Below are 72,089 nucleotides of genomic sequence, written 5' to 3'. Positions count from 1 at the left end.
GACAAGTTACTAGGGTTTCGGAAAACCAATTTAGCTTTATGACAGGCAGGTCTACCACGAAGGCGATTCATCTACTTCGACGACTTATGGAGAAATATAGGGAAAAGTCAAGAGATCTTCACATGGCGTTCATTGACCTTAAGAAGGCTTATGATAGTGTTCCCCGCGATACGATCTAGAAGACTTTGGAAACGAGATGGATCCCAACTGCTTATATCTGGGCGATTCGTGATATGTATTGTAGATCTACTACATACGTCAGGACTATAGTTGGCGACACTGAGGCATTCCCGGTGGAAATCGGACTCCACCAGGGGTCGACTCTTAGCCCTTACATCTTTGCCTTGATTATGGACGACATCTTTTGTGCGACACCAGACGGTGTACCATGGTGTATGCTTTTCGCTGACGACATTGTCATAGTTTCTGAAACAAAATCTGAGTTGAATAGTAGACTGGCTACGTGGAAGACTGCTTTGGAAGAAAAAGGTCTAAGGATCAATATTGAAAAGACAGAGTATTTATGTTCAAACTTCAGTGGGGACCAAAACGATGAAGATGTAGAAGTATGCATAGAAGGACACGTTCTCCCCTCAAAGGATTGTTTCAAGTACCTAGGGTCTATGATACATAAAGATGGGGGTGTTGATGATGACGTTACACACCGTATAAAGGCGGGATGACTAAAGTGGAGGGCCGCTACTGGAGTTTTGTGTGAAAAGAATGTGCCTCTAAAACTTAAGGGAAAATTTTATAGAATGGCAATAAGACCAGCGCTGTTGTATGGATCAGAATGTTGGGCAACCGAGAAGGATCATGTAAGGAGGATAGAGGCCGCAGAAATGAGAATGTTTCGATGGACATGCGGTAGGACTCTGTGGGATATGACAACAAACTCTGCTATTAGGATGTCCTTGGGGGTGGTGCATGTTTCCAAAAAATTGAGGGAGGTAAGACTACGGTGGTTTGGGCATGTTCTTAGGCGACTACCGTCAGATGCGGTCAGGAGGGTAGAGTCGATTACAGTCGACGGTTCCAGAAGGAGAGGACGACCAAGGCAGAAGTGGGAAGACTGCTTGAGATCTGATTTGATGGATTTAGCCCTTACAGAGGACATGACCTCTGATAGGAAATTATGGAGACTTAAGACTAGGGTAGTCGAGTAGTATGGGTCACATCTCTAGGGTGTATCATCTCTGTCTTCTTTTAATGCCTTTGTAGTAATTTCCATGACTTCTACTTTTTATACGTTTCTGTTATTGGTATTTATGATGGCTTAGAACTGGGCTTGCTATCGTAGACTTCTGTGTATCATTCTCTTCACTTTTAAATTTAGTCGGGTCTTACGTTTCTGTCTATATGCAGAGATTTTTTCGCAGGGGTTTATTTGCAGGGATTATTACCTATTACAGACGCGCATATGATATTAATGACTGCATATGAATACTGTTCAACTATATATTTATGTATTTATTTATATATGCATTGCATTTTATCTATATTTTTAATTTTCTGACTGCCGGAGGTCTTCCACGGAAGCTACTCTCAACCTGGCGTTGGGGGCAGCCTACTATCCTACCTCCCCCTTACCCCATTGCATATGGGAATTGGGTTTTGTTGTTGTTATTGTTGTATTTGATTTGGTTAACCTCTTTAAACATTAAAGAAAAATATTAGTTAGATATGTATAATGTAATTCTATTGATTACCATGACGAGGGAAATAAATATGCACGAGTATATTAAAATAATGTATTGATACTTTTATGTGCATTTTATAATTATGTGTCATACATATGTAATAATAGGCCCAAGATTTTATATTAGAGGTATGTCTTTTGAAATTTTAGGAATTAATAAACTTATAAAATTTGAAGTGTCGAAAATATATTATTAATTGAAAATATAATAAAATATCTAAAATATATACTAATTTAAAATTTTCAAGAGGACCCACCCTCCATTCAATCCATCCCTCCACATATGCAAATATAAATATTTTAAGAATATACTAATTCAAGAATCAAACTATTCACTTAAGTTTGAGATCTCGTTTGAAATTTAAAAGACTGAATAAAAATACTAAATATGAAAAAAAATGAGTTTTAACACAAAAACTTGATTCTAGTGTTAAATATAGGGTAGGTTTATACTTAACTTATTTAAAAGGTGTTAATAAAAAAACTTATTTAAAAAGTAGAAACTTGTAGCATACTATTTTTTTATCTAAATAATTAAAATATTTTTAATCAAAGTAAATACTTAAAATATTCCTCTTTTTCACATAGATATGTAAAGTAACTTTTACGTGTCTAAAGGAATAATGTGATATATTTTAAGTATTTATTTTTATCATAAAAATATTCTAGGTACTTAGATGAAAAAAATGAATATTTTAAATTCTATTTTGTCTAAAATAATATATTAAATATTGAGATAAAACGTAATATACGTTTGGTGATTGCAAGCAACAATAAATTTAGTGAAGAGATGTTGGTGTTCTTATTTTTGTGACGACCATGTATTGTTAAACTTGTTTTTCCCTTTTAAGAATGTTTTTGATATGTTAGTTTGATGTGTTTGTAGATTGTTACTTTGTAATTTAGACCTTGAAATTACTTCATATACTATTTTGATAAATTTTTTAGTTAAATTTATTAATTTAAATAGCAACGAGAGTCGAGTTGAAAAACAACGTAAAAGTTATAGTGAGTTTAACTAACAACGAGAAACTATCTTAACGAGCAACAAGAGTCGAATTGAACGAATTTTTTTAACGAGAATGAATCAAGCAAAATTTTAACGAGCTTAAAGAGAAACAGTTAAATAAAATTTTAACGAGCTTAACAAGTAACAATTTTTTAAACGAGCACGAGTCGAGCACTGCCCAACTTGTCCAATTTGCATGTATTAAAATGTAATATGATTTAAGAATAATGCTACAAAATATTTGATGAAAGATCAAATATTTGTATAATCAGTTGCATATCTAAAAATTTAAAAATAAGATTTAAAATTTTAATATTTTTATAAGATATAAGTACATAATTTTTATTTTACTTTTTCTTATTTTTCGTTTTTAAAAAACACTTTTCTATCACCACCAATTAATTGATTTAGTAGAATGGGACATTAAATTCTTAAGCAAAACTGTAAAATTATAAATTCGAATATTGATAATTATAAATAAAGTAAATTGAGTTGAAAAGTTCGTCCTCAAAAATCATAATGAACATCTACAATAATTTAAATTAATGAATTAATAAATTAAATATAATAGTTATTGTGAGGGAAAAAACACTTTCTACCAAACTGATACATCCAATCCTGTGTATGGTTAAGTTTTAATCAAGGATGAGATCCAAAATATTAGGTGTGACCTAAGAATAATGCTGCACATAAATTTTCTTTATGATCCGTGCTTACGATCCAGGTGTCGTATGTTCATTGGCCAATTGGTTTCAAATAAATTCAAGATTGGTAAACTACAACATTCCTCAACCAACTTTACTTTATTTCCTATTTTACTCATTATATTTTTAATTTTTTTAATTTACTTATTGAACTTTTGAATTTATAATGTTTTGATCACTCTGAATTATTTCATTATTATTTTTATATGACTATTATTATTTATTATAAAAAATAAGTTAAAATAAATAATAAAATAATATTTTTATTATTTATTTTAAAAAGACTTAAAATAATCATTGTCCATCGTCAACTACCATCGACCTTTGAAATAATAATAAAGTTATTTTATATTAAATAATAACTAAAAGCTGTGAATATCAATGTGTTTGTGTTTTTATTATGGTTTGTTTGATGATATAGCAATTCTAAAGGCTTGTTTGTCAAACACAGTAGTCGCCCGAGGGCTTTCTCCATTGGCGATGTTTTTGGGCTTGTGTTGCTTCAATCATTGGTTTTTTTTACCCAATACGTCGAAACTAAAAAAAAATCCAAAAGACATGTAAAAGTTTATTTTGATATACAGTGACTTAGAAATCGTCACATCGAAGTACTAAGTTTTAATAAAAAATATTTTTTAATCAAACTCTTTACTCTGATGTAATAAAATATTTTGAATAAAAAATATTTTTATTTAAACTCATCATTTTATTCAAACTCATCGCGTCGAGATGATGAGTTCTATGAACACTATATAAAATATCATAGATCCCTCAAACTTCTACTTGCCCTACTTTCTCATATAATTTACCCATTTATCTTATTGGGCCAAAAAAACCTCAATCATTATCATTAGTAGTGGCTTGTACTGCTTCAATCCTTTGGTTTCAGTTAAAATTATGTTGCTTTTGGTTTGAGTTAAAATTATGTTGCTTTTGGTTTAAGTTATTTCTAGATAGAGTTATTTTTCGTTTGACTGTTTACCAATCGAGTTAGTTTAAGTTTGAGTTTATTATGACTTAAGTTATTTTTTATTCAAGTTACTTTCAGTTCAGATTAAATTAGGTACATGTTCATACTGAACTAGCTAAAATTCAAGTCAATCTTGATTTATTTCGATTTATTTCAAATTTCAAATCAAATTTAAACAATCATAATTGAATTTATATCAAATTTCGAATAAATTGGATTGATTTGAATAATCAAATTCAGATAAATTTACCGGTTATAGGCTTATCCATTGAATACATGTCAACCGTACAAACATAAACACAGGAATATGTCATTCATTATGAAGCTTGTTGGTTTAAATACCAAACACGAATGTTCTTAAGTCAAAAGCCTTTCCTGTCCAGAATGAAAAATTTTCTTATAGAAAACAAAAATTTCACTGAAAAACAAGGATAAACTGCTCAGTTGATCATTTAATTATTTAGCTCTTTTATTTTTATTATCGATCTTTTAGTTTTATCAATCACACCACATAACTATTTAATTTTTTCAATCCAGCCACTAGCCGTTAACAGTTGACGGAAATGATGATGTGACAGTTAAAATGAATTGACATAATTATTGTTATGTTATGTTGCTTGATTGAAACAATTAAATAGTTAAGTGGTCAACTGAGTAGTGGCTTTCAACTACCACGTCATCATTTCCGTCAACGTTAACGGCTAGTGGCTTCATTGAAACAATTAAATAGTTATCTGGTGTGATTGACAAAATTGAAAGATTGGTGGCAAAAGTAAAAGGGCTAAATAGTTAAGTGGTCAACTGAGTAGTTTACCCAAAAAATAATTCATTTAATAAATTTAGATTTAGATAACAAAAAAATAAGGTAGGTATAGGCCATATCAATTGATTTTTTGTACACATTCAAATACGAATTGCTATATATAAATATGAACAAGAAAAAGGCATCGATAAGTATCGCGTGAAAGGCACTGGTAAAGGTGGATGAATGGCAATGAGCTATTCTTGAAAGGAGACCAAGCAAAGCAAACCTATAATATTAATACGATGATGAAAATGAGGAGCAAAGTGGTCCATTGATTGTGAAGGGAAAAGCAAAAGAAGCATGTGGTTGATTGGCATGAAAACCCCACACCACAATTGGGAAAACAAAAAGGAACAAATGAATGCCTCCCACATTCACATGTCCATTACATTTACTCCACAACTTGTGATGATTTTTGTTGCCCAATTTGATATATCAGGACAATTGACATTCAAACAACCTAAGCTATCCTCATTATCTTAACTTCCTTATCCATTAGTTTTCCCTCTTATTTTGTTTTTTTAATTAAGAAATTTGAGGTCATGAATGATTTCAGTTGTAATGTATTTTTTAAAGATTTAGTTTTCTATATAAGATAATTTTCAATTGATTAATATTTGTGTGTTTCTATGAGTATCTCAATTAAATATGGGCCAAATTACTTTCATAAGAAAGGGAAAAGTTACTTAAAAAATCTTTGTTAATGAGAAATTATGGTCGTATCAATTATTGGTGGTTCATCATTTTTTATTTGGATAAAGATATGTGATTCGCGATTTTAATGAGTTGAAGAATATGATATATATTCTAGTGACACACTAATAAATGTATTGTACTACATGCATTCATCAAATGGACATGCTAGTGGCATAGATACGAAGACATAAGAATGTTGTCATGAGATGCTGAAGTAGACATCATGGTGTGGCTGAGGGTTCTGTATCTCGGAGCGCATACCCCTCTATCCCTCCTAAAACGAAAAAGTACATCCTGCCAACTTACTTCGTCGGGTCTTGGGGCATCTGCGCCCAATCAATAACTACGTGTCTTGACACTGACTGGGATATATCCAACTGAGATTATCGTACTCTACTAAAGTAACTCGGGTGTCCTGGCTGTTTTCTTGAGCATCAAACAAGGCAACTTTTATGTTGTCATAGTTGTTAGTGTTTCTAGTTGTGTTGCATTTATTATTGTTCTCACTTGTAGTTTTATTTGATGGCATTTTGGTGTTATTGGGCCCCTTAAGTCTAACCTCTTAACCATTGGATTATGTATCCAAAACCGTTCAATGGTACCAATACTAAGCTCTTCAGTATCGGTACTGACACATGGGTATCGATACTAACCCTTTAGTATTAATACTGAATGGCTATCATAAGCTAAGAAGGGAGGGTAATATCGATACGCTTGAACTGAGTATTGATTCTTTTCTACTAGGGTATCGGTATTGTTCTGAGTATCAATACCAAATTAGGCTTCGATGTTTTGAAAAAATGCCTCAATATCTATACTCCTACTACAAGTATCAATACTCTACCCCAATATTGATACTCTCATGAGTACTGATACCAAGATTGGCTACTAGAATTTGCTAAGTGAACTCGGTCTTGATACTCTTCATGAAAGTATCGATACTCAACCCCCAATATTTTTTAGCCTAAAACTCCCTTGTTTTGAACCGTCTGACGAACAATATCGGTATTTTTCTTCCAGTATCGATATTTGTGCCCAAAAATACCCTATTTTGGGCATGAAAATAACACTTTAACTCACCCAAGAGCCTTTCTGAAGTTCCCAAACCTTATTAAAACTTTATGTATGATAGAATGGGTCATAATAGATCTTTCAACAAGCTGAAAAACATCACAGGCTGAGATCTACCATTGACATGTTTCATAACTCATGCTCGGAGAATTCCAGTATGCTCGGAGAATTTCAGTATGTTTCATAACCCAAGAGCCTTTCTGAAGTTCCCAAACCGATTCCCCCTGAATGGTTTGGCTCCGAGAATTCCAGTATGCTCGGAGGGAACCGATTCCCCCCAAGGGGTACCGATTCCCCCCTTGTATAACGGTCGAAATATTTGAATTTTACACTTAGGGAACTGATTCCCCCCACGCTCCAAACTGTTTTATTAATTGTTTTCACACTAAAACGGCTATACTATTTTCTCTAATTATCCCTAACGTTCAAAAGTGATTCAAGGTGTATTTAAGCAAGCTTAGAAGCCATTGATCAATAACAAGAAACATCAAGCAATTAGAATCAAGAGAGAATCAAAGAGAAAGCATCAAACCTCAAGTTTGAGCATTTCAAGCCTATTTTTCATTCAATATTCATTTTGCTTTCAAGAACACTTATTGTGCTCAATTGTATTTATTCTTGAGTGTTCTTTCTTTGTTCTAGAATTGTGCAAACATATTTGCCTTGTGAGGTTTTTCTTGTAAGTTTGCAAATTTGTATTTCTCTTTGAGAAAATAGTGTTCTCAAGAATTGGGGTATATTCTTGAGGGAGTTGTAAGGTTATCTCTTTGGCCTCAAAAGAAAGAACAAATTAGTGAATTTGTTGGAAAATCCTTAGTGTGGATAGCTAATGTAGTGGACGTAGACTTTGGTTGATAAAGTCGAACCACTCTAAATTACTGTGCAATTTCTTTCAATTTTCTGCAAAAGCTTCCACCAAAATTTTTATTGCCAATTCACCCCTCTTGCCCGATTCAGTTAATCGATTAACTCAACAATTGGCATCAGAGCCTAACTCATTTGAAGGTTTAATCGCCTCTTGAGTCGATTCAGGAAGAGTTATATCGATAATCAAAGTCATCAATGGCCTCCGCTTCAAACTTCGACTCCGGTCTCGACTCGATGCCCGTCAACAAGCCTCCTTTCTTAAATGGAGCTAACTATGCCTATTGGAAGAATAGAATGATGTACTTCATTCAAGCAAGTGACATGGAAACATGGAATGCAGTAGAAGAAGGATACATCAAACCTCTCACTCATCCAAGGTTATGGAGTGAAGGAGAGACAAGAATGTTCCAGCTCAACTCCAAAGCCATCCATATCATTTTTTGTGCTCTTGGACCAGATGAATACGGAAGAGTTTCATCGTGTACAACCGCCAAAGAAATATGGGACAAACTTCAAGTCACTCATGAAGGTACCGATGAGGTAAAGAAATCTAAAATTAGTATTCTAACGCATAGCTATGAAAATTTCAGGATGAAACCAAATGAAGATATCAAAGCTATGACGGATAGATTTTCAACGATTGTCAATGGTCTCAAATCATATGGAGAGATCATTTCAAATGAAAAGCTTGTGAGGAAGTTAGTCTACTCCCTCCCAAAATCGTGGCAATCAAAGAAGACGGCAATCATCGAGTCTAAGGACTTAACGTCCTTAACTCTTGAAGAGCTAATTGGGTCACTCCTCACTCATGAAATGATGCTCGAAGATGAGGTGGACCTTGACAAGATTGACGAGACACCAAAGGAGAAGGAGAATAAGAAAAACATTGGAGTTGCTCTCAAATCCACAAAAGATGAGAGTGATTCGAATAACGATGACGATGATGAGGAAATGGCATTGTTTGTTAAACGGTTCAGAAAAATGATGAGACCTTATCGAGGAAGAAAATTCAAACGAAATGAAGGCCTCAAAAATGAACCGAAAGAGAAGGACCCAATCATTTGCTACGAATGCAAAAAGCCAGGGCATGTCAAATATGATTGCCCACAATTGAAGAAAAAAGGTCAATCAAAGAATAAGCACAAGGCTCATGTGGCTACATGGAGCGATGAAGAAAGTTCCGATGAAGAGGAACAAGAAGTAGCTAACTTGTGCTTGATGGCATTTGGGGAAGATTCTAAGGTAACCTCTAACTCATCCGATTTTGATGATTTATCCTATGATGAGTTATTAGAGGAATATAATGGGTTGGCTTCGGATTATGAGAAATTATTTTTAAAATATAAAAATGATGTTTCAAAATTGAAAAATGAAAACAAACTTATATCCAAAACCAACAACGATCTTGAAAGTAAAATCAAAGATTTGCAAATCAAACTATAAGAGTTTGAAAAGAAAAATTTAGATTTGCAAAATTTACTTCCAAAGATCAATGATGATCATCAAAAGAAAATTGATGATCTTAAAACTTCTTTTGATAAAGTTGGAACAAAACATTTTGAAAAAGGTGGAAATTCAAAATCCAACTTTGTTAGAAAAAGTTTTAGAAACTACAATCATAGAGGTCCCCAAAGAACCTCTAATGGAAAAATCGTTAGAAGTATATGGGTTCCTAAAGAACTCATTACTACAAAAAATAAAAATATCCTACACAAATGGATACCTAAGGGGACTAGGATTTTGGAAACTAATGAATATGGACCCAAAAGAATTTGGGTACCAAAAATCAAAAATTAATCTATGTTTGTAGGGAAAGGAGCATTGCTACAAGGCACGGGAAACAAATTCAAATTCATGGTACCATGATAGTGGATGCTCAAGACACATGACCGGAGACAATTCAAAAGGTCACATTGAAGGTATTGGTACAATAGGTAATACCTCTTCCATACAAATTAAAAATGTTTTATATGTGAATGGATTAAAGCATAATCTATTGAGTATTAGTCAATTATGTGATAAAGGATTCAATGTCTTATTTGAAATTAATGATTGTAAAGTCATTGACATTGCATCTAATCGGATTATGCTTGTTGGTCATAAAATATGAAACATATACATGGTGCATTTAGATTCTTTTGATATGACTAATTTATGCCTAGTTGCTAAGGATGAACATGATAGTTGGTTATGGCATAGGAGACTAGGACATGCTAGTATGAGTGTTTTGCAACGGTTAATTCAAGGAGACCTAGTAAGAGGGTTGCCTAAGCTTAAATTTGATAATGATAAAATCTGTGATGCTTGTGCTAAAGGAAAACAAAAGCGAGTTTCTTTTAAATCCATTAATGATGTATCAACTAGTAGAGTTTTACAATTGATCCATTTAGATCTTTTTGGGCCAACTAGAACTACTAGCTTGGGTGGAAAACAATATGCATTTGTCTTGGTAGATGACTATTCTAGATATACTTGGGTTCTATTTTTAAATACTAAAGATGAAGCATTAGAACAATTCATCACGTTTTAAAAAGTAATCCAAAATAAAAAAAGGTTACTCTATAACTAGTGTTAGGAGTGATCATGGAACTGAATTTGAAAATCTTGGATTTACTGAATTTTGTAACTCTAACGGTATTAGCCATAATTTTTCAGCACCTAGAACCCCTCAACAAAATGGAGTTGTTGAGAGGAAAAATCGAACTTTAGAAGAAATGGCTAGAACCATGCTTTGTGAAAATAATTTGCCAAAATATTTTTGGGCGGAAGCCACAAATACCGCTTGTTATGTTGTAAATCGAGTAATGATTAGGCCAATTTTAAAGAAAACTCCATATGAAATTTTCAAAAATAAAAAGCCTAACATTAGTTATTTTCATCCTTTCGAATGTAAATGTTTTGTTTTAAACAACGGTAAAGAAAACCTTGGCAAATTTGATGCTAAAAGTGATGAAGGAATTTTTCTGGGTTATTCCTTAAATTCTAAAGCCTATCGTGTATTTAATAAAAGAACTTTAGTTGTAGAAGAGTCTATACATGTTGTTTTCGATGATAATCCCCTTCCGAGGAAGGATTCTTGTGTGAATGATGATGTATGTATTATAAATACAAATGCGTTAGACATGATGTTGGAGAACCATCATCAAAGGAAGAAACGAAAAATGAGGAAACTCATGATCCTCTTGAGAATCCAACCATTGAAGAAAGGGAAGTATCTTATCCAAGAGAGTACAACTATGTCAAGGATGGTGAAATTATAGGTGATCCATCAAAAGGGGTAACAACTCAATCTTCTCTTAGAAATATTTGTAATTATGTTGCATTTATCTCATGCATAGAGCCTAAGAATATTAAAGAAGCATTAAATGATGAACATTGGATTATGGCTATGCAAGAAGAGTTAAATCAATTTGAGATAAGTAAAGTATGGACATTAGTTGAAAGGCCTAGTAATAAATCTACTGTAGGTACTAGATGGGTATTTAGGAATAAGCTTGATGAGAGTGGTAATATAGTAAGAAACAAGGCTAGACTTGTTGCTCAAGGTTATACTCAAGAAGAGAGCATAGACTATCATGAAACATACGCTCCCGTAGCTAGGATGGAAGCAATTAGAATGTTATTAGCATTTGCATGTTTCAATGAATTTAAATTATATCAAATGGATGTTAAAAGTGCATTTTTAAATGGTTTTATAAAAGAAGAAGTGTATGTGGAACAACCTCCAGGTTTTGAAGATTCAAATTTTCCGAATCATGTTTTAAAATTGACAAAAGCTCTTTATGGTTTAAAGCAATCTCCTAGAGCTTGGTATGAAAGATTGTCAAAATTTTTAATTGAAAAAGGTTTTTCAAAATGGAAAGTTGACACTACATTGTTTTTGAAGCATAAAGGTAAAGATTTATTAGTAGTTCAAATTTATGTTGATGATATAATATTTGGTTCTACTAATGATGTTCTTTGCTAAGAATTTTCTAAGCTAATGCAAAGTGAGTTTGAGATGAGCATGATGGGGGAGCTCTCTTTTTTCTTGGGACTCCAAATCAAGCAAAGAAAAGATGGTATCTTCATCAATCAAGCTAAGTACGTCAAAGATATGCTCAAGAAGTTTGGACTGGAAAATGGGAAACCTCATGACACTCCAATGAGCTCTTCAACAAAGCTTGACTTAGATGAAGGAGGTAAATGTGTAGGTGTTAAATTATATAGGTCAATGATTGGATCTCTACTTTATCTAACTGCAAGTAGACCGGATATTATGTTTAGTGTTTGCTTATGTGCTAGATTTCAATCATGTCCTAAGGAATCACATTTACTAGCTGTTAAGAGAATCTTTAGATACCTTAAAGACACTCCTAGTTTAGGACTTTGATATCCTAGAGACTCTAGCTTTAGCTTGCATGCTTTTTCTGATGCGGATTGTGGAGGATGCAAATTAGATATGAAAAGCACCTCCGGTACTTGCCAATTCCTTGGAAATATGTTAATTTCTTGGTTTTCAAATAAACAAAATTGTGTTGCATTATCTACCACTGAAGCCGAATACATTTCAGCTGGTAATTGTTGTGCACAAGTTTTATGGATGAAACAACAACTTTTTGATTATGGAATTGAAGTAGGTACCATTCCTATCAAGTGTGACAATACTAGTGCTATTTGTCTCACTAAAAATCCCATCCAACACTCTAGAACTAAGCACATTGAAATAAGACATCACTTCATTAGAGACCATGTCACTAAGGAAGATGTAGTTCTAGAATTTGTTGATTCTTTGCACCAATTAGCGGATATCTTTACAAAACCTTTAGACAAGGAACGATTTTGGACACTTAGGAGAGAATTAGGTTTGACCAATCTATCTTCACTGAGTGTTTAAAATAACTTTAGCACTTTTAATAATAAATGAAAAATGCTTATAATAGTAATTTTTGATTGCATTCATTGCTATTAGTTAGGGGGAGTTTATGATTCTTGACGAAAAATTAATTTTATGTTCAAATATCGTTTAAAGATTAATTGAATTGTTTGAACATGATTAATTTTCAATATATGAGTTGCAAATACCACTAGAGGAAATTAATTTAGCATTTTGGATGTTTAAAATAGGATTTTAGCATTTTGGTGCAGAGGGAATCGATCCCCCCTTGAGGGAACCGATTCCCCCTTTGAAGGGGAACCGATTCCCCCCACAGGGGAATCGATACCCCCCTAGGGTTCTGGTTTCAACACGGGCAGAACCCAATAATTGCTCAAACCTCTCTTATTCCTTCACGCCGTTTCTTCCCTCTACCCTCTCAAATCTCCATTCTTGCCTCAAATCAACGTTTTTAATCGGAATTCACTTCAAATATCATCCTCTAAACCTATTGAAATCATCAAAAACGTGCAAACTTCATCTAATCTCACTCAAATCCGAAATCATTCAAGGTATTTTTCCAAAACTTCTTTTTATCAATTTATGAACATAGAACTAGTTTTAATTAGTTCTAGGTTGAACTTTTGATCGGGCATTGATTATTTAGTGATTAGAAACTAGATATTACAACTAATTTCATCAAAAACACAAGATTTTTTTCTAAATTTTCTAAATTTTTGAAATAAAAAAAAATAATTTTCAAATTATTGTGTTTTGATTAAATTATGTTGTTATTATGAAAACTATACATATATTGTTTCTCAAAACCATATTTTTCAAAAGTTTTTCAAAAACTTTGCCCATTAGGATTGATTTAGAGAACCTTGAAATATTGAGGACTCAATTGAGTTTTGGGATTGATTGAATTGCATACATGTGTTTTCTAAATTGCAGGTTATCAATTCTATTCTGATTTCCTAAACCATGTCCAATCCTAAACGTGCTAGGTCTTTATCTAGTCGTTCACACCGTCAACCAAATCCACCTCCTATTCCAATTTCTAATCCTAATCCCATTGATCCTAATTTAACTATCCAAAATTCGTGTTTCAATCATCATGGTCCTAGAAATCATCGTTTTTGGTATTATCAATATTTCGACTCTTACAAAATCCGGGAAGAATGTATTCCTTATCGTCAAGCTATGTTAGCTATCAATTTTAAATATCTTCCTCTTTTACAATAGTGGAAATTTGATAAACTCTTTGACCTTGAACCCATCGTTTACCATCAACTTGTTCGTATTTTCTATTCTAATGCCGTTTGTGTTAAAAACCAAACTGAAACCGAAACCATATGAATTCGTTCCTACCTTCTAGGACAATTCTTATATATTGACTCGGCTTACATAGCCAATATATTCGGATTAGATAATGATGGTATTTCAAATGAAAAACAGGTTTTAGGATCTCGTTATAAAAGAAGGGATAGTGCAAGTGTCCTAGACCTTCATGAACGTTTTCTTCATTTAATGATTTCTTGGTGGTTTCGACCATCCAGAGGTCGTTATTCTACTCTTAGAGCCTTAGATCTTTGGTGGTTACATTGTTTCGAAAACAATATTAAAATCAACCTACCTCAGATTATTTTTGCTGAAATTGTTGAAACCGTAAATCTTGTTCTTAACAAAAAACTATGTTCATCTCTTGTTTACGGTTGCATTTTGAGTAATTTGTTTTCCAAAGCTGGGCTTAGAGTCGGTCTAGATGTCGTTTTTCCCCTTAAGAAACAAATTAACCTTCTTTCCTTAACGAGAGCGGGATGGATTAAGGATAAGGAAACCGGTGAATGGGTTCGATCTTCTGCAAATACTCCGGGAGCTAGTTCTTTACAAGCTCTACCCGAAGCTGACGAAGATCTCGAGCTTGAGCAATTAATGCGAGACATCGATGAAGCCGAAGATGAGCCTGAGCAGCCCGAGGAGCATCCCGAAGAGCAAGCACAACAAACGCATCCAATGCCTCCATATTTCCAACCCTTTATGGAGACATTCGATTTTCGATACGCTACTATAGATTTGCGCTTTACTTCTATAGAGTCCCATTTATCCACAATGGGAGCTCAACAATTAGAAATTCTTCGGGAAATACGTGCATATAATGAAGCATCCAACGCACGTATTAATGACCTCACTAACGAAATGGCCGTTATGCGAGCTCGTTTTCCTCCTCCTGATCCGGATATGTGATTCAATGTTTTGCTTTGAACTCCAAACTTATTGTTTTAACATTTTGAATATTTTGGAATGTTTGAATTTGTGGATTAATTGACTTTGAATTTGTTTGGATTTATGAATGGTTAGAAATTATCTATTTGGTGTGATTAAATTTATTCATTATTGCATCATTTACTTCATGATTAGATATATGACCAATTTTGCCATTTCACATTAATTATGAATATTGATTATAAACTAATGGCTAACGTTTCTCTTGCTTGTGATCTTAGTAGCTTATATTATATATAATCAATTGGCTAAATGATTTCAAAACCTTGTTTAAATTCTTTAAAATGTCTTTTTGATTTAACAAAAAGGGGGAGAAGTGTTAAAAGTGTTTTTAAATCATAAATGGGATAAGTGTTAAAGTAAGGGGGAGTAATTTCAAAACTTGATTTCAAAATCTTAAAATTACTAAAATGTTTTGTTATATCAAAAAGGGGGTGATTGTTGAAAACATTTTGATATTTCGATATAACAAATTAAGTTAAATGAATTTTAAGATTTTCCAAATGATTTTCTAAGTATATTTGATAGAATTATTCGAATATCAAAACATTACGCCAAATCTTTCGAAGATCATTTTTAATCCTTACTCAAAGTGTAAAATTAAGTTTTAATCTTAAAACAATTTCAAAATAATTTTACAAAGTATTTCGAACCATTTCAAAGCCAAAAATTCCAGATTGCTCAGAGGGAACCGATTCCCCCCTGAATGGTTTGGCTCCGAGAATTCCAGTATGCTCGGAGGGAACCGATTCCCCCTTGTATAACGGTCGAAATATTTGAATTTTACACTTAGGGAACCGATTTCTCATAGGGGGACCGATTCCCCCCACGCTCCAAACTGTTTTATTAATTGTTTTCACACTAAAATGGCTATATTATTTTCTCTAATTATCTCCAACGTTCATAAGTGATTCAAGGTGTATTTAAGCAAGCTTAGAATCCATTGATCAATAACAAGAAACATCAAGCAATTAGAATCAAGAGAGAATCAAAGAGAAAGCATCAAACCTCAAGTTTGAGCATTTCAAGCCTATTTTTCATTCAATATTCATTTTGCTTTCAAGAACACTTATTGTGCTCAATTGTATTTATTCTTGAGTGTTCTTTCTTTGTTCTAGAATTGTGCAAACACATTTGTCTTGTGAGGTTTTTCTTGTAAGTTTGCAAATTTGTATTTCTCTTTGAGAAATGAGTGTTCTCAAGAATTGGGGTATATTCTTGAGGGAGTTGTAAGGTTATCTCTTTGGCCTCAAAAGAAAGAACAAATTAGTGAATTTGTTGGAAAATCCTTAGTGTGGATAGCTAAGGTAGTGGACGTAGACTTTGGTTGATAAAGTCGAACCACTCTAAATCGCTGTGCAATTTCTTTCAATTTTCTGCAAAAGCTTCCACCAAAATTTTTATTACCAATTCACCCCCCTCTTGCCCGATTCAGTCAATCGATTAACTCAACAACCAATTTAGAGAGAAAATGTGTCTAGATAATAGAAAATGAGTAAAAATAATATTTATTTATAATTTGGGAGAGAGGGCTAAAAACATCCATAAAACATCTCATTAATTATAATTAATGAGTTGTATTCAACCACCCTTCAAAATCTGGCGTTTTTCTTGAAAAATCATCGGTGATCGGTATATTTACTGATCTAACACCGGCCATACTATATTTCTCGATCTAACACCCTTAGCAGTAAAGTGCGCCCCCTGAATCGCGCTATATGCTGATTTGGCGCCATGTGGGGTAAGGTGCCCCCTGTACTGCTCTATATACTGACATGGGATACACATGGGTATAGCGCGGATCAGGGGCCGCACCTTACCTGTGTATATGCCACGCGTCAGAAAGGCGCGCCCTCTGCCCTGCGCTATTTGTTTAATTACCCCCATACCCCGACGCTTCACACCCAATCCTCCCTATAAATACCCCCATCCCCAATCACTTTCATCACACCAAATTCTCTCAGTTTCTCTAAACTTCTCTCAAATACTCTCATATTCTCTGTTTAAGGTATATTTTATTATATTTTTAATATTTTGTATTTAATTTATATAAGTATTTTAATTTATTTAATATTTTAATTATATAATTTTTTTGCAGATATATAATGGAAGACGGTCTACTTCGCTTGGATGAAAATCATATATCTCAACACTTTGCTGATACGGTAATATTTTAACGTTTTAATTTTATTTAAATTATTAGTAATAATTTATTGATTTATTTAATGCATGATTATTAGATTAAGTTGTTCAGCCAGCCCATAGTGGGAGCTTAATGATTGACCCCGAACGACACACACTTGAATAAAATTTGCATATATCTCAATATCGGCGTCTGAATAATTACTTTGAGCTTCAACCATCATTTCAACATCATCATTGTTCAAAAGTTCGTACGCTGTATAAGTTAATGACAACAATGATGTTGGAAATCTATACTACAACGACGACATTCTTCTACTACTTCCAACATGAATCTTCCTCGAAATCTTCGTTATCAACTCCTCAAGAGTTATGTTTCTCTTCAATGATATTTTAACACGCTCATTTGATACGAAAACAACGTCGGTTTAATCTTCTCGAATTTTACCATCATAATAAACAATAACTGAAAGTTGCGTCTGATAACTCCGTAAAAAGATTATTTTTAAGGCCTTTTTCACTTAAGTTATTGTTTGTTTAAAAGCACATTTTAGGCATTTTAGGATCATATAGTTGCATATAGTTGCATTTGTGGTGGTAGTGCTATTTTATTTCTTAATGGTGCTATATGAGAGAAAGGTGCAGTTTTTTTTAGTAATATGCAGGAAATAACAAACAAAATAGGCGAGTTGTGAAGTAATGCCGCGGCATCACACGTTGCTGAAGCATATTGAAATGCCTTGGCATTTCTGGCGCAGAAAACGACAAAAATATACAGCTGTACGTGGACAGCTGGCTCTGCACGTGAAATGATGGCTGTAACAGCCTACTAGGGGACCACTGACACCTGGAGGATAAGGTTCATGCACAACATGTGATTCTAGGGGTATGAGGGGTATTTTGCACCCAACAATATCCCAACAACATCATCATTACCCCTAGATATTTTTATTATATATTACACCTCACAAGAGAGAGAGTGTGTGGAAGAAAGGATACGCATACTAGAGCAGAAAAATCAGATTTTTATTTTCCCTTTTCCTTTCTTCTTCCTTGGGTTTTCCTCCATTGATAAAGCTTCAAGGAGTGGTGAGCTAGGCGCCGAGAGGAGCTAGCGAGCTAAGGTGGTTCGTGGTGGCCGAGGAGACCTCCGGTGGCGCGCGTCGAAGGCTCTTTCTCACTTCCCTTTGCTCCTATTTTATTTATTTTATTTGTGGGCTGTTGGAACGAATATTTTATGGATTTTTCTATGAATATTTCGAACCCCACCATGAACTAACTTATTTGGTGGTGGTTGGTTTAATGGATGTTTAAACTTTATTTTTAATGGTATGTTTAAGTTTATTTTGGTTCTTTATTTGCTTTGCTTATGAATGCTTCACCATCTAGGCTTGTAAGAGGCATGGAAATGTCCATTTCTTAGATGAAGGTTAGGTGTTCGGAAGAATCCTAAGCTAAAAATACTTGTAAGTATTCGGAAGAAACGCAAGACAAGATCCTCATAAGCAATGGGTTATAGTATTTTCAAGGGGCTTTGAACCGGCCTAGGAGTATTATAACCTAATCCCTTAGATCTCGGAAGAGACTAGGATAGGATTTCAACGACTAAAAAGGGTGTCTTTATCAATAGGGTAGGCTGTCCAACATCGTTGAGTGAGAGCAGATGCCTTGGCATCCTATTCTGTTAGGTTCCTGTGAGAACATTTTAGGAAAGCCCTGTCGAGTAAGTAACGACCAGGTAGCTTAAATCTGCCTGAGAGATAAGTTTAACATCCTTAGATCAATCCCTACCATTCATTCCATTGAAAGCTTGTCACGTGAGGATTATCTTCTTTTTATTTATTTACTGGTTTTTTTACCATTTTCCTTTGCCATGACACTTCTTTTTGTTACTCATACACATTTCATTTGCCTCGGCATAATCATTTGTGAATACCATTAGCTATACTTAATTAATTTATAATAATGCATAAATTTTACTCAATATCCTTCCAATCCCTGTGGAGACGATACTCACTCATCACTGTATTACTTTTGCGATTGTGTATACTTGCACATTATTTGCGTATAATTTTATAGTACTCGCAATACGCAACAAGTTTTTGGCGCCGTTGCCGGGGATTGGCAATTGATGATGTTGAGTTTAGTTGTTGCACCGTTTTATTTATTTTCTTTGTACATAGTTACTTGTTTTTGTATTTACCTTTTTCAGGTGTTACGTTGTCGCATGACACGTAAAAGAACCAAAGAACCATTATTTCATATAGAACCTGAGGCTCATGTTCAAAATCAAGTGAAGGATCCTGCAGTTCTAAATGCCACGACAATTTCAAATGCTGAGAATGCTGCTCGACCATAAACTATTAGAGATTACTTATCTCCCACCTTGGATGACCTACAACCTGCTATTATAGCTCCCAAGATTCAGACAACCCAATTCGAGCTCAAACCGGTTATGTTCGACATGTTGGACTTGATTGGAAAGTTTGGTGGTGCTCCACATGCGGATGCAAGGCAACATGTTCGAGAATTTTTGGAGGTCTGTGACTCCTTTCGACAAGAAAGTGTGCATGAAGATGTACTGAAATTGAAGTTATTTCCATATTCTTTGAAAGATGATGCCAGGGCATGGTTCAATGGATTACCTTCCGGCTCGATAAGGTCCTGGGCTGAATTGTGCAAAAAAATTTTGCTATGGCATAATCCACCGAATATGAACAACCATATTAGGAATGCCGTAGCATCTTTTCACCAAGCTGATGACGAGTCAATGCATGAGTGTTGGGACCGCTACAAAGAATTGCTTCGCAAATGTACCAACCATGGATTCCACGACTGGACTCAAGTCGTGATATTCTACAATGGAGCCAATGCACCCACAAGGATGATGCTAGATGCCTGGACAAATGGCACTTTACTTGACAAATCACCTGAAGAGGCTGTTGGCATTATTGATCGAATTGCTAACCATGATTACCAATTTCCCTCTTCAAGGTTTGAAACTCGAAGAAAGGCATCTAGGACATTCAAGTTGGAAGCTGAAGATTCAGTGTTGGTCCAACTCTCTACCATCACCAATATGTTGAAGAATTTGTAACATTCTAATGAGGTGAAAGAAGTAAAGGTTGATAGCTTGGCATGTCTGTTATGCCAAGGCAATCACTATGAATGTGAATGCCCGAACAATAAAAAGTCCATCAACTATGTGGGAAGCTTCAATGGATGGAGTCAGCAGCCCAACTTCTCATGGGAAAATCAAGGAGCTTGTAATGTCAGTCATCTCGCTCAGCAGCAGTATATGGATGAGCCCCTAGCCTTACGAATGAATATGCCATGGCATACTTTTAAGGGGACAACATCTTCTCTAGAGGCCACTATGCAAGACTTTATGGCAACTACAAAGGCTCTATTACAAGATCACGATGCATCTATTAAGAGTCAAGAAGAATTATTACAAAGCCAAGAGGCAATGTTGCAAAGTCATAATTTGTCTTTGAGAGCTTTGGAAATGCAAGTGGGTCATATTGCCACGGCATTACAAGAATACCAACCAGACAGATTGCCTAGTGATACTGAAGTCACTAAGGCTAAAGGCAGTGAGCAATTTAGTACATTCACCTTAGGGAGTGGCACCCAGATCTACAAAGATGCTAAGTTTGGGGGGGAAACACTCGAAGAACCTAGCTATGAGATTGTGCATGAAGAGTCTCAATTGCAAGAGGACTTACATTCACTGGAGAACAAAGCTGGATGTTCAATGAGTAAACCCGATGATGACAAGCAAACTAATGCCACGGCAAAAGAAAAACCCCCACTAGCAGGAGTTGATGACCAAAGGGAAGCTGCAGAATTTTGCCAAGGTAATTTTTCAGGCACTGATGATTACTTGAAGCTCGATGAAGAAGACAAAGATGAGCTTAAGGATATTTCAAAAGAGACGGGTCAGTCTAGCTTACTCATAGCTAGACCAGGTACGAAATATGAACCTTTAGATTTCATTGAATTTCCTCATCCTAAACTCCAAGTAGCTGTCCATTTTTCTAGGCTAGAAAGTGTGAAAGAACTAAGGAATGAAATGGAGATTAAATTCCCTGATGAGAAATTATTATTTGCCACGACATTGTCTTGGTATGCTGACATTATCAATTTTCTCGTTAGTGGTATTTTGCTTCCGTACTTGAATAGCCAGGGCAAGAACAAGTGGATGCAGGATGATGACCCCTACTTCTTCAAAGACTTTGCTGCCCAAGCAATTAAAATATGCCACGGCAACGGGGAGCGAAAAGAGATCCTATTTCACCACAAATTAGCTTTATGTGGAGAACACTCAAGAGGAGAGAGGACTACTGCAAAGGTCCTACAGATCGGGTTCTATCGACTTACACTGAAGGTGGCGCTGTTATATATATGGAGCATTTTAGTCTATACTGGTGCTCTAATCAAACGCGACAAAAATGCCATAGCAATTTATGATATTTTGGAGTTTGCATCCCTTGAACCCTTTTTAATTTATGTTTTAGAAGTTTTATTTTGTCGTGAGTGTTTGTTTGTTTATTTTTATTTGTTTTATTTTTTTAGTTTTAATTTTAATATTATTTTTTTTAGGACAAAGGGTGTTTTGAATGATGAATATGATGAAATCTCACGAGGGAACTTCACAGGCTGCTGCAAACCAATATGCCACGACAAAGCTAGATGCAATTGAGGCTCTAACAAGACACAGCCGTGGCACCTGTTCACAAGGAGATGCTCCCACATTGGGCTTATAATCTTCTAGTCATTCTGGACGAGATCTTGTCATCATTTGAGGATGCCACGACATTTGTAAATGTCACTTAGCAAGACAATATACCCAAGCCAGAGGATGCTAACCCAGTCAGCATGGACTAGATGATGTCTGAAGTCATCTGTTGGGCGTATGGAGACCTCAACATCTAAGAACACTGAAGGCCCTAGCACACCAACTGCTGAACCCAGTTCTGATCCTGACAAAAGCCCCACATCACTGAGGAAGTGCAACAGACGCAATACTACTAGCACTGCCAGCGCGACTCCACCACCATCTTAGGAAGACAAGGTACCTTGCATGGAATTGCATCGCATCACATAGCATGTAGTCTAGTTTAACTTAGTTTTTATTCAGCATTGAGGACAATGTTTCTCTCAAGTTTGGGGGAGGTAGTGTTCTTTGTAGAACATGTGCATGATAATATTAGCATAATGTTATGCCATGACATCTTAGATGAAATGTTTTGATGATACCTGATGAAGATGAACTTTTTAGGCTAGAAATTGAATGTAAATGACTATTGAGAATGATAGAACTGACTCTAGAGCTTGATGCTTTGTGAATTATTCTTACACGATTTGTATGTTTTCTATACTTAAAGAACTTATGAAGTTTTTATAAAAGAACTCTAGTTAGCCTTGGCATTAAAATATGGTATTATGCTTAAATGATAAATCACTGTTTAAGAACTCCCTTATCTCTGAATTTTGTTTAATCGTGAATAAATGCTTCGGCATAGCTGTAGAGGGACACTCCTCTTTGCCGTGACATTGCCTGGAACTCTCTTTAATAAATGGCAGCCACGCGCATACGAGTGAATGAAAGTAGTCACGGGATGACTCTACCTGACTAGCTTGGGGGTGGAAGGTATGCTCCCTTTCACCTAGAGTGTGGGATGGTAGGTGTGATGAGCTGACTCCCTTCATAGCAGCGTAAAAAAAAGTGAAAAAAAAAAAGAAAAAAATGTGTAGTAAGTGAAAAGGGAGTATAAATGTGCTTAGTCAATGAGTTAATGCCGTGGCAAAACTAGAGAACTCAATTAGAAATTGCCTAAATTCGTTAAGTATAGATTAGATACAATAAATCACACACACAACACCATAAAGAATCTTGACCTAGGGAAAAGTACTTGAATTCTTGATATGTCTAGCATGTAGAAGCCGATTTTTCTGAGGGTTGAAATTCAATTTTTGTCTTGTTGCCTACTGTTGAAATTGCCATGACATTTTGATTGTGTTAATTGTTATCCATTGCTTGAGGACAAGCAATAGTTTAAGTTTGGGGGTGTGATAACTCCGTAAAAAGATTATTTTTAAGGCCTTTTTCACTTAAGTTATTGTTTGTTTAAAAGCACATTTTAGGCATTTTAGGATCATATAGTTGCATATAGTTGCATTTGTGGTGGTAGTGCTATTTTATTTCTTAATGGTGCTATATGAGAGAAAGGTGCAGTTTTTTTAGTAATATGCAGGAAATAACAAACAAAATAGGCAAGTTGTGAAGTAATGCCGCGGCATCACACGTTGCTGAAGCAGATTGAAATGCCTTGGCATTTCTGGCGCAGAAAACGACAAAAATATACAGCTGTACGTGGACAGCTGGCTCTGCACGTGAAATGATGGTTGTAACAGCCTGCTAGGGGACCACTGACACCTGGAGGATAAGGTTCATGCACAACATGTGATTCTAGGGGTATGAGGGGTATTTTGCACCCAACAATATCCCAACAACATCATCATTACCCCTAGATATTTTTATTATATATTACACCTCACAAGAGAGAGAGTGTGTGGAAGAAAGGATACGCATACTAGAGCAGAAAAATCAGATTTTTATTTTTGCTTTTCCTTTCTTCTTCCTTGGGTTTTCCTCCATTGATAAAGCTTTAAGGAGTGGTGAGCTAGGCGCCGAGAGGAGCTAGCGAGCTAAGGTGGTTCGTGGTGGCCGAGGAGACCTCCGGTGGCGCGCGTCGAAGGCTCTTTCTCACTTCCCTTTGCTCCTATTTTATTTATTTTATTTGTGGGCTGTTGGAACGAATATTTTATGGATTTTTCTATGAATATTTCGAACCCCACCATGAACTAACTTATTTGGTGGTGGTTGGTTTAATGGATGTTTAAACTTTATTTTTAATGGTATGTTTAAGTTTATTTTGGTTCTTTATTTGCTTTGCTTATGAATGCTTCACCATCTAGGCTTGTAAGAGGCATGGAAATGTCCATTTCTTAGATGAAGGTTAGGTGTTCGGAAGAATCCTAAGCTAAAAATACTTGTAAGTATTCGGAAGAAATGCAAGACAAGATCCTCATAAGCAATGGGTTATAGTATTTTCAAGGGGCTTTGAACCGGCCTAGGAGTATTATAACCTAATCCCTTAGATCTCGGAAGAGACTAGGATAGGATTTCAACGACTAAAAAGGGTGTCTTTATCAATAGGGTAGGCTGTCCAACATCGTTGAGTGAGAGCAGATGCCTTGGCATCCTATTCTGTTAGGTTCCTGTGAGAACATTTTAGGAAAGCCCTGTCGAGTAAGTAACGACCAGGTAGCTTAAATATGCCTGAGAGATAAGTTTAACATCCTTAGATCAATCCCTACCATTCATTCCATTGAAAGCTTGTCACGTGAGGATTATCTTCTTTTTATTTATTTACTATTTTTTTTACCATTTTCCTTTGCCATGACATTTCTTTTTGTTACTCATACACATTTCATTTGCCTCGGCATAATCATTTGTGAATACCATTAGCTATACTTAATTAATTTAGAATAGTGCATAAATTTTACTCAATATCCTTCCAATCCCTGTGGAGACGATACTCACTCATCACTGTATTACTTTTGCGATTGTGCATACTTGCACATTATTTGCGTATAATTTTATAGTACTCGCAATACGCAACAGCGTCATTCTTTGAGTTTAAAAGTGCGGCAATATTATATCTGCAAAAAAATAACTGAAACAATGTTGATTAAATAAATAATATATGAACGAAAATATAACATAATAAAATTTTTACACATAAATGTAAATAATTTAAATAATATAATTTTATATTATTACTTGTACCGCAAAACTATTTCGACGTATATTCTCGCTTTCTAGTTTTACAAACATAGAAATTAATTGACAACAATTAGTATAATATTTTTTTAAATAATCATAATAAACAATAAGTATAATAAAAAAAATTATCACAAAATTACCTTATAACGAAAAATCGCACGAACTTCTGAATCAAATATGAGACAATTGTCAGAATTATTGACTCGTTGACAAAATTGTTGTATTAATTTATAAGTTGAGAAGAGAGATGTGAGGAACTTAACCGGGGGAGAAGGGTATTTATAGCCGAGAAAAGTTATTATAATTATACAAGGCGTGATACCTGCACCGCGCCTTATATAATTATATTAGTTAAAGGTATGACGCGGCCCTTGCCCCGCTCTATATATAATTATGCCAGAGAATTAAAGGTAAGGCGCGGCCTCTGACCCGCGCTATACCCTACGTGGCGTAAGGCGCGCTCCAGGGGCCACGCTATACCCACATGTATTCCATGTCAGCATATAGTGCGGTGCAAGGGGCACGCCTTACCCCACGTGACGCCAAATTAACATATAATACGGTGCAGGGGGCGCGCTTTACTGCAAAGGGTGTTAGATTAGAAAATATAGTATGATCGATATTAGATCGATAAATATACCGATCATCGATGATTTTTCGAAAAAAACGCCTCACAATCTTAGTCAAAATAAATAAATATTGCATAAAAAATAAAAAAGTAAAAATGGTGTTTGAATGATATCTTACATAGAACCATTTAGATTATAGACATAAATATTTAAAAGTAAAAAGGTAAAAACAAAAACGTTTCAAAATCTTCCTCCATAGGTGTTTGAATGATTGAAAATGGTGGGCACAACATTGCATGGAAATGAGTCAGCACCGACCACCTCTTATATTCCACGTGGCATCCCAATCCAATTGAGCTTTGTAAACAAAAACAAACCAAACCAAATGTTAGAGTTGTCGGTGTGTAAAATTATCCGACCCGATTAACTTGATTCGAAGATTCGGATCTAAAAAATCGGGTAATTTTCTAAAAAATTTATCCGGCCCGACATTTTCTAGGTTGGGCCCGGGTCACAAAATTTAGTTTTTCCGGGTACTCGGATAAGTTTTTATTTTTTTTTTATTTTTTTATATATAATTATATAAAATATAATGAATTATTTATATTATGAATTATTATATTTTGTATTTTGAATTTTTAGATTTTATGTTCGGATATTAGAGTATGTAATTTGAAGTTTCGAACATTTAAGTTTGTGTATATATTTTTTTAAATTAATAATTTAAAAATAAAAAAATAAAAAATCGGGTATCGGGTATCGGGTACCCGCAAAATCCGAATACCCGATTATCGGGTACCCGTAACATCCGAGTCGAGACACAGGTCGAAAAATCGTCAACCCGAAAGTTTCAAGTACCCGAAAATCGGATACCCGGATTTGCACACCCCTAATTGTCCCCAATACCAACCGAGTTGACTCACCCACCTCGTCCACAAAATTAATGTCGGAGGAAAAGTTTTTTTCTTTTCTTATTCTTTTTATTTGGTTAAAAAACAATGGGTTTGATTTGTTTAACAGTGTTGTGAGGTTTGGGAAATGGCCGCATCGATCTGCTTACTTAGGCGTAGTTGGATATTTTTATTTTCTTCTTCTACAGTAATTGAAATATATAATTAAATCAAGAAATATAAACTAAACCTGTAATTTATATACTAAAAATGAATAGGGTAAACTACATGTTTACTACCAAACTATTAATTTTATTACTATTTTTCAAAATCATATTTAATATTTAATTTAGGCTTCATTTTGATCCTATGCTATTAAAAAATTAACAGTAGTGCTAATATGCCACCATAAGATAATACCACACATCATTGAAAAATAATTGTTTTTGTTAACAATGAGTTATCAAAATGAAATAAAAAATAATATTATGTATGATTTTGAACAAAAGAGTTAAATAATAAATAATAAAAGTAATAATTTAGTGTAGTTTACCCAAATTAATATTATAATTTCATTTTTTAGATTAAAAAATTATATAGTTTAGCTTATAACTATAATTTTAAAATTAAAAACAATTAAATTAGAGTAAATCTACAAAATGCAAGTAGTATAAGAATGAATAAAAGAATTAAATTATTAAATTTTAGAATACTATATTTTCAACAGCGGAATCTACCACTTCACACGGTATTCTTTTAGCAGACCGAAACAGATAGTAAAATATATTTTTAAAAGCGTGAATAAAATAAAGAAAAACGGCTGGCACACTCTAAGGCCTACGCGTGGCAGATACACCATTTTTGATTTTTTTGGCAAGCAGCCTTCTATATAAGGGACCCAACCTCTCACCAATGTTCTCAAATCCAAACCAAATTCCCATCTTTTTTAGGGTTTTCTGTGTAAATCTCCGTTAAAGCCTTGATTTTTAGTTTGGGTATCCTTTGTTTCAGTTTTTATCTCTGGATCCGAAAGAGAAAAGCCTCTCGAAGGTATTTCTAGTTCGAGTTTTCAGTGGAAATGGAGGTTTGGCTAATGAGTTCTTCACAAGCAGAAGTTTGTAAAACAGAATTAGGGTGCAGGGATTTAAGGTCTTGTTTTGGGAAAACTAATGATAAAAACAAATTATTTTCTCGGAAACCAGACAAGGTTTCTTTCGATACTCAATTTTCGAGGTTGAGAAAAGCTGGGCTCAGATTTACGGTGAAAGCTGTCCACTCTGAACCCATTCTTGAGGCCAAGTTTTCTACAAGTTCTAAATCTGTAAGTTTCCTTTTATTTTATTTTCCTTCCCCCAAATGTGGGAATTTTATTGTTAAAAAAAGGGATAATTGGTTTGATTTGCTTGTTTTAAATTTATAAAGTTGGGAGTGTTTGGAGTATTTTAAGCTCTGTTTTGGGTAGATTTAGATAATAAAACCCATTTATTTTAAGGTTAAATATCACTTAACTATGTGCGGATTCTATTTTGGTAACCAATCTTTCAATTTTGACAATCAAACCACTTTAAGTACATATTTAGTCCTCAAATTTGCACATTTTTTTGTTGGTAAAGTGTGAAGAAACTTGCTATTTTCATATCAATGCTTGTAGAGGAACTAAATAAAGATTGCTATGTGTTTTGGCATATTCATAGTTACTTAAGCTTGTTGTAGTGATGGATTGAAGGTATTTTGATTTATGTTTTTATTATTTTCATTCGATTCTTGAATGTATGGAAGTGTAGGTTCTGGCTGGGGAAAAATAGGATCATTGAATTGATAAACAACAGTGTTTGTTTACGCTGATTGCGTGAATTTTGGTTCATTTTTCAGCTTGATAAGTTAAGACTATTCGTCGGTCTGCCTCTAGATACGGTATCGGATGACAATACCGTAAACCATGCACGGGCGATCGGAGCCGGACTGAAAGCTTTGAAGCTTTTGGGTGTGGAAGGTGTTGAATTGCCTGTTTGGTGGGGAGTTGTCGAGAACGAGATGGGAAAGTATGACTGGTTGGGCTATCTCGCTGTTGCAGAGATGGTTCAGAAAGCGGGTCTGAAGCTCCATGTATCGCTCTGCTTCCATGCATCCGTTCAACAGAGAATTCCGCTTCCGAAGTGGGTAATGAAGATTGGGGAATCCCAATCGAGTATCTTCTTTACAGATCGGTCGGGGCAGCATTATCGAGAATGTCTATCCCTGGCTGTTGATGATCTTTCTGTTCTTGATGGAAAGACTCCACTTCAAGTTTACCGGGACTTTTGTGAGAGCTTTAAGTCTACATTCTCACCTTTCATCGGATCTACAATCACGGTAAGAAGTTTTTGTCTGGTGAATAACTTGGTTAAATGAGCGGTAGACCCTGTTTTGGTGTGCTAATGGCTTCTGATTTGTGGTTTTCCAGGCAATCTCGATGGGTCTCGGGCCAGATGGTGAGCTCCGATATCCCTCTCACCACAAGCCTGCCAAGAGTGGCACAATTACGGGTGTGGGGGAGTTCCAATGTTACGACACGAACATGCTTAACCACCTTAAGCAACATGCTGAAGCAAATGGAAATCCGTTATGGGGACTAGATGGTCCACATGATTCCCCTACTTATGATCAGGCACCAAATAACTTCTTCAACGATCACGGTGGGTCTTGGGAAAGTCCTTATGGCGACTTCTTCCTTTCCTGGTACTCGAGTGAGCTCGTATCTCATGGAAATCGTCTCCTCTCTATTGCCTCTTCAATTTTTGGCGGTTCTGAAGTCGTTGTTTATGGGAAAGTCCCACTGATCCACTCTTGGAACAAAACCCGGGCACACCCTTCCGAACTGACAGCAGGCTTCTACAACACTGCCTCGAGAAATGGCTATGAAGCAGTTGCAGAGATGTTTGCAAGGAATTCATGCAAAATCATCTTACCAGGAATGGACCTGTCGGACGAGCACCAGCCACACGATTCTCTCTCAAGCCCTGAATCATTACTTGCACAAATCCGAACAACTTGCAACGAGCACGGGGTTGAGGTTGCCGGACAGAACCTGGCCTCTGGTGGTTTAGAGCAGATCAAGAAAAACATGTTGGGTGAGAATCCAGTTAACCTATTCACTTATCATAGAATGGGAGCTCATTTCTTCTCGCCGGAGCATTTTCCTTCATTCACCGAGTTTGTCAGAAGCCTTAATCAACCTGAATTGCATGCAGACGATTTTCCCTCAGAAGAGGGAGAAGCCACCGGATCTGTACAAACGAGTTCGGATCCGAATATTCATTTGCAGACAGCTTAGGTAGCAAGAGGTCAGAGAAATATGTTTATATTGTATTCTTGTAAGTACCCAAAATATTGAATGGGGGAGAAGATAGCTCTGTATACATCTAAGCAAATATTTTATTTTCTTAAAGAACACCTTGGAAGATATCCTTCTATATTTTAAAATGATCCGAAAATATTTTAACCATTTTCTGTAATAAAAGCAAGTGGTACAAATTACAGAAAACGATGACCTCATCTAAGCATTATGGATTTTACCTTGGATTTCGGGCGGGGCATTGGTGAAAGAAATATATATTTTTATCTCCATAAAATTAATTTTATCGGATTAAATTCAAATTTGAACTAAAAGACTTTCATGTTATATCTAATAAATTCAAATAAAATACTCGAATTTAAACCATTATCTATAAGGGATATATCGGTCGTCGCAAGGAAAGTTTGGTAATTTTATATGTTTTGGTAATTTGATACATGTAAAGGGATTTTCATACTTAGACTTCACATTAGGCCTGAAAGACCATTTTAGGAGTTTTAAGGGAACCAAACTAGGTCTATAATCATTTGGGCCCAAAATAAATGGAAAAAACCTTCATCATAAACCTCGAGTTTTGAAACAAAAGGGCCAGTTTCAAAATTAACACCTTAAAACGGATGTTTAACACCATCATTAATGAAGCTTCAAAAAGCATGTGGAGAACAAAAACACACATAATACATCAGTTAAGCAACCAATCCAACACATTACGCTAAATCATGAAGTCAGGTGTGTATTAGCCCTGTTTTCTCAGCAAAAGAGACTCAAACTTTCTCCTTGCTATTAAGTTTGGATGTTCCTCACACTTCCTTAGCTTCTCCATCATAGAGCTTTTAAGGTCAGTAGAATGATCAAGGAAAGAGGAAGAAGAATGTTACCTTGAAATATTAAAATGAAGTGCAATGTCGAGAATTGGAGTAAGGTTCGAAGCTTGGTAATAGAGAAAGAATAAAGAGAGGAAGAAGAGACAAAAAGGACAATGATTGGTTGCAGAGAATAAAAGTTTTTGCCTATTTGACTAGTTTGGAAAGGGAATCTTTCCACTTCAAGTACATGCTCAAAGTCCACCAAGCGAATGACATGATGGAAAGGTGAATTACACCGTGGGTTGGTGTGGGGCTGTCCCTCCCCCCCCCCCCCCCCGATTTAGGGTTGTTGTTGTTATTTGACGTTTAGGGTTTGAATTTGGAATTTAAGGGCTGTAAGGTTGTTATTTAGAGTTCAATATAGGGTTTGATATATAATTTAAAGTTTCAATTTAATTTATTTTTATTTTAATCCTGTGTAACAATAATAATAATAAACATCATATCATTGACAATATTAATAAAATAAATCGGAGTAGTCAAAATAATAACAATTCAAAAGTTTAATGACTGAATTGCAATATTTTAAACTTTATTAACTAAAATAAGAGGAATCAAATAATTGAGTGATGAATAGTATAATTTCCCTTATTTAAAAGATAGCCTGTCCATTAAAGATCATGTAAACAATAGTCAGAACTAGGTGAGTCCAAAACGATTTTTTTTTATTTCAAGTAATTTGAGTCGATTTATTCACGTTGTTTGAGTACATTCAAATTAATAAATTAATTTTTAAGTTTGACTTCGAGTGATTTAAAAATTTTGAGTTAATTGAAAAATAAAAAATTTAAATTATTATTTTAACAGTTTTGTAATTTAGTCTGTAATTTTTGTATTTCTTCAATTATTCTTTTATTTTAAGTTTTTTTATTAAACTTGAACCATATGTTCTTAAACCACAATAGAATAACTATGTATTTTTAATTCCTATTTTTAATAATAAATTTTATATTTTTTAATTTGGTCCCTCAACTTTTCATGATTTCCTTATTTATTCAATTCATCATTCGTTTTAAGTTTATTTTTAATCAAATTTGAATAACATGTTTCCCTATCACTATAAAATATCCATATAACTTCAATTCTTATTTTTTTACCAAAAATGTACTCTTTTTTAATTTAGTCCATTAATTTTAGATTTTACTCAATTTGATCTTTTGACTACAATTGTTTGTAAATTGTTTTTTCTCATTAGTTTATTGACTCATTTATGTTCATATCAATATTTTACCCTCAAAATACCTTCTTTGAAATATAATAATATAAATATATTTTATAATTTTGGATTTTATTTAGTTTATTAACTAACATTATAATGTAAAAAGAAATATATATATATATATACACACACACGGATAAAGAAAGTTTATAAAATGGAACCAATCCATACCATAATAATATAAATAATTATAATTAAATTTGTATATAAACTCGAAAATTTGACTCAACTCAAATTTTACAAACTCGATTTGATTAAAAAAAATTGAAGTTTAAGTTATAAAATACAACTCGCCAACTCGAATAACTCAAAATTTTATTACTCGACTTAACTCAATCGGATATTCACCCGTAGACAAAATATTTTTATGGGAATAATAGATCATTGTATCATTCAAATCTTTTAGGTGCAAAAGGCTTTGACAGCACTGACGTTTTCAGCACATCTGTCTTTTCTTTTCAATGATTGCCGAAGATCGGAGTAGGTTACACAGCTGGGCCAAAGTATGGATTCTAAACAGGTACATTAATTTTTCAACCAAAAATATAGTAAATTGAACATATCAATGACGATACAACGTATGCATGGATCATACCGATACAGTTACAGGCCGAGAACATAAGCGAATAAAAATATACGTGACCTCCAACATGGATCTTTTTGACCACCATTGTTCAAAGCTTCATAAATACGTTTATATCCTCCGGAGAAATCAGTATTCTACAATGGCCGGTGACATTTGAGAGAGTAAGTCTCAGAATCTATCAATGTATAAAAGAAAACAAGCAGGAGACGAAGTTGGGTAACCTTGAGAAGCTCAAATGCACCGCGGCAGCCGCTGCAACTCCGAGAGTACAAGGGCAGCAACATTAGCTAATCCAGGTGTACTAGAGTTTTTCAGCTCGGAAACAATGCGTTCGATCCGTGTAATTTCGGGTTTCGATCTTGATAGTATCATGGCATGTGACAGGTATTGCCTACAGGAATAGCCGATAGCGTGTAGTATCCGCTGCAAGATCAAGTGAGAGACGCCCTTGCGCCAGGACTCGAGTATCGAACCTGCTTTTGGAAGATTAGTTAGGAATGCTGTTGTTGCTTCCCTTGGAGCTGCCTTGAGCAAAAATATGATACATTCAGAGGCTATATCTGCAATGCTTGCTTCTTGAGATGCACTTAACTCCAGCGAGACTCTAACATTGCTCCCAAAATCCATTATATCTCGCATGCAGTGATGCAGATCAATTTGAGCACTTGGCTCGGAAGTACCGTCGCCTAAAAGTGCAGGATCTGTATAAACAAAACCTTTTCTACCGCCTACAGAGTGTAGAAGAAAAGCCCTACACAAGCCAAGAGTTGGTTCTATAAAATCTTCCATATCCTTGGCATATACAAACTCCAAAAGATTTCCAATCTTGCGAACCACTTTTAGCTGCGAAAGTAACTTAGAGTTCATTTCTGGAGCAGAAGCCAAAGCTAGACACAGTTTCACATTGTTTACATTTGCATTTGTCAGATCACCAAGCAAAAATTCGAAACATTTCGAGACCATTTTGAGGTCTGAAATATCGGAGATTTTAATGTAACCAAACTCAATTAGCATCACTAGAAGCTTCTGTGCATACATGGGAATGGGATCTTCATCTTCAACCAAGGATGGGTAGAGAGGAAGAAAGTTAGATATCAGTTACAGATCCTTTGACAGTTGATCTTTTAATGAAGGTTCATTCAAGAAGATGACCATCACATCAAACGTAATTTTGAGGCACAAAAATCTGGCATTACCATCAATATTGCCCTTGTAAAGAACTGCCAGGCTAGGGAGAATTCCTCGGATAAAAATTTTGGGACTTTCGAGGATTACTGGAGATTCCTCAGGTATAGACTCCAGAACTCGTAACAATGTTATTTGGAAGTCATCTCGTCCCTGATCAATGGAAAGGATAGTCAATGCCGGTATTTCAATTGATAAGTGAAGCCAATGACCATATGAAATCTACAAGCAGATGTAAAAGGTCCTATCATGTGTAAACCAAAGATAAAGTGACCTACTGGTTACAGATTCAGAAGGAATAAGACAGGAATAACAAACAGATATAGGGCCTTTGATACCATGGTATGCATCTGAACTAAATTATAAAATCATAGTATATTCGGAGTTTAACATACGTAGAATATTTATTACTTATGATTATTTATCTTATTTATTAATATTTTGGCATAAGAAAGCAAAGAAGCTACTCTGTCCACTTCAGTATTGATTCTAGGGCCAAGAAATTGCGGTAATGGAGGAAGAAAGCTAACAGAACTATCAGTCTATCACTGCTGAAACAGTTTGATAGAAACTTCTATTGCAATATTCCCAAAACATGCTTTTTAGAGGCCTGTCTTAGAAATTTCTAACACAAAGTTTGCACAGTGGCTGTATGGGCATTGTTTACTACTTGCAACAGACATTTTCCCAATTTATCTCCCTTTTTTCTGATTCTCTTTTTAATGTTGGCCAAAAGACAAGGTACATACTACAAATAGACCCGGCAAGTGACATGTTATTCAAAATCCCCAACATATTTTAACAGACAGGTCAAGCCCCAACAGTATATATGTACTTTATAGTTACTAGTTGGAACTGTATATCAACTTTGTATAGAGTAATGAAGATGTGCTGGGAAAAGTTCAGTCCTTTTGACCATAAACAATGGCTCAGATACTACTTACTTGAAATGGTGTCTCCACAATTTGGATAAGATTGGCCAACTGCTACAAGACCCGATGAGTAACCACTCTGTTTCTGAACGGCATGCTTCCAAGAAGATGAAGAACAACAGGAAACAAATGAATATTGTTCTTTGGAGCAGAACGACTCATAAGGGCAGAGATCTGTCGTCTTCCACCCATCATTTGCTGAATTTGTCCAGTTATAGCATCCAGTAAGTTGGGAATGGTAGATGCCACAACAAGAAGAAATGCATCCAAGCACTGCTGTATAAAGTTATCCTTCTCTTTTGCCAGTCTGTCCACTGTAGGGAGTAACCTTGCGTTGCAAAAGAATTGTGGTAACCACCTCTCACCATTCTTACAAATAAGAGCAACAAAAACAAGTGTTTTTCCCCGCAAAACTTCACTTCCCTGCTCGATAAAAGATACAAGACTAGGCACTAGATTCCTTTCCTCCACCGAAGGTAGAAGGTACCGTCCTATATTTGAGAACAGATGGCTTCCAAGCATGGACAAATTTAGAAGATTTAAGCTGATTTGCTGCTTGCGCAGACTGCCTTTGATAAGAGTAGATGCAACGTCCTTGAGTGAAAGTTTATCCATAATTGACTGAATACTTCGAGTTTGAGGACCTAAACGAGCAAGGCGAACCAAACAAGATCCTGCAGTTAGCCTCATGCTCTCCTGCTTCCCTGCAGCATGATAAATATAACACAGGTTATTGATCACATGCAGGCTAGTGAAACGAGCTGCCAATATCCTCCTTGACTGCAAATGTTTTCAATTGTCCTTAGTGCATAAAGTTGAGTCATATCATCCTCTCCTTTACGTAAAACTGATGACACCAATGAAATCAATGAATTTGGAACCTGACACGAACGGAAGAAACTCCTTACAAATAATTTTAAAAAAATGAAAATTGGCAGGGAAATAAAACATAGCAGGAATAAGAGTACGCACAAGCAACAGTTCTCTTAAGGTACATGTAGAAAGCTTCACAACTTTCTATTAAAATTATATTTTAGTAGTTTATGACTTGTTCATAGCAAGGAAACATTGGAAGCAACATCATAGAAAATCAAAAATTTCACTCATCCAGTATGCAATCAACACTGTAAAAAATCAAGACTCCACTAATGTGGTATACAATCTATAATTTTAAAGTAATGGTACATGAAAACAAACCTGCCAACCACATACTGGCTTGTTGTCCTTTGATGGAAATTCAGTTGGGTTGTTGTCTCTTGAGTGTTCATTCTGAGTGGAAATATAAAAAAGTAATTCACCTAAAGCAGCCATAGAAAATCTTCTCACTTTTTCCTGCCTATCTCTAAGACCATCAGTAAGTGCACCTAAAATTCCAGAATTTGCAAGGTCATCTTCAATAGAAGTAGAATGGAGAATCAACAAACCAATCACTGAAGCAAGTTGAACACGCAAAGCTGAAGTCTTGGACTGCCTGCATTTTGACAAGCATGAGCATTATTGGACCATTAGTCAAGATATTGGTTGCATCTGCATTATTGCTAAGCATCTCAAGGTATCTAATCACATTTTGCTTCTCGCTGATTCTAGCATTTCCACCGAATATTGCCATGATCTTATTGTTGAGTACATCCAATTGTTCCTTTGACATCTTTACAAAGAAGGTTGCAATGCGTCAAATGGTAGTAAAGGAATTACCTCTAACAATTTGTCAGCTTTTCTACTTGGCATTACAGGTCTTACAGAAAGATCGGAAGGATGCCAAAGAACTTGGGAATTCTTATTGGATGATTTTGAACTGTCAGACTCAAGAGCAGATACTGGACTTTCCTTAATTCTCTGGTTTCTGTGTTGGGAACTGACACTTGGAGGTGTCGCAGCCACTTCAATATGATTGGAAGATGATTTCTGCTCATCAGCTTTAGATTCATCTGAGGCAGACAAATTGCTCACTTGGTCCATTTTATCATCCCTTTCTTCCACTTTGAGTTGTTGCCTATTCTGACTTGAAAATTGTCCTTAAGTCGTACAAGTGGGGGCATTTGTTCCATCAGGTTCATCAGGCACATCCTCTTCAGTGTTCTCATCAAAATCAAGTTCCATATCAGTATTCTCCATTTTAACTTCAGATTCCTTCTCGGAGCTATTTGGAAGGGGCCTGCGGTAATTTTCCTTTTCATTCTCCTTCTGTAAGTTTGTTTTGGTTATTCTAGATAACCTCAAGTTGTTAACACTCTTAATAGCACTGGATTGATCTTTATTCTTCTCCTCCGCTACTCTTCCAGAAGCCTTTGTTTGAGTCTTACGGCCAATTGGTGTACCCTTAACTACTGTCTCATGGACTCTTAAACCCACAAGAGAATTCTCATCTTTTCTTGAAGCCCCTTTTGAATCTTGTTCCCTATATTTAGGAGGGGTCTTGCTTTGAGATCTGTTACGCTATGAGAGATATGGTTTAGCATATAACTCAATCATATTTTCAAAAGCGGGCAGAGGAAGTAAAGGTACTAGAGAAAATTTAGTCCTCCAAAAGGCATGTATAAAAAGCTCATACCACTTTATTCTCTCAGCTGGATCTTTGATCAGCAGAGAATTAACATTATTGACAAAAGAAGGGCTTGGATTTCCTGGGAGGGGAGGAGTTGGATCTGAGATAACGGACTTTACAAGTTGAGTGAATTCTCTTCCTACTTCCTACGAAAGGATGCCTCCCTGTATAACACTCGAATAGTACACAACCTAGGGCCCAAAAATCAGATGCAAAAGAATAGACACCTCCATCCTCAAACGATTCAGGAGCCATATAACAAGGTGTTCCTCGCTTTGCTTGTGTCAGCTAAACAAGTGCATAGAAAGCACAATAATGAACAACATAGAAATGTAAAATAAACTGAAAAAATTTCTAATGTAGCTCATTTATACGCATAGAATGTTACAAAGGCCACAAAAAGCTACCATGGAAGAAGGTGTTTTAGATATATCACGCAACTTTCTTGCAAGTTCAAAGTCACATAACTGCATCAAATGAATGCTAAAATCTGAAAATTGCATAGGAAGTAGGTAATAGACACTCAACATTACATTAGTAATAGGGGATGGATACCTTTGTATGGCCATTCTCGTCCAAAAGGATGTTCGATGGTTTTAAATCACAGTAAATGATTCCTTTTGAATGTAAATATCTAATAACAAGAAACATTTCCATTAATAACTCGTGAAGGACATCAAAATAAGAACAAAAACATCACTATGTGCAGGCCGGTGGATTTCATAGATGACAATAAATGGATCGAAATAGACGAGAATGCTATGGCAAACTTTCATCTATCATTAGCAGATGAAGTATTGTCAAGCATCGAGGAGAAGAAGACAGCTAAGGAGATATGTGATCATCTCACCAAATTGTATGAGGCCACATCGCTGCACAATAAAATTTTTCTTAAGAGGAAATTGTACACTCTCCGGATGCAGAATCTACTTCAGTGACGGAGCACTTAAATATATTGAACACTTTATTTTCTCAGCTTACATCCTTAAGCTGTAAAATAGGAGAACAAGAACGTGCTGAACTTCTACTTCAAAGTCTACCTGATTCGTATGATCAACTCATCATCAACTTGACAAACAGTAATGCCATCAGTCTAGTCTTCGATGACGTTGTAGCTGCTATTCTACAAGAAGAAAATAGGCGCAAGAACAAGGAAGACAGACAAGTAAATCTGCAACAAGCAGAAGCGTTGACAATGATGAGAGGGAGATCAATAGAACGTGGCCAAAGAAGCAGTCACAAACATGGTAGATCAAAGTCAAGAAGCAAGAAGAATTTAAAGTGCTACAACTGTGGAAAGAATGGTCACTTGAAGAATGATTGTTGGAGTCTGAATAAAAACTCAAATCCACAAGGCAATACCGCAAACACTTCAGATGATGAAGATGCTTTATGTTGTGAAGCGTCAACCACCGTGGAATGTAGAAAGAGATATGCAGATATATGGCTCATTGATTCGGGAGTAACATATCACATGACCTCAAGAAGAGAATGATTCCATCATTATGAACCTGTCTCAGGAGGATCTGTCTATAGTTGTAATGATCATGCCTTGGAGATCGTTGGCGTGGGAACCATCAAATTGAAGATATATGATGGAACAATTAAAGTTGTTCGAGATGTGTGACACGTGAAAGGCCTAAAGAAAAATTTATTATCCTACGGATTGTTGGATAATAATGCAAGCAAGATTGAAACACGGAAATGAATCATGACAGTGTTCTGTGGAGCGCTTATGGTACTGAAAGGCCAAAAGATAGCAACAAACTTGTACATGCTGAAGGGAGAGACTTTGCTAGAAGCAGAATCCTCTTTTGCCTCATATAGTTCAAATTATGCAATGCTATGGCATCAGAAACTTGGACACATGTCAGAACAAGGAATAAAAGTCCTTGCGGAGCAAAACTACTTCCAGGCTTAACAAAGGTATCACTTACTTTGTGTGAGAATTGCATAACAAGTAAGCAGCACCGGTTGAAATTCAACACATCAAATTCTAGAGGCAAAGGTGTTCTAGAATTGGTTCACTCTGACGTATGGCAAGCACCAGTTAAATCCCTAGGCAGAGCAAAATACTTTGTCTCATTCATTGATGACTACTCCAGGAGATGTTGGGTGTATCCTATTAAGAAGAAGTCAGATGTGTTTTCAACTTTCAAAAACTTCAAAGCGCGGGTGGAACTTGATTCTAGAAATAAGATCAAGTGTTTCAGAACAAATAATGGAGGAGAATACACAAGTGAAGAATTTGATGACTTTTGCACAAAAGAAGACATCAAAAGATAGTTCACAGTGGCGAACACTCCTCAACAAAATGGAGTGGCAGAGCGGATGAACAGAACCTTGTTAGAAAGAACAAGAGCAATGTTGAGGGATGCAGGCCTAGAAAAATCATTATGGGTAGAAGCAGTCAATAATGCTTGTTATTTGGTGAATCGAGCTCCATCAACTGCAATAGAGCTGAAGACACCAATGGAGATGTGGACTGGTAAACCAGCTGATTATTCAAACCTCCATGTATTTGGAAGTATAGTGTACGTGATGCACAACTCCCAAGAAATTTCAAAGCTGGATCTAAAATCCAGGAAATGCAAATTCTTGGGGTATGCTGATGAAGTAAAGGGGTATCGTTTGTGGGATCCCACTGCCCGTAAAGTGATCATCAGCAGGGATGTTATCTTTGTAGAAGATAAGCTACAAAGAAAAGAAGACGATGATAGCACTGAAAAGTCAGAGACTACACAGATACATATGGAAAAGGATTTTGAATAAGGAGATTCTTCTGAAGCAGAACCAGCACATGATGAACAAGAACTAGAGAGTTCTGAAGCTCTAACAACTCGTCAATCAGATCGTGTGAGAATACGTCCCAATTGGTACTCAGATTATGTTATAGAAGGTAATATTGCATACTATCTTTTAATAGAGGACGGTGAGCCATCAACATACCAGGAGGCAATAAACAGCTCATATGTTTCACTGTGGATGATGACGATGCAAGAAGAAATCGAAGCCCTTCATACAAATAATACATGGGACATTGTGTCACTACCACAAGGAAGGAAGCAAATTGGTAACAAATGGGTCTTCAAAATCAAGCCAAATGGTGACGATCAAGTAGAGAGGTATCGTGCAAGACTGGTGGTCAAAGGATATGCTCAAAAAGAATGTATTGATTTAAATGAAATATTTTCTCCTGTGGTTCGACTAACAACAGTTCGAGTAGTCTTGGCAATGTGTGCTATATTGAATTTACATCTAGAGCAGCTAGATGTTAAAACAGCTTTTCTTCATGGAAATCTTGAAGAAGAAATTTACATACTCCAGCCTGAAGGTTTTGAAGAAAAAGAAAAGAAGAACTTGGTTTGCAGGTTGAATAAATCTCTGTATAGTCTAAAGCAGACGCCGAGGTGTTGGTATAAGAGATTTGATTCATTCATTATGTGCCTTGGATACAACAGACTTAATGCATAACCTTGTGCTTATTTCAAGAGGTCTGGTGATAACGATTTTGTAATATTGCTGTTGTATGTGGATGACATGTTAGTTGTAGGACCCAACAAAGATCATATTGAAGAATTGAAGGCACAACTGGCTAGAGAATTTGAAATGATGGACTTGGGATCAGCAAACAAGATTCTAGGGATGCAAATTCACTGAGACAGAAGTAATAGGAAGATTTGGCTTTCACAAAAGAATTACTTGAAGAAGATCTTGTCACGATTCAACATGCAAGATTGTAAGCCAATTTCTACCCCTCTTCCTATTAACTTTAAATTATCCTCTAATATGAGTCATAATAATGAAAAAGAGATGAATGAGATGTCTCGAGTACCGTATGCATCAGTAGTGAGAAGTTTAATGTTCGCTATGATATGCACATGACCATACATTGCACAAGCAGTGAGAGTGGTTAGTCGGTACATGGCGAATCCAGGCAAAGAGCATTGGAATACAGTAAAGAGGATCCTGAGATATATCAAAGGGACCTCAAATGTTACATTATGTTACGGATGATAAAACTTACTAATCAATGGGTATGTAGATTCTGACTATGCAGGGGATTTTGATAAAAGCAAATCTACTATAGGATATGTGTTCAAAGTTGCTGGTGGAGCTGTAAGCTGGGTTTTAAAATTGTAGTCAGTTGTGGCTACATCCACAACAAAGACAGAATATGTAGCAGCTACACAAGCCAATAAAGAAGCAATTTAGTTGAAGATGTTTTTGAAGGAGCTTGGGCACAATCAAGAGTATGTCTCTCTATTTTGTGACAATCAAAGCGCCTTGCATCTAGCAAGGAATCCAACATTTCATTCAAGGACAAAGCACATACGAGTTCAGTACCATTTTATTCGTGAAAAGGTGGAAGAAGGGACAGTAGGTATGTAGAAGATTCATACCAAAGACAACATAGCAGATTTCATGACGAAGGCAATCAACACTGATAAATTTACCTGGTGTCGATCCTCCTGTGGCCTGTCAGAGACGTAAGCAACATGAAGATACAAGGTAGAAAGAATGGTGTAATGATATGATTATTCCAATCAAATATTCAAGTGGGAGATTATTGAAAATCAAGTCAAATTTGGCTATAGCAGTCGGCTGCTTTTGAAAATTAAATAGCATACTTTTGTGGAAAATTGGCAAGGGTCAATAACTAATTTAGTCATTATAATTTAGGGTATTTATAAGATTAGACCTTAAGCTTCAACTATAAATACCCTAACCCATTTAGCTTCAAATCCATCCCAAAGCATTCTAGCTTTCTTCCAATACTAGAGAGAATGTAAAGAGTTTATTGAGAGTTGTTTTCTCTTTTTTATCAAGAGAGAATTATCATTGTTTTCTCCTTGGTAGATTGAGAGAAGTTGTAATTTCTATTTTCTCATAGGGGTTTTCCACGTAAATTTTGTGTCTCTTTTATCTTCATTTTTATTTTCTCAAATTATTAGTTGCGATTTTGCTCTATCCGATAACCGTCTTCCACAACAATTGGTATCCGAGCTAGATTTGAGTGTGTAATATCTGCTTATTGTCTTTGTGGTTGCTACCAAAAGGTGGATCCTCCAACATAAGAAAGTAAGAAGTTAATACACATTCTTTGAAGGTTCCAAAGAACTATTCACGATAGTGAAATAGTGGGAGCTATCCGTAAAAGAAGTTATGGCAACGAAATTTGATATTGAAAAATTCAATGGAGAAATTTCTCATTGTGGAAATTGAAGATGAATGTCATCCTGAGGAAAGACGGTTGTCTAGCAATAATAAGTGAAAGGCCGGTGTATTTCATAGATGACAATAAATGGATCGAAATGGACAGGAATGCTATGACAAACTTTCATCTAGCATTAGCAGATGAAGTATTGTCAAGCATCGAGGAGAAGAAGACAAATAAGTAGATATGAGATCATCTCACCAAATTGTATGAGGCCACATCACTGCACAATAAAATTTTCCTTAAGAGGAAATTGTACACTCTTCGGATGTCAGAATCTACTTCAGTGACGAAGCACTTAAATACACTAAACACTTTATTTTCTTATCTTACATCTTTAAGCTGTAAAATAGGAGACAAGAATGTGCTGAACTTCTACTTCAAAGTCTACCTGATTCGTATGATCAACTCATCATCAACTTGACAAACAATAATGTCACTAGTCTAGTCTTCGATGACGTTGCAGTTGCTGTTCTACAATAAGAAAATAGACACAAGAACAATGAAGACAGACAAGTAAATCTGCAACAAGCAGAAGCGTTGACAACGATGAGAGGGAGATCAATAGAACGTGGCAAAAGCAGCAGTCACAAACATGGTAGATCAAAGTCGAGAAGCAAGAAGAATTTAAAGTGCTACAACTGTGGAAAGAAGGGTCACTTGAAGAATGATTGTTGGAGTCTGAATAAAAACTCCAATCCACAAGGCAATACCGCAAACACTTCAGATGATGGAGATACTCTATGTTGTGAAGCGTCAACCACTATGGAAGGTAGAAAGAGATATGCAGATATATGACTCATTGATTTGGGAACAACATATCACATGACCTCAAGAAGAGAATGGTTTCATCATTATGAACCTGTCTCAGGAGGATTTGTCTATAGTTGCAATGATCATGCCTTGGAGATCGTTGGCGTGAGAACCAGCAAATTGAAGATGTATGATGGAATAATTAAAGTTGTTTGAGATGTGCGACACGTGAAAGGCCTAAAGAAAAATTTATTATCCTACGGATTGTTGGATAATAATGCAAGCAAGTTTGAAACACGGAAAGGAATCATGAAGGTGTTCAGTGGAGCGCTTATGGTACTGAAAGGCGAAAAGACAGCAGCAAACTTGTACATGCTGAAGGGAGAGACTTTGCTAGAAGCAGAAGCCTCTGTTGCCTCATGTAGTTCAGATTCTGCAATGATATGGCATAAAAAACTTGGACACATGTCAGAACAAGGAATAAAAGTCCTTGCGGAGCAAAAGCTACTTCCAGGCTTAACAAAGGTATCACTTACTTTGTGTGAGCATTGCATAACAAGTAAGCAGCACCGGTTGAAATTCAACACATCAAATTCTAGAGGCAAAGGTGTTCTAGAATTGGTTCACTCTGACGTATGGCAAGCACCAGTTACATCCCTAGGCGGAGCAAAATACTTTGTCTCATTCATTGATGACTACTTCAGGAGATGTTAGGTGTATTCTATTAAGAATAAGTCATATGTGTTTTCAACTTTCAAAAACTTCAAAGCGCGGGTGGAACTTTATTCTAGAAATAAGATCAAGTGTTTCAGAATAGATAATGGAGGAGAATACACAAGTGAAGAATTTGATGACTCTTGCACGAAAGAAGACATCAAAAGACAGTTCATAATGGTGAACACTCCTCAACAAAATGGAGTGGCAGAGCGGATGAACAGAACCTTGTTAGAAAGAACAAGAGCAATGTTGAGGGATGCAGGCCTAGAAAAATCATTCTGGGTAGAAGCAGTCAATACCGCTTGTTATTTGGTGAATCGAGCTCCATCAACTGCAATAGAGCTGAAGACACCAATGGAGATGTGGAATGGTAAACCAGCTGATTATTCAAACCTCCATATATTTGGAAGTATAGTGTACGTGATGTACAACTCCTACGAAATTTCAAAGCTGAATCCAAAATCCAGGAAATGCAAATTCTTGGGGTATGCTGAATGAGTAAAGGGGTATCGCTTGTGGGATCCCACTGCCCGCAAAGTGATCATCAGCATGAATGTTATCTTTATAGAAGATATGCTACAAAGAAAAGAAGACGATGATAGCATTGAAAAGTCAAAGACTACACAGATACATGTGGAAAAGGATTTTGAACAAGGAGATTCTTCTGAAGCAGAACCAGCACATGATGAACAAGAACTAGAGAGTTCTGAAGCTCCAACAACTCGTCAATCAGATCGTGTGAGAATATGTCCCAATTGGCACTCAGATTATGTTATAGAAAGTAATATTGCATACTGTATTTTAACAGAGGACGGTGAGCCATCAACATACCAGGAGGCAATAAACAGCTCAGATGCTTCACTGTGGATGATGGCGATGCAAGAAGAAATCAAAGCCCTTCATAAAAATAATACATGGGACCTTGTGCCACTACCACAAGGAAGGAAGCCAATTGGTAACAAATGGGTCTTCAAAATCAAGCGAAATGGTGATGATCAAGTAGAGAGGTATCGTGCAAGACTGGTGGTCAAAGGATATGCTCAAAAAGAAGTTATTGATTTCAATGAAATAGTTTCTCCTGTGGTTCGACTAACAACAGTTCGAGTAGTCTTGGCAATGTGTGCTACATTGAATTTACATCTAGAGCAGCTAGATGTTAAAACAACTTTTCTTCATGGAAATCTTGAAGAAGAAATTTACATGCTCCAGTCTGAAGGTTTTGAAGAAAAATAAAATAATAACTTGGTTTGCAGGTTGAACAAATCTCTGTACGGTCTAAAGCATGCGCCGAGGTGTTGGTATAAGAGATTTGATTCCTTCATTATGTGCCTTGGATACAACATACTTAATGCAAACCCTTGTGCTTATTTCAAGAGGTCTGGTGATAACGATTTTGTTATATTGCTGTTGTATGTGGATGACATGTTCGTTGCAGGACCCAACAAATATCATATTGAAGAATTGAAGGCACAACTGGCTAGGGAATTTGAAATGGACTTGGGATCAGCAAACAAGATTATAGGGATGCAAATTCACCGAGACAGAAGTAATAGGAAGATTTGGCTTTCACAAAAGAATTACTTGAAGGAGATATTGTCAAGATTCAGCATGCAAGATTGTAAGCCAATTTCTACCCCTCTTCATATTAACTTCAAATTATCCTCCAGTATGAGTCATAGCAAAGAAGAAGATATGAAGGAGATGTCTCGAGTACCGTATGCATAAGCAGTGGGAAGTTTAATGTTCGCTATGATATGCACAAGACTATACATTGCACAGGTAGTGGGAGTGGTTAGTCGGTACATGGCGAATCTAGGCAAAGAGCATTGGAATACAGTAAAGAGGATCCCGAGATACATCAAAGGGACCTCAAATGTTACATTATGTTACAGATGATCAAACTTACTAATCAATGGGTATGTAGATTCTGACTATGTAGGGGATTTTGATAAAAACAAATCTACTACATGATATGTGTTCAAAGTTACTGGTGGAGCTGGAAGCTGGGTTTCAAAATTACAGTAAGTTGTGGCTACATCCACAACAGAGGCAGAATATGTAGCAGCTACACAAGCCAGTAAAGAAGCAATTTGGTTGAAGATGCTTTTGGAGGAGCTTGGTCACAATCAAGAGCATGTCTCTCTATTTTATGACAGTCAAAGCTCCTTGCATCTAGCAAGGAATCCAACATTTCATTCAAGGACAAAGCACATACGAGTTCAGTACCATTTCATTCGTGAAAAGGTGGAAGAAGGGACAATAGATATGCAGAAGATTCATACCAAAGACAACATAGCAGATTTCATGACGAAGGCAATCAACGCTGATAAATTTACCTGGTGTCGATCCTCCTGTGGCCTGTCAAAGACGTAAGCAACATGAAGGTACAAGGCAGAAAGAATGGTATGAAGATATGATTGTTCCAATCAAATCTGCAAGTGGGAGATTGTTGAAAATCAAGTCAAATTTGGCTATAGCAGCCGGCTGCTTTTGAAAATTAAATAGCATGTTTTTGTGGAAAATTGGCAAGGGTCAATTACTAATTTAGTCACTATAATTTTGGGTATTTACAAGATTAGACCTTAAGCTTCAACTATAAATACCCTAACCCATTTAGCTTCAAATCCATCCCAAAGCATTATAGCTTTCTTCTAATACTAGAAAGAATTTAGAGAGTTTCTTGAGAGTTGTTTTCTCCTTTTTATCAAGAGAGAATTATCATTGTTTTCTCATTGGTAGATCGAGAGAAGTTGTAATTCCTATTTTCTCATAGTGAAATTCTTATACCATTGTCCGTGGTTTTTACCCTATATTATTTAGGGGTTTTCCACGTAAATTTTGTGTCTCTTTTATCTTCATTTTTATTTTCTCAAATTATCAGTTGCGATTTTGCTCTATCCGATAGCCATCTTCCATAACAGTTCGATGGTTTTAAATCACAGTAAATGATTCCTTTTGAATGTAAATATCTAATAACAATAATCATTTCCATTAATAACTCGTGAAGGACATCAAAAGAATAACAAAAACATACTGCATACAATACACGAACTACAATAGAAAAAATGAAAAGAAAAACAATCCTTACTGCAAAGCTCTGACAAGATCATATGCTAAAAAGTTGATGGATCTCGTGTCTTATAAAACGCTAAATCCATTATAGGACGCAAGATAGTCATACGTGGACAGTTTGGGAGGTATTTTTTCTAATAAATTTGTTAAGGGGTTAATGTTCAAAAAAATAATTTATGGGTTTTTTTATATAATAATGCCGAGATGATAACTATCAAATTTTCAGTCAAGAAAAAAAGTACTTATTTACACTTATAAAGTTGGAAAAGATCTAAAAAAAATAAAGATTATTGATGTTATCATTGTCGCTATCGAAAGAGAGATATGTTTGTTAGTGTCGACAAGAGAGAGGTGTCGATACTGGAAGAGAAGATATTAGTGTTTGTCGACAAGAGTAAATTGAGCGTTTACTTTAAAGTGAAAATAAAAAAGTGTTTTTTAAAATCAAGCTGTAAAATAAATAAAAAATATTATGTTGATTAAGAAAAATGAATTACATTGAATAATTTATTTAATCCCAATCAAATACGAAATAATAAGGAAACTGTTTTTTATAAATTAAATTACATGAAACAAAAATACTTTAAATCAATATTTAACAAAGACGGGATAACTGAACGATAGAGGAACTTTAAATTTCGGAAATAAATAAAGAAAAGAAAATGATACTTTGATTTAAAGATTTAATTAGAATGTTTTGAAATTTAGGGATTAACTTAAAATTTAGTATATAGTTAAATGAAGATCGATGGAATTAACCCTAAAGGAATAACCCTAGTAAAATAAATAAAATAATTTGATAATCAGCATGGCTCCTTGAATCCATGGGCCTTTGACCCAAGATCCATATACAATATAGGACTGTAGGGCTAAATATTTAATTTTCCATAAAAAAACTCCGTACCTGCGAGTTAAAGGAACGTGTTTGGGGAAGACCCCCATTTGAATGAGAGAATAGCATTTTGTTCTTCCTCATTTTTCGTTTATTTTTTTTCTTTTGTAAAAGAAGTTTTGTATACAGTCACTCTTTACATGTAGCTGAGCTCTGAGCTCTTCCTTCAATCAGGTATTTCCCCCTCTTTATTTGACCATTTTTCTTCGCTTAGGGTTTCTTTCTTTTTGTTCTCCGCTAAACTAAATTTTCCGTTAAAAACGGAACATTTTCTCGAGAAACAAGCAGATTTTTTGGTAATTCGCATTATTTTGTCGGGTTAGATATCTCGGGAACTTAGTTTGCTAAATTTGAGCTTTTGATATTCTATCATAAGAAATATGTGTTACTGAGCTAGGAAATCTTAAGTGTCCTTTTTTTGTTGAAATATATTGATTTTCAGCATGGTAATTAATACTTTGGGACTGAAAATTTGATTAGTACGAGGAGTTAGATTACTGTTCGAAACTACTCTTGTTAGGGCAAAATTGGTTTGAAAAAGCGGAGACTAAATCTGATAGTTTGGGACTGATAAATTTTTTCTTGATTATTTCCTGTTAATTTTGTAGTTCATAGGAGGAGATGGCGTCTTCTTCACAAAATGTGGAGTTAGAGGCGGCAATGTTTCTGCATAAACTCATACAAGATTCTAAAGATGAGCCTTCAAAGCTGGCGACAAAACTTTATGTGGTATGGGTTTTTTTGGGTCAATTAAGTGGTCTTTATCGTGCACGAGTTACTGAGTTGGCTCTTCATTTCATTACCATTTATACAGCAGCTGATTTTTATTATATTTGAATGTTTTAGATATTGCAACACATGAAATCTAGTGGGAAGGAACATTCAATACCGTTTCAAGTAATATCAAGGTGAAATATTGTTTGAGGTTCTTTAAGTCTTCTTGTAAATGACTACTGGATTTTGTAAACTAGTGATACAAGTGCTGATGTTATTGTCATCTAGACGACATAGTGATTTAGCAAATTGAGTTAATTCAGATAATGGTGGATCTGATAATTAAATTTGATTGACTGTGCACCGTTTGCTTTTTTTATAAATTAACACTTTCATTCTTAGTTTTTGTTGCCTTTTAATGGATGCAAGAACCTTCATTTTCTTTTAATGTATAATGAAATGACTGGTGGAACGATTTTGGTCTTTATTCAGGTTGTCTTGCAATTGTTGAAACACCTTTGACTAGTCTGTGACTGTATTTCCTTCTGCTATCAGAGCATTAATTGCCCCACCATGAATATGGTTAGACATAAATTAAATAGATCTCAATTACACAGTGTGGCCCATCCTCTTTTGCCCCAAACAAGCTGTTCTTACCTTTTTCCTTCTGTGTGGAGCTATGCTTAACGTTGTACTAAGTAACAGTTGCTTGAATTAAAGTAAAAATTTGTGATTAAATTAGTTTGTTCATAAATGTGTCTGTTGCTGTTTAAATTTATATATCTGACTCCAGGGTTATATTGTTAAATAACTTGAATTAAAATGTGCTTTCACCTCAAATTCAAAGTGCAACTAACATGTCCTTATTCTCCAGGTTTTCTCCCTCTTTACACTATGTGCTTGGATATATCTACCTTTTGCATTTGTCTTTTGGTTTATCTAACTGTTATATTAATTTTATTTCACCTTTTTAGTATCTCTATGGTCGCAATGATGTTTAGAGCTTCTTAATATTCAAAGATATAGATCTCTGTTCAAGTCAAATTTTCATTGTGGTTGTTAACCCTTTCTCTGGAAATGTCTGCTATTTTACCTGACATTGTCTTTTTTATTGAAGGGCGTGGGAGGCTGTTATCAACCGACATGGTCTTGATCTGGAGTTTTTGAAATCATCACAGCTCCCTACTCCCGGGTCTCAAACAGTGGATTCTACGTCTGGACAATTTGTTGGTAAATAGCTGTTAATCACACTTCAGTTAGCTTCTCATGGCAAATTATTACTGATGTATCCCCATTGTTGAATGGCATATTGAACGAACCATTTACAATGAGATTCTTTTCTCCAGGATCTTCTCAGGCTGTTGCAATTCCAAAAGACTCTAAAGCAGGTCTGTCCCAAAATGAGATACCTAAATTTGATTCATTTTCGGCCAACAGGCCGCCTGTTGTCCCAAGCATTGCCGGACTTGAGTATTATCAAGGAGTTGAAACTCACAGGGGTGGTCAGTCTTTTGATCAAGGAAGCCCATCAAGTTTGGAAACCCGGTCTGCTAACTCGCAGTCACAAGACAAACAAATGAATCAAAATGATAGTAAGAAGGGTGCTACTGCAACTAAACGAAAGAGAGCTGATTCATCAGCACCATTGGAACCAAATTTTGATGAATCTCTTACTGCCGTTGTTGATCATAGGAAAGGGAAGATGAATAAGGCTGAAACATCTGGCACTGCTAACTACACCATGGTCGCAAGTACTAGACAAATGGAACGTTTTCCATCCCCACCTGGAAATATGAGATCAATGCATAGAGGCAGACAGGATGGACAGAATGTAACAGAAAACCTAGTTGATTCGACAAATGTTAGCAATTTGATGTCACGTACTCCTAGCTCAAAGTATCCTGAAGAGGTGGAAGTTTCGTCTGCACAAAATATACCTAGACAACAACAAGGGGGACTACCTGGTGCACATGAAATTCTTTCCTCTAGGGGCAAGGCCGGGGTACCCTTTGACAGATCTCAACTTAACAGGTTTTCTCCAACTGTTTCTGGCAATATGACAACAGAAATTGCATCACAGCAGTTGATGCATGCATCTGTTATACCAGGTGAGGATGGACTCCAGGTTTTGAAAAGATAGATTTCTATGTTTAGTAGGTTGACTCCCCTCTCCCCGTTTGGTCTAGGCAAAAAGGATGAAGGAACTGTAGTTTTAGATTGTCCTAGTTAAGTTTCTGATTTTGATGAGATCCGTATGATATTCTATTTCTGTATAATTGTCTGAGCTGGATATTCTGTAGTTAGTAGGTTGAATTTTTTTGGTGTGTTTGTGTGTGAACTGTGAACCATTTGATTGAAGCTTAAATTTATTTGGGATCCATATTAGGTTTTTTGTGGACCATGCTATCTTCAATCTTGGATCATGTTTCTAACTTTTTGGCCTGATCCACTCAAATTTGTAAACGGCTCCCCCTGCATTTCTCAAATTTGTGGACCCATTTTCATGATGGTGACCAGCTAGAGTGATAGAGAATAAGATTGACTGTGCTTGGACACTTAAAATCTTGGCTGAATCCCCAAACATCTCAGTCAGTGAATAGTTTTTTTTGTGGATAAGAAACAGTTTGTGAATAGTTATCATATCACATTGTTGCTATTGTTTAACTTTCAGGTTCTTTTGGGAAGGTTCAAGGCCTGGCTGCCCCATCGAACTCATATAATGTAGGTGAGCTAGCATATTCAGATTCAGGTCAATTTAATGGTTCTGAGAGTCAGAAGCATGGATTGTCCAAAAGTTCTGTAGCAAGTCCTGATGGGTTGTCATCAACTCTTTCTGCTGGAAAAGTTTTGGAGCGTGATGGAGGAAGTCCAAATATGCTAGCAGATGTAAATAAGATAGCTCAGGTGCTAGTTATGATTCCCCCTCCCTTTCTTCCCATGCACATTTTTGTTAAGTCGCTATGGCTTCAGTAATGATAGTAACAGTGCCATATTGGGGTTCTGTTATGGCTTTCTTGAGAGGAACGGAATGATTAGTTTTGAACTGCTTCTAAAATGTTCCTTTGAATGTCACTGATTTGTATAACGAGTCTGCTAGTTAATATTATTATTTATCTGTGTAGGCTGGCAGGAAACAGAGTACCTCAGAAATGAATATGCTTAGGGCCATGGCCCCAAGAGATATAAGGAAGTCTCCTTCCTCTCAATCTGCTTCATCTGGCATGCCCTTCAAGGAACAACAGTTGAAACAGCTTAGAGCCCAGTGCCTCGTTTTTCTAGCTTTCAGGTATTGCAGTAGTGTAGGTGATAAGAATCTTTATTGCAGCCTGTTGTTTATATATATTTTTGAACTTGTGATTGTCCACTTGCAGAAATGGCTTAATGCCAAAAAAGTTGCATCTTGAAATTGCGCTTGGAAACATATCTCCGAGAGAAAGTGGGTTTTTATTATTTATTTGTTTTGCAAATATCATTTTCAGAAGTCTATATCTTTTCACTTGGTAATTCCAGTTGGCAATACAGATGGTCCTTGCAAAGATTTGATTGACCATAGAGGCAGAGCACAGACTTCGAATGAGCCAAGTAGCATATCTGAAGTTGCAATGTCATTTGGAAGGATGAATAATGCACCTCCAGCTTTAACGTCTATAGGAAGATTTCCAGAGGCTGATTCCTGGTCAAAAGAAGCAGAAACTTTAAAAGTGGGGACTAATGCCCCGACTTCTGATCTTTCAGCAATTGTGGAGGAAAGGAAACATATTCCAGCTGCAAGGAAGGCAGAGGGTGATATTCAGAGCCAAGAGACAGTGGAACCACAGGCATACCTACCTACAATGTCTCGACAGCCCGACTCTGCTACTACAAAGGATGGTTTTACTTTTCATATGGATAGCATGGAGAATGGCCATTTGCAAGTTGGAAAGGCTGATCTAGCCTCATCTATAATGGATAGTAATAAACAAGTGAACCCTGAAATGATGGGCTGGTCTGGAGTTGGCTTTCATCATGAGGTTTCTAGGGCATCTTTGCCAGCAGCTGCTGTACAGCATGATTTGGTGCTAGAAAGAAACGAAACAGCTCTGCACTTTCAAAGTCCTGGTAATTTTACTGAATCAATATCTCTTTTCCTAATGCTACTTGTCTTCTTATCTATTAGTGTAGTTTGAATGGAAATGGTAGTTTCTAATCCTTTTAGTTCTAATGAAGTTAACCTCTGTGATCTGGTGAGTATGGTGCACAAGATCCCAAAGTTCTTTGAATTTTAAACAAGATTAATTTGAGTTGGGTCTAAATTATTCCTATTAATTGAATGCTAAGAACTGTTGTCTGTCTTACCACAGAGCAAGATGAGCAGGATAAATCTGTATCAACTGATTCATTTTCATCTCCAAAGCATACTATGTCTGAGAAATGGATTATGGATCAGCAGAAACGGAGGTTCTTTGTTGAGCAGAAGTGGGTTGCAAAGCAGCAAAAAACAAGGCAAAGAATTGTTACTTGTTTCACGAAATTAAAGGTATGGTACAAGCTTTGTTCTAAATTCTTAATACTTGGTAATAACCTTGTTTTTCTTCCTTATTTGTCTGTAAAGCCATCCCACTAGATTTTGAAGGATATGATTATTTTTTGCTCAAATATTTGTGCACTGCTGTAAAAAGGAGAAAAGTATCTCCTCCTATCTGCAAATTCTGTATGTATAGGGAAGTAGAGATATTATAAAATCAGCAAAAAATTTCTCATTAAAATGAGTGAGATTTGGATTAGAAAGTTAATCCATAAGAAGAAAGATGACCACATATATTATATTATGATAATAAAACAACTTTCTATTTTTATTTTGGATGTACTTCATTTCGATAAAAAGTCTACTTCTCGTGATAGAACATGGAACAATTTTATATTTGGCTTTTGAGTTTAGGATACTGCATCATACTTTAGGATACTACATCTAATTTTTCTTATCACGAGTTAGGCTGGCTTCTTGGTTCCTAGCTAAGCATAAGGATGTTTCTATTCATAAGGATTCCTTGATTATGGATCCTTCATTAGTAGATTCCTACTCGCCCTACAGTTCTATGAAGTCTTCTTCAATCCCTTGGGTACCTCCCCCTTCTGGTTTTTTTAAATTGAATGTGGACGCAGCCGTTAGCAGTAATTGGAAGAAATCGGGTATAGGAGGTATTTGGAGGGATCATTCAGGTTTAGTCCTAGGTTCTTTTCAAGAGTCAACTGGTCCGGGACCTCCGACTATGATGGAACTTAAAGCTATTCAGAGGGTTATTTCATTATATGCTTCTGCAAGGGAGGGTTAAAGATAGGCTGATTGTTGAGAGTGATAGCAGGGTTGCAGTAGACTGGATCAACAATGTCAATTCATGCCCAGTTGTTTATGCATTCGTTGTTAGTGATATAGTTGACAATCTCAGATTTTGGGGGGGGGGTTATAAATTGGGTTGCAAGGTCAGCTAATATGGACGTAGATGCTTTAGTAAAGGCTGGAATAGGCTAATTTCTATGTTTGCTTTTTCAGTTTAGCATTTGATTCCTGTTCGGGTGGGATTTATAGACTGCTGTAAGGGTTATTTCGAAGAGATCTATATAGGTTGTAATCTTATTTTCTTTAATGAAAATCTAAGGCGCTCTTTTCCTCCTTCCGATGATTAAGGAGCTTCTTTTCAAGCTCCATTAATCAAGAAGGAGGTTTTTAATGAGGCCTTCTAATCTTATAAAAAAAAAATAACTTGGGTGAAATTGATTTTGTTGCATGATGGGTATTTTTAAAACTAAAGCTTAGGAACTCGGGTGAAATTGGTCTTTTCTTCCGTAGGAATAATTGATTAAAGAGTTGAAGGTATTGTATAATAACTTTGAGTTGGGTGAAATTGATTTTGTTGCATGACGGGTGATTTTTAAAACCAAAGCTTAGAAACTTGGGTGAAATTTGTCTTTTGTTGCGTGGGAATAATTGATTAAAGAATTGATGAAGGTATTGTATAAGAACTTTGACTGCATGTAAATCACACGAATGAGGACTTGAGACAGCTTTTGATATTCTTTTGGCAGTTGCATAGTTGTTTGTTTTTTATCCCCCTCCCCTTTGTTTTTTCCCCTCCCTCAGCATGGTGTTGTTGAGAAGCCATTGTTTTTGCATTTCATGATACCTCATGGTGTTATTTTTTTCCTACTGTCAACATGCGTGTTGAAACTTATCCCTTTTTAAGAAGGTGGATCTTTTTACTTTCCTTTCTTTTCTTTTTCAATGTCTTTTGTGTAATTTCTATCATAAATAGGGAGCTCAAAGAAATGCATAGTTTCACTATGGATATAGCATTGTGCGGACAAATTGTTTTGCAACTAATGCGTTCACATGTAGGGAAATGTGAGCTCATCTGATGATATATCTGCAAAAACCAAAAGTGTTATAGAATTGAAGAAACTCCAATTATTAGAGCTTCAACGTCGCCTACGGAGGTATGCCCCTTTTAAAATTTCCCTTAACTTATTATTATTATATTTCTTATGTTATTGTGCCAAGGTCATAGCTAAGTTGGGTTGGCAGTTTCCTTAATTTTACTCTGATTTTTCATTTGACATTTTCTTCTTGAATTCGGCAGTGATTTTCTGAATGACTATTTTAAACCGATTGCAAATGATATGGATCGCCTGAAATCATACAAGAAACATAGACATGGTAGAAGGATAAAACAACTTGAAAAATATGAGCAAAAAATGAAAGAAGAGCGACAAAAGAGAACACGTGAGAGGCAGAAGGAGTTTTTCAGTGAGATAGAAGTTCACAAGTATTTACCCTTTCGTTCTTTGTTACAATTAGATGCCTTTCTCTTATCTGGTTGCTTTAAATAGAACTACATCTTTTCTAACTTGCTTGGTATATTGAATCCATAGGGAGAAGCTGGATGATGTGTTCAAAGTTAGGAGAGAATGTTGGAAAGGTTTCAATAGGTATGTGAAGGAATTCCATAAGAGAAAGGAGCGTATACATCGTGAGAAGATAGAGAGAATTCAGCGCGAGAAGATTAACTTACTCAAAATCAATGATGTAGAGGGTTATTTGCGAATGGTTCAGGTTAGTTTAAGCTTACTAGCATTTGGTAGTCCAAAGTGTTTCGTCTACTTATTCTTACCGATGATCATTTTTGATGGTTTACAGGATGCTAAATCGGATCGTGTTAAGCAACTATTGAAAGAAACTGAGAAATATCTTCAGAAACTTGGATCCAAGTTACGGGATGCAAAGTCTATAGCAAGCCGCTTTGAGAATAATATGGAAGAGGTGCGAACTGCCAGTGTTGTTGAGAATGACACTGCTATTGAGGATGAAGATGAGGCAAAGGCAAGTTTTTTATTTGGCATCTTCTGTGTTGCTTCGTCCCTTCCCACACATTTTTGCTCACTTCCTTATTCTTTTTATACGTTGAACTTTTCTTACGGTTATCATGCTCTACAGCACTACATGGAAAGCAACGAAAAGTACTACCTGATGGCTCATAGGTATCACATTTGCTTCTTTCTTTTTTCCTGCATTTTCTTAACGAGTGTAACTTTGGATGTCTTTTGAGGTCATTTTATTTGAGAAGTCTTTTATTAATTATTATCAAATTATAATAACTGCTGGAAGGTTCACAATTAAAACTGTTTTTGCAGCATAAAAGAAAACATCAGTGAGCAACCAACATTTCTTAAGGGTGGAAAATTAAGAGAGTAAGTAAAATATGCACCCGACTAACAATATATATATTTTGGAATGGCTGGCACAGGGAGTGCAGTGTTTATTATCTTGCTTGAAATTTCTTAAAGTTATGCCTTTGCTGTTCAGGTATCAGATGAATGGCCTTAGGTGGCTGGTTTCACTCTACAACAATCATCTGAATGGCATTCTCGCTGATGAAATGGGCCTTGGCAAAACTGTTCAGGTATCAGTGGTTCTGAATCTTCTCTTGATTGCAGTGTATTGTATAATTTGTTGTCAATTTCTTTCGTTTGTAAATCTTGTGTTTTTGTAGGTTATTTCTCTTATTTGTTATCTGATGGAAAACAAAAATGATAGAGGACCGTTTTTAGTGGTTGTACCATCTTCAGTTCTTCCTGGATGGGAGTCAGAAATCAATTTCTGGGCTCCTGAGATACACAAAATTGTTTATTCTGGAACTCCAGAAGAGAGGCGTAGATTATTCAAGTAATGACATGCCAACATGAATAAAAACCTTCTTATCCAACAAATCTTGTTGCTTTAGAATATATAAGCCTCATTATCCATATCTGGTGCAGGGAGAGGATTGTACATCAGAAATTTAACATTATCTTGACAACGTATGAGTATCTAATGAACAAGCATGATAGACCAAAGTTGAGCAAAATTCATTGGCACTACATTATAATTGATGAAGGTCATCGGATAAAGAATGCTTCTTGCAAGTTGAATGCAGAATTAAAGCACTATCAGAGCTCTCATAGATTGCTTCTGACTGGAACACCTCTACAGGTTACAGATAATTTTCTCTGAATTTTTTAATATATATTTTTCATTTTACATCTGTATCAGATGCTTGCAGTACCATCCTTGTAGGTAACCCAGCTGTATTTCCTGCTGCCTTTTTTGTTAGCTTTTTGGTGTTGACATGAAGCCATGACTAAGTTTTAACCTATTTTTTTTGTGTAGAACAATCTTGAGGAGTTGTGGGCATTGCTCAATTTCTTATTGCCTAATATATTTAATTCATCGGAGGATTTTTCTCAGTGGTTCAACAAGCCATTTGAGAGTAATGGGGATAGCTCTGCTGACGAAGTAAGTAGTGAACTTCTGCAATCTAGATATGAAAATTATTTACTTCACTATCACAAAATTATGTGCTTATGCTGGTTATTTCTGACTAGACCCTACTATCCGAGGAGGAAAATTTGTTGATCATTAACCGTCTCCACCAAGTTCTTCGACCTTTTGTACTTCGAAGGCTGAAGCATAAGGTTTGTATTTACAGGGATGCTATGTTAGAGGTCATCCTTTTTATTGATATTTAGGTGGCACATTTTTTTGAATTCATTGTTTTGGATGATATTAAGACTATGAGGTACACTTTTCTTCCTTCCAATGTTCGTCAACATATTTCTTAGTATGTGGTCGAATACGAAGGGAGTTTTTAATGAGGCCTCCAACTTTTATAAAAAAAAAAAGATGCTCTGGAATTCTGGTATGCCAATTGGTTTGCATCCTCTTAATTTTTTTGGTAGGTTGAAAATGAGCTTCCTGAGAAGATTGAGAGGCTTGTAAGATGTGAAGCTTCTGCTTATCAAAAGCTTTTGATGAAGAGGGTTGAAGAAAATCTTGGCGCGATTGGAAATTCAAAGGTTTTTTAGGACATTTGATTCTCATTTTCCCCATGCAAAGTTAAATTTCATTCGCATAACTATTTTAGACATTTACTATGGGTATTTCCAATCTTCTTTTGCAGGCTCGATCGGTGCATAACTCTGTTATGGAGCTTCGTAATATATGCAATCATCCATATCTTAGCCAGCTTCATGTAGAGGAGGCATGCCCTTTCCCTATTTACTAATGCTTAGTTTGCTTTTGATATTGAACTCTGGAAGATAAAATATGAGAAAGTATTAGATGGTCTCTGTTCTGTAGCTTCCTGTAGAGTTTTTATCTTCATTATGTAATTCTGGAACAAATCAGTGGTTATTTGTTTGACTTTTTGTCTTCGATAATTTTGTAAGTTCGAAAACTGAAGGGTTGAAGATAATATAGTTCACTTTCTTAATGTTTTCTTGTAATAAACTAGGGTTATCAGTAGTTGCATCATGGATGGTGTAAAAGTTGTCTTTATTAATACAAACCTAACTTTTTGAAAAATTTTGTAGGTTGATAATTTAATACCACAGCATTATTTGCCACCAATTGTTAGGCTTTGTGGCAAGCTTGAGATGTTAGATCGAATACTCCCCAAGCTGAAGGCAACTGATCATCGGGTAAGCAAATCCTTTTATGCTAAGATAAAAAAAAATTATAGATGTCTTTTGTTGCATTTTGTAATATGGTAGTCCGTTTGCATGAAAATTCCTGATGCTGAATTGGCCTTTTGCCCTTTATATTATATGTTGATTAATATCATTTGTATGCTGGAAATCTCGTGTACTTTGCTGTGCTTTCAGTTTCTGTTTGTTTTGTTCATGATGCCATTGATGGTATTTGACATAACTAAATTAAGCCCTCTTTGTTCTTTTCAATCTTGGTGGAATGCGTAAAAAGCAGCTTTAGCATGGCCGTCTTTGACTTTCCATGAAAGAACCTCCACCTCCTTTAGTGTGTGTTTGCAAATATATATTAGTTTTACTAATATAACAATTCATGGAGGTTTCACTTCATTAATTTGAAATTTGTAGGTTCTCTTCTTTTCCACCATGACTAGGCTACTAGATGTTATGGAAGACTATCTCACTTTTAAACAATACCGCTACCTTCGGTTGGATGGGCATACATCTGGCGGTGATCGTGGTGCACTTATTGAAAAGTTTAATCAACAAGGTTCTGACTTTTTCATATTTTTGCTCAGGTCTGTCTCTAAATCCTAGCTTACAAAAAAATTACATAAATAATGCATGCCTAGTCGCCACAAAAGGAAAGAAGAAAGAAAGAAAGCTCTTCTATGCTTGTAGTGTTTCTGAACTGTACTTGATATCTTTGGGGATTAGGACGAGTGATTAGATGTTGTAGAGGAGAGTAAGAAGGGGACATTCTAGTTGAGAAGTTCATCAAAACTCTGGAATGCTCTGTAATATCTTTTGCTGGGGGTAATATATGGTTGGGTTTAAGAAAATAAAGGATTTACGGCTTTAAGTTTTGGATGACATATGTATTAGGAATCTTTTTGAACTTAGTAGGTAAACTGTTCATTCCTTTTTAGAAGTTATGCCTGCTAACCCCTCTGTTGGAGATTTCACTTTGAGCAAAGATTTTCTTAATTTTTGTGACTGAAAAGAAAATCTACTGGGAGAGGGTTGTATGAAACTGGGGGACTCCCTTACCTAAACAAGTCATGTTTGTTTGGTTGTGTCGATTTACTACCAGGTATGATCTTGTATTTCTGACATTTGATCGTATTGTCAGTATTCGGGCTGGTGGTGTTGGAGTAAATCTTCAAGCTGCTGATACTGTTGTAATATTCGACACTGACTGGAATCCTCAGGTTGGTATGGAAAGTTACATTTACTTGATTAGAGTTTCTTCTGATATTGGTGTTATTTTTTTAAAAAATAAAATTGTTTGGTTCAGGTTGATCTGCAAGCACAAGCAAGAGCTCATAGGATTGGCCAGAAGAAGGATGTACTTGTTTTACGATTCGAAACAGTATGTTCCTCTTCACCTAATTAATGTTTGTTTTTCATGCCAACTAGATTTTAGTTTATTTTATATTTTTCTTTAAACATATTCTGTGACTATAGTCAGATATATCTTTTCCTATTTCATTGGGGTGGTGCTGAATTTTTAATCGAGGTCAACTATTTCACTTTGATAAGGTTCAAACAGTCGAAGAACAAGTTAGAGCTTCTGCTGAACACAAATTGGGAGTTGCTAATCAGAGTATCACTGCAGGTTTCTTTGACAACAATACAAGGTAACCCGAGGTTGTTTGTTGAGCTATGGTTTACTGCATAGAGCACAAGCAGATTCAAGATGGTTATGGCTAATTTTCTTAAGGAAATTTCTATGATTTTATTGACAGTGCTGAAGACCGTAGGGAGTACTTAGAGTCCCTCCTGCGTGAGTGTAAGAAAGAGGAAGCTGCCCCCGTGTTAGATGATGATGCTCTAAATGATCTATTGGCCCGCAGGTATTGTTTATATTTTATTTAATTTATTTTGCCTGCTCTAGGCTATAACTAAAAATCATGGTTTTCTTTTGATATTTTTAGTTTTTGTACTGATCCAATTTTATGGCTGTGTCGTAATTCAACGTGAAAACTATTTTCTATTAATATATGAGCCTTTAGTTACCGGCATGATTTTGTTATTGATATCATCTCTGTGATTCAGTGAGCCTGAGATTGATGTATTTGAATCAATGGATAAACAAAGGCGGGAAGAAGAGACGGTATGCATCAAAACCTCTTGGGCTGTTTTGTCTCATGTTCAGCACAAACATTCTTGTCTTGATGATTAACTTCTGTTTTGATGCCATTCTATTTTTATTCGAACATGCAGGCAAAGTGGAGAAAGTTGGTAGTTGGATCAGGGATGGCCAGCTCCAAGCCTTTACCCCCTCTGCCATCTCGCCTTGTTACAGATGATGACTTGAAAACATTTTATGAAGCAATGAAATTGTATGATGTACCCAAGACGGGGGTGCAGCCTAACGTTGGGGTAAAACGGAAGGGTGGATCACTTGGTGCTCTTGATACTCGGCACTATGGGAGGGGAAAACGAGCAAGAGAGGTTTGTCATCTTTACCGCTTTTTTTACTCCACTTTTATAGCTTTGCTTGGTGTTGCAACTGCTTTTATTCCGGTACAAATTTTAATATGTGTGTTACCTTAAACTTTCTCATATTAGGTGCGCTCGTATGAAGAGCAATGGACAGAAGAGGAGTTTGAAAAAATGTGTCAAGCTGACTCACTTGAATCTGCCGAATTGAAGGAAGAAGCTGTTGAGAGGAAACTGCCAAAAAATGCTATGATAGGGACTGTTAATAGCACAGAACCTCAAGCCCCAGCCCCAGCTCCAGCCTCAACCTTGGCTCCAGCTCCACTTCCTCCATTACCACAACCAGTACCGGTGGAACTTGCACATCAGCCACCTCAGCAGAACAAAGATGCAACACCACCATCTAAACGGGGCCGTGGAAGGCCAAGAAGAGCACCTGCAGAAAAATATCCCACTACAGTGTTTCCAGCACCTTATGGAACCAGTAAATTGGATGTCGGGTTACCGAAATCAACGGATACTAGCTCATCAGCATTTCCTGCTCCTGATCCTCACAATTGTACAGGAGTGTCTCTGAATTTGCCACCAAGTACGCCCTCTGTTTCTGCTATTCCTGATGAATCTACCCCACCTGGATTCTCTCCTCCAGTAGAATCAAAAGGACAAGGACGAAGGGCTCAAAATGGAGGACAGGCACCTAGTCGCAGGGGAAAAAAACAAGAGCCAGCATTCAGCCCTATTGTTGAGGGTTTAGCTGGTCCTGCTCCAGAAATAAATGAGCAATCTCAGGTTGTATCAGTTAATCCACCAGATAGTCAAGCTGTTGCTATAAGTAGGACAGTTCCTGGTGTTTCAAGTGCTCCCGGTCCCATGGCTGCGGGGACAAATCCTGTACCAATTTCTGCTGGTACCAATCATCCATCTGATGCAGGGTTTAGTTTGAACTCTCAGACGCTTCATACTTCCTCGGTCGCTCCAATTGCTCAGTCAAATCTTCCTTGCCTTACTGTACCTGTCCAAGTTAAAGGCCAAGGTCGCAAGGCTCAAAGTGGGGTAGGAACACCTCGACGTAGGGGAGAGAAACAGGCACAAATATCAGCTGCTGCTCTGGATGTTTCAATTGGTCAGGATTCAAAATTGAATCATCAAGCACAGTTTAAATCTACAGAGGCATCACCAAGTAAAGTCATTGCTATGGAAGGCAATCAAGAAAACAATGCTTGTGATCTGGCAAAAGTTATTCAAGAGCAAGGGCGGGGGACTAGTTCACCTGCTATCGTAACTGGTCAGGATAAACATTCTACTGTACATGGTAATTTACCTCAAAGCAAGCAACCAGAAAGCTCACAGCATGTGCACAACAGTACTGCCATGATTCTTGGTATGAACATTGTATCTTTTAGTATGGATGAAATCAACGTGTCCTTTAATAATTAGTTCAATGGATATTATATGGTAAACTCAATACGAGTGACTTTTGCAGGGCCTGCTGTGGGAAAAATTCAACAAAACAATGTGAATGAGAAAGCTTCTGTGATTTCAGTGGTTTCATCTGAATTCAACTCTCAGAAAGCTAAGTCTAGTGAGGTATGTGGTAACCAAGGTGGTGCTCTGAATGTTGTTCCCGGATTAAGTCAGATTGCAGTTGAAGTAGTACAGAATCAAATTTCAGAAGCTAAAGTGCATCCAACTATTCCAATTGGGAAAACTGAACCTTCAGTTCCTATTACAACAACAGATTCTTTGCCTACATCAATTCCTTTAGCAGATGTGAGTAAATCCTCAGAAGCTAAAGTGCATCCAACTATTCCAATTGGGAAAACTGAACCTTCAGTTCCCATTACTACAACAGATTCTTTGCCTACATCAATTCCTTTAGCAGATGCGAGTAAAACCATCCCTAATCTTGGTGAAAGGATTGCTCCGAGCTCTGAGCCTTATCCAACTTCTGCTCCTGCTGCTTTTGAACCTCAGTTTGTCCCTGCTTTTCCTGCTGAATCTATTCAAAGTAGAAGGCCAAGTCGTAAGACCACAAACAGGGCAGAAGCACCTAGGCGCCGAGGAAGGAAATCTGCAACTCCTGATGCTTCATCTGGCCTGGACTTGAAAGTAAATTATCAGCCCCAGAATACATCAAAGGATTTATTGGTCAATAGAGCTACTGCAGGGAAGAGCAATCTAGAGTGTTGCCCTCATGAGCAGGTCAATGTCACCCAGGTACATGCATCTGAAGTTCATTCTCCAAATGCTTCAGTTGTTCATGATTCAATGAGAAAATTGACTGGTGCAGTCCCAGCATTTAGTCGAAGTGCGACTGCTGATGTGAATGATGTTGCCCGAGTGATGAAGGAGATTTTCTCTGAAACCTGCTCATCAAAGAATAAAGTTGGCAAACCTGCTGGGATTGAGGGAAAAAACATAACTACTGCACCATTATCAAGCAAGACATCTGAGGAGGCAGTTAAGAACGAAAGTTTAGATGTTAAGTCAGCTGTCAGCACACCGGGTCCTGTAAAAACTGCTTCAGCTAGTGATGTTCCAAAAGTAAAAGGTAAAAAGCAGATGGAGAATGAAGCTGATACTAAAGAACTGGAGGACAATGCATCTCTTGCGATTAAGGTCCCTGTTCTTGAGAGAGCTGATTCATTGAAGCCTGAATGCAAGACCCGTAGTGGCTCAGAAAACAATGCACATTCAAAAACGATTCCAAGTGACAATTCAATTACAGATGCGGTGGTTGATTGTACGCCTCCTCTCAGTGCTGGTGACATAAAAGATGAGGCTCATGGAACTCCTCCTGGTGGTGATCAAACTGGTTCTAGGATTCAACTGGGCTCACCCAGTCCAATGGACCTGCTTCAAGGTGCTGAGAGTAATAAAACCAACAGAGAGCCTTCTTTTAAAGAATCTCCCAAAGCTGACAATAATGGTGATGATTCCACAATGGTTTCATCTTGTTCAGGTGCTGTGTTACCCACTATTAATGTTTCTGAAGCCAAAAAAGAAAGGTTCGGAATGACTAGATCTATTGTTGTTGAAGGTCCAGAAACTTCAGGAAATACAAATAATCATAGAGCTAGTTCTGGGGTTGATGATACAGCTACAGCCCATGGGGCTTCTACTTTGGATGATTGTCCTGTTGAGAACCTAGGTGTGCAGGGTCAGTCTGGTGGCAATGAAGCTAAGGATGATATTATACCTGAACTGGTTCCTTCAACTGAATCTGCTGATACGGAGCTTGTTCCACTAGATGTTGGAGCCATGCAACGATACCTGGTGGTTGGAGATAAGGAGGGTGATGGTGTTGAGATTCACAATATGGAAGTAGATCCCTGTGAGACAGATTTTTCTTCTTTGAAAGACTTCATTGCTGATTCAGCCAGCAGCAGGGGTCCTGCTCCAGATGTTGATGGTGGGAAGCAACTTTCTGTCGGAGTTGAAACTATGAAGGGTGATAGTGTTGAAGTTTGTGATCCGGAAGATAGACCCTCAGAAACACAATTATCTGAGCCAGCTTTTCCACCTTTGGAAATAGCAGTTCCTGTTTCTGATATGTTAGGGGACAAGAATATTGAACCGTTCAGGAAAGACGCTGATGTAAAAGAGTCTGAGGAGAAACCTTGTATTCTGGTTATGACCTCTACAATGGAAAGTGCTTGTCCAGTAACTCAGTGCCAGGATGCCATTGGGCCTGAGAACATTTCAGACTCTAAACTGTTTTCCTCTGAAATCTTAAAAACTGAGAGTGCCATGGAGGTTGATTGTAAAAATCGTCATAGTGCTAATGAGAAAGAAGATTTTGATACCAAGGGAGCAAAGAGTCCTAATAGAGAAAACACTGATCTTGCCGTTGTGTCTTCTAGCAATCAAATAGGAATGTCCGTGGCATCTCCTAGTAAGGTGGATCATCAGTTCAATCAAAATGAAAACAAGACAGAGATCTCTTCAGAAAATTCTCCAGATTTGACTCATTGTGAAAGTAAAGATTCTGAATCTACCATTGATTCTAGAAAAGCCAGTGATGCTTGTAATGTTGCTGCTTTGGTCCCGCCTACTTTTGTCATGATGGAGCCTAAAGTGTCCAGTTCCGAAGGCAAAGAAAAGGCTTCATTGGAATCTTCAAAATCAGCTGCACTTGATAGGGTTGGTGTTGCTTGTGATTATTCTGGACTGAATGCAGTAGTTCCCTCGAGTCCAGGCCATTCAATTCGTGGATATCTTCCTGATCCAATTGCAATTCCATCTGAAGACAATGCAGAACCTTCTGCTAGAGAGTCGTCGGAATCTTCTTTCAACGCTGGAAGTGTTGACCACCCGGAAGAGTCTTTACCTATTATTGCATGTCCGGACAAGTCGGGTACAGTGAACATAACTGCTATGGTTGAGAACAGTTCTGAATGCAAATTAGAGCCTTCTGCTGATAAGTCGGGCACAGTGGAGGCACCTTCTATGGTTGATAATAATTCAGAACTTGAAGCAGAGCCTTCTTTGAAATCACATCTGGAAGCCTCTGCCCCTGATGTTGGAAACCTTCAAAGTGCTGCAATGTCTGCAAAACCTGATGAAGATGCTCATCTTCTGACTTCAAATATTTCATCGAGTCCTGCTTGTTCAGGCATGGTGGAACTTCCTGCTATTACTGAGAATGAAATGGAAAAGGAAACAGAACCATCTAATCGGAGTGAAAATACAAGGAATTCAGAATCAGAACCTGTGGACTTGTTTGCTTCTGATTCTGCTATTATAGCACATACGCCAAAAGATGATGAAGAGCAACAGCCATCAGCTGTCGAAAGGGTAGATAACTCTGTTGATGTTAGCAATGCGGAAGCAGACCCCACTGTGCAACCAGTGTCTTATCTGAAGGTTTTTAGGAACCATGGTGAGGTGAAGCCCTCGGATACACATGCAACTTCATTGGAAGTTACCACCGACTTCCTCAAGAGAGAACATGATCTGAATGGTCGGTCTCATGAGCTCATAGTACCCAAAAAGACACAGGCTGATCATGTTGAGGCTACTACTGAATCAAACTCCACAGAAGCTCAGGCATCTTTGCCGCTATTTGGCAATTCTGATAATAAAGAGCTTGTTCAGAGGTCTGAAGCTGATTGTGTTGCAGCCTGCAATGAGGAGTTAGACCCCTTAGGAGGACCATCCTCAGCACAAGCCGTCTTTGATGATTCTTTCCATCCTGATAAAAAACCGGAGCGTACACAGGCATCTGAGGTGGTTGACGCCTGCAATGTAGAATCGAATCCCACAGATGGACCATCCTCAGCACAAGCTGTTTCAGATGAGTCTGCCCATCCTGATAATAAACCAGAGCTTACACAGGCATCTGAGGTGGTTGAGGCCTGCAATGTAGAATCAAATCCCACAGATGGACCATCCTCAGCACAAGCTATTTCCGATGAATCTGCCCGTCCTGATAATAAACCAGAGCTTACACAGGCATCTGAGGTTGTTGAGGCCTGCATTGTAGAATCAAATCCCACACCTGGACCATCCTCATTACAAGACATTTCTAATGAATTCACCAATCCAGAGTTTAAACAAAATGAAGTCAGAACTGAGATCTGTTATGAAGATCATGCCGGGGCTTCTAAGCAATCTAAGGAGGTCAAAACTGCTGGTGTCTCTGATATGGAAATAGACCCTAACGAAAAAAAGGATCCTTCACCCGAATTGGAAGATGCTAATACTTCTGAGCAGCCGGCGGATGAAACTAATGCATAGATTAACAAAGATCAAGGGTTGGCCTCATGGTTTTCTTTTGATACCCTTAGGGTTTGCCAAAGCTGAATCATTATATCAAAATTTGTATATGTTTTATCTTGGTCTCTATTACTAGTTGTAAATACGTATGCTCAAAGAGTACTAGAAGACAGCTGTTGACTGTCATCTCCAATGATTGAATGAATTGAGTAGAAAAGGCTGAAGAGTTATTATGGGTAACTTTTTGCTGATCTAAGTCCCTGTTCATCTCTCCTTTTGTTAGGCTAGCTGGAGAGGGATGCTCGTAGTCGAATAGTCCAGCGACAATTTTAACTGAAACGTAAAATATCATCAAAGCTCGAGGATTTGAGTTGACGATGACACCTAGACATGTCGCCTCCAAATATCGAATTTAATTATTAAAAGGTTATTTTGAACTAATTCATTTCAACTTTGAATCTATTTGAATTTTATATAATTTAAATTTGCAATGATTTGAATAAATAAAAGGGCAAAAATAACTTTTTAAAATATACATCAAGTTTCTTTTGGTGTTTAAATAATTTCTCGCTTAAATATTTTTTCCATTATATTTTTAAGCATTTATATCATAAGGATCGTTAAAATAATGTCACATTTATATATTTTTAAAAAAAATTAATTTCTTAAAAAGCTTAAAAATATTTTTCTCTTTTTTAGAAAAATCTCAAAACTTTTATAAAATACTAAAAAGAATCTGAACATCTTTAACTCCAAACCTCTATTATCTGTTATCACTGAACACTACCGTTACTGTCGTCGCCGGCGGACAACCTTTCATCCATTATTATTATCATTGTTGTTGCCGTCATTCACCAAATTTCAAAGACTCATTCAATTCGATTTAATTCAATTATATCATAAAAAGTTACTCAAATTTTTAAAATAAAAATTAATATGATCAAATCAAAACATTCCAATTCAGGTAAAATGACATCCCTAATCTAATATCGAAGTTTAGACTTGCATGATAAGTCCAACCAAACAGCCGAACACTTAGAATAGCAAAATCCTCTTAATTGCCTGTGCATTGAGCAAAATCACAATCGTATCGGTTCCCGCCTCTGCCACAAAAACAGTGTAGAGAATCCGTACTGACAGATGTTGCTCATTTTCTTCCCCAATTTTGTCTCTACGTCTTCTCTTTTAGTTTTCTTTCGTTTCTCAAGCCCTCAAAAAAAAAAAAAAAAAAACCCCTCACCTCTTTTTTTTCGGGATTTTGATGGAACTGAAAGGACAAGTCATTTCCCTTTATCTATATTTCAGTTTTGTTTTTTTTATTAAAGATTATTTTGAACTTATTCCAACTAGCATTATTCGGGGTTTTGCTTCTTTGAAATTTATGTTTATATTTGCTAATGGCTCTTATGCGATTGGTTCATTTTTGTTTCTGTGTTTCCCCCCCCTTTTTTGGTTTAGAAGATTCAGTTTGGGTTTTGCGGGTTTGAAATTGCTTATAACTAGGGTTTTGGTTCTTAAGTTTTTAGGGTTATTTATGCTGCATTTAATGTTATAAAGAGGAGATTTATTTGGTTTTGCTGTTGTTTTGGTATATGGGCTAATAATATGATTAGCGCCGTCAATGGAAAATGTGAGAAATTGGAACATTGTAGCTAGTATTGTTATGCATAGAGTTGTAATTCTCTGATTTTCTCGGAATTATTCTTAGATGTTTCTGACCAGAATGCGAATGCTTGATCCGATCAATCCAATATCAAACAGATACAGAATTCACTTGAAATAGTTCAAACCCGAATTTTTTGGAAATGAAGGAAGGAATCCTCAAACCTGAAACTAAACAAACTCAAAATGACCCGAAAGTTTTAAAATCCAAATTAGATCCATCCACATTAATCAGACCCGCTCTATTGACGGGTCTATGTGTATTGTGATCTCATTTCAGGCTTCTGTGTTTAGTTGTAACTGAATATTCGAAAGCTTTCCCGGGATTTGCAGTTGGTATATTATTGGCATGATATTTAATTTGGTTGGTTTTGGTTATTTCTGAACTTCAAAGACTTCATTTTCGTTTTTCATATTTTATAATAACCTTTTATCTTTCAGAATTTCATGTTTCTTTGAACCCTTTGATTGAAAGAGTTCAATCCTGATTTGTTTCTTCCATGTGATTATTATGCTAATTTCATGTGTAAAAAATGCTGCAGTACCTTGTTTTTTCCTCCTTCCCATCTTTGAAGTTGATCCTTTTTTGTGTCGAAACTTTACATATTTGTCTTCATGCATGAATATCCACTTATCATATAAAATTGATATTGGCAATGAAATTTTGGATTTTGATTTCTTTATTCCTTTCTTTGTTTTGGCTCGGTTGAATTTATTTTATGTTACTTTTGAAAGGTCTGATTTGATAAAACTATTACAGGATTCATGTGGAGGTGTGAGCTGAGTTTCATGGCTGATAGTTAAGAGATCCTGGAGGAAAAGTAGATTTTTCCGGTGATGGACTGCAACGAGGACGAGGCCATCAGGGCCAGAGATATTGCAGAGCAGAAGATGCAAAATAAGGGTTTTTCAGGGGCTCCTAGGGTTGCATCCAAGGCTCAGCAACTTTGTCAGGATCTGGAGAATATATCTCAGATGATAGTGGTGTGTGATGTGCATTGTGCTGCCGAGAAACGATTGTTTGGTGATGGGATGGATTGGTATGCCATACTTAAGGTTGAGCCAACGGCTGATGAAGCTACAATCAAGAAGCAGTATAGAAAATTTGCACTCCAATTTCACCCAGATAAAAATAAGTTTCCTGGTGCGGAAGCTGCTTTTAAGTTGATTGGGGACGCACAAAGAGCTCTTTTGGATCAAGGAAAAAGATCTACACGACATGAAACGCAGAGTTACTGTTAACAGACCATCTCCAGCCGCAGCTTGTCGGCCTCCGCAGAACCCAAGTTGGTATCCACATGTGGCTGCTCAGAATAACTTCTGTGCCAACTTTCCTGGCTTGAATTCTCAACAGAAATCACAATCGCCAACTCAAATGGGTTTCTCCAATGGCCGGTCCACTTTCAAGACCAAGTGTCCATTGTATGGTTAAGTACCAGTATTATACAGAAATACTTAATAGATCTATTAACTGCCAAAATTGCAAGAAGGCCTTCGTTGCCTGTGATTCAGGTGTTGTTCCACTGGGAAGTAACATGTGTCAGCCAATCTTTCCCCAACAAGGAGTTGCTCAGAATCAGGGTGCTTGCAAAGTTGATCAACGGTCTCAAAGGAGTTTTACTACCGAGCATGTTTTTTACAGCCTTTACTCCAAATGCAGTTCGTGCTTCTGAGGCTGGAACGAGAAAGGTGAATGATAAAAGAGGAAGGAAGCAAACTGTAGAATCCTGTAAAAGCAGTAACGAGTGTGATGAGGATATTGTTATTGAAGGCAATGGTGATCTTATGGCTAGAAAGAAGTTCAATTCTCAAGTTGAGCAGAATGCGTGGAGATCTGGTTAGCAAAAGCAACATGTTTCATATACAAGGACAATTTAAATGATGAGGAGGACATGGTTAGTCTTCCGAAAAAGGAGAAAATAAGTGGATCACCGTGTGCAAATGATGAGATTGAAGAAATGCCAAATGAAGACGTCTAAACATGAAAGTCGAGCTGGTAAAGTGAAAGAAGATAAGAAAGCAATGAACCATAGAGAAGGTAAAAATTTTGGGGCAAACTTTGTGAAGGAAAGAGCTGAAGGGGATGTTCTTAAGAAACCTGGGAAAGTTTATGCTGACGGCCTTAAGGAAAACTTAAACCCCATTGTTGATGATTCTGTGTCAGATACGAGCTTCAAAGAAATAAAAGAGCCCCTGCTCTTTGCATACCCAGACCCGGAGTTTTATGACTTTGACAATGCGAAGAAAGAAAGCTGTTTTTCAGTCGGTCAGATTTGGGTTTTGTATGATACATTGGATGCCAAGCCTAGATTCTATGCTCTGATCAGAAAAATATTCTCTTCTGCTCAAAGTGAACCTATACTACTACTTTGAAAAAAACAAAAGGTGATTTTTGGACAACTTCGAAGCTAAATTTGGTACATGTATTTAAGGGAGTATCGATACTACCTAAAAGAATATTGATACTACATGTATGGTATCAGTACTAAGGTTATTTTGGAGACTTTTGAGGTTATTTTTGGTACTGATACTCGGGGGAGAGTATCCATACTCTAGAGTAGGTATTGATACTCATGTAAAGGTACCAATACCATCCATGATGATTGTTTAGTCAAATTCGAGACATCGAGTAGACTCCAGAGTGAGAAATTTAGTAGCGGTTGAGATCGAACATTTAACTTGAGTGTGAGAAATTACTAAATGCCCTTAGAGGGGATGAAAATACTAAACTGTTCTTATGGGCCTAAGCAAATGAAATAACCTATGCTAGTAAAAGTTAGGGTTGCAAAGTGATTGAATGATAGTACGAGACTTGAGTGAGAAACCAAGAAACATTATGATTAATTAATAACAAGAAGAATAATAATATTTCAACAGCAATACTGATGACTGTTAATAGAATGGTAAATGATGTGTGATGAGACATTTAATTTCATAACGAGAGTTTGATAATGAAGAATCCATATTTAAAATTTGACGACAGAGAATAATAAATCAAATGATGCGTAAGCCATCGATCAAGTCGATAGTGTTTGGCCTAGGGGCACTAATGTGTGTTGTGGTTGCACTGATGATGATTGTTGGATATTCATGACAATTGACTTGACGATTATTGTGACACCGAGTCAATGTTATGTTATTAAACAAGAATTATATCGAGACTATGGTGAGATCGAGTTCTCCTCCATGATCTATATTTGATGATTATGTTGAAAAAAAAGATCATAATATTGATTTGGCTGGAATTTTATCGAGGTATGTGTGACATCGGATTCCCCCATTTATGATTAGTATTTGAAGACTATAGTGACACCGAGTGCTATCATTGTGTTTGTGTAATGATTGTGTATTGTATATGGTGATGCATCGTTTTATGATATTGTGGTTAGGGATACAATATTTATGTGTAGATGCTTAATTTGTATGGGGCCTATATCATTTTCAAATGAAAGCAGTTCTGGGGAGTTAAAAACCAGAAAAAAAACGTGGGGGGGGGGACACGATCAGATAACAGAAAAAAAGAGACAAAGAAGGGGGAGAAGGGAATTAACCGAGTGGTCAAGGGAGAAAATACAAGGAGGAATTTTCAAAAAAAAAAGAAGGGAGATCAACCATTATCAAAGGAGAGCATTGTAAACAGGGGTTGGGGATTATTGTAAAAGGAGTTTTTCCTTTCATGGATGAATAAAAAAACAGAAATCATTGAAGAATAATTCCATTGGAAATTCTTTCTCAACACAAACCTCACAGATCAACAAAATAGAGTAAAGTTAACAATCAAACAGAAACAAACAGTAAAAATCATCTTCAGTCATCG

General features: G+C 36.3%; 2 protein-coding genes and 1 pseudogene across 5 annotated transcripts; 2 read left to right on the top strand and 1 right to left on the bottom strand.

Moving 5' to 3' along the window:
• The first annotated feature begins 27,351 nt into the window (after positions 1-27,351).
• On the top strand, positions 27,352-45,471 carry LOC120201872 (inactive beta-amylase 9-like). Of its 4 annotated transcripts, XM_039202403.1 has the most exons (6): positions 27,352-27,739; positions 28,291-28,770; positions 28,862-29,731; positions 32,860-32,865; positions 42,168-42,174; positions 43,761-43,773. In XM_039202403.1, the coding sequence occupies exons 1-3, from the start codon at positions 27,497-27,499 to the stop codon at positions 29,729-29,731; spliced, it is 1,593 nt and encodes a 530-aa protein (XP_039058334.1). In that variant the 5' UTR covers positions 27,352-27,496; the 3' UTR covers positions 32,860-32,865; positions 42,168-42,174; positions 43,761-43,773. The 4 variants fall into 4 exon arrangements, with proteins under 4 accessions (XP_039058334.1, XP_039058332.1, XP_039058331.1 ...); XM_039202401.1 differs by lacking the exons at positions 32,860-32,865; positions 42,168-42,174; positions 43,761-43,773 and adding exons at positions 39,222-39,229; positions 45,458-45,471; XM_039202400.1 differs by lacking the exons at positions 32,860-32,865; positions 42,168-42,174; positions 43,761-43,773 and adding exons at positions 29,923-29,924; positions 30,707-30,722.
• On the bottom strand, positions 32,655-37,742 carry LOC120201943 (annotated as a pseudogene).
• A 2,319-nt stretch (positions 45,472-47,790) lies between the features above and the next one.
• Positions 47,791-66,838, top strand: LOC120201871 (chromatin structure-remodeling complex protein SYD-like). The gene is made up of 35 exons (XM_039202399.1): positions 47,791-47,911; positions 48,346-48,466; positions 48,584-48,645; positions 49,569-49,681; positions 49,798-50,559; positions 51,123-51,355; positions 51,574-51,737; positions 51,823-51,887; positions 51,962-52,549; positions 52,792-52,967; positions 54,825-54,922; positions 55,066-55,251; positions 55,358-55,538; positions 55,623-55,805; positions 55,920-55,963; positions 56,117-56,173; positions 56,289-56,385; positions 56,476-56,648; positions 56,741-56,954; positions 57,132-57,257; positions 57,347-57,436; positions 57,701-57,817; positions 57,922-58,002; positions 58,334-58,441; positions 58,856-59,025; positions 59,580-59,658; positions 59,745-59,819; positions 59,990-60,087; positions 60,196-60,303; positions 60,506-60,563; positions 60,674-60,904; positions 61,022-62,273; positions 62,376-62,643; positions 62,758-66,089; positions 66,321-66,838. The coding sequence occupies exons 2-35, from the start codon at positions 48,359-48,361 to the stop codon at positions 66,629-66,631; spliced, it is 10,008 nt and encodes a 3,335-aa protein (XP_039058330.1). The 5' UTR covers positions 47,791-47,911; positions 48,346-48,358; the 3' UTR covers positions 66,632-66,838.
• The last annotated feature ends 5,251 nt before the right edge of the window (positions 66,839-72,089 follow it).

The sequence above is a fragment of the Hibiscus syriacus genome, unplaced genomic scaffold (assembly GCF_006381635.1).
Source record: "Hibiscus syriacus cultivar Baekdansim isolate YM2019G1 unplaced genomic scaffold, ASM638163v2 tig00008013_pilon, whole genome shotgun sequence".
Taxonomy (NCBI): domain Eukaryota; kingdom Viridiplantae; phylum Streptophyta; class Magnoliopsida; order Malvales; family Malvaceae; genus Hibiscus; species Hibiscus syriacus.
The sequence above is the reverse complement of the archived record's forward strand: the minus strand, read 5'-3'. Positions and strand labels throughout refer to the sequence as shown.

Coding starts and splice junctions, on each gene's coding strand:
- LOC120201872 (XM_039202401.1), top strand. CDS start 27,497: ATGGAGGTTTGGCTAATGAGTTCTTCACAAGCAGAAGTTTGTAAAACA. Junction 27,740..28,290: donor TTTCTACAAGTTCTAAATCT/GTAAGTTTCCTT, acceptor TTCATTTTTCAG/CTTGATAAGTTAAGACTATT. Junction 28,771..28,861: donor TCATCGGATCTACAATCACG/GTAAGAAGTTTT, acceptor GTGGTTTTCCAG/GCAATCTCGATGGGTCTCGG.
- LOC120201871 (XM_039202399.1), top strand. CDS start 48,359: ATGGCGTCTTCTTCACAAAATGTGGAGTTAGAGGCGGCAATGTTTCTG. Junction 57,258..57,346: donor GGGATAGCTCTGCTGACGAA/GTAAGTAGTGAA, acceptor ATTTCTGACTAG/ACCCTACTATCCGAGGAGGA. Junction 59,820..59,989: donor TTGTTTTACGATTCGAAACA/GTATGTTCCTCT, acceptor CACTTTGATAAG/GTTCAAACAGTCGAAGAACA.